The sequence below is a fragment of the Homarus americanus genome, unplaced genomic scaffold, assembly GCF_018991925.1.
Source record: "Homarus americanus isolate GMGI-L3 unplaced genomic scaffold, GMGI_Hamer_2.0 scaffold51128, whole genome shotgun sequence".
In the NCBI taxonomy this organism is placed as follows: domain Eukaryota; kingdom Metazoa; phylum Arthropoda; class Malacostraca; order Decapoda; family Nephropidae; genus Homarus; species Homarus americanus.
This window is the reverse complement of record NW_024732934.1, coordinates 11,502-83,590: the sequence shown is the minus strand read 5'-3', so window position 1 is coordinate 83,590 and position 72,089 is coordinate 11,502. Positions and strand designations below refer to the sequence as shown.

General features: G+C 42.7%; 3 protein-coding genes across 3 annotated transcripts; 1 reads left to right on the top strand and 2 right to left on the bottom strand.

The window, feature by feature from the left end:
* Positions 1–20,613: 20,613 nt before the first annotated feature.
* On the bottom strand, positions 20,614–31,280 carry LOC121869214 (JNK1/MAPK8-associated membrane protein-like). The gene is made up of 6 exons (XM_042370454.1): positions 31,112–31,280; positions 29,019–29,256; positions 28,656–28,868; positions 27,008–27,177; positions 26,057–26,133; positions 20,614–20,859 (listed from the first exon to the last, which is right to left on the bottom strand). The coding sequence occupies exons 2-6, from the start codon at positions 29,078–29,080 to the stop codon at positions 20,665–20,667; spliced, it is 717 nt and encodes a 238-aa protein (XP_042226388.1). The 5' UTR covers positions 29,081–29,256; positions 31,112–31,280; the 3' UTR covers positions 20,614–20,664.
* Positions 31,281–34,894: 3,614 nt separating this feature from the next.
* LOC121869217 (F-box/LRR-repeat protein 4-like) lies at positions 34,895–52,683 on the bottom strand. The gene is made up of 13 exons (XM_042370457.1): positions 52,580–52,683; positions 48,943–49,102; positions 46,430–46,523; positions 44,856–45,054; positions 44,406–44,564; positions 44,026–44,263; positions 43,487–43,612; positions 39,698–39,818; positions 39,272–39,514; positions 38,368–38,529; positions 37,592–37,754; positions 35,784–35,972; positions 34,895–35,439 (listed from the first exon to the last, which is right to left on the bottom strand). The coding sequence occupies exons 2-13, from the start codon at positions 49,093–49,095 to the stop codon at positions 35,295–35,297; spliced, it is 1,992 nt and encodes a 663-aa protein (XP_042226391.1). The 5' UTR covers positions 49,096–49,102; positions 52,580–52,683; the 3' UTR covers positions 34,895–35,294.
* A 990-nt stretch (positions 52,684–53,673) lies between these two features.
* LOC121869213 lies at positions 53,674–66,895 on the top strand. The gene is made up of 5 exons (XM_042370453.1): positions 53,674–53,707; positions 55,878–55,991; positions 59,503–59,610; positions 59,787–59,959; positions 65,920–66,895. Exons 3-5 carry the CDS (start codon positions 59,605–59,607, stop codon positions 66,686–66,688), a joined length of 948 nt encoding a protein of 315 aa, XP_042226387.1. The 5' UTR covers positions 53,674–53,707; positions 55,878–55,991; positions 59,503–59,604; the 3' UTR covers positions 66,689–66,895.
* Positions 66,896–72,089: the final 5,194 nt, after the last annotated feature.

Genomic DNA, 72,089 nt, shown 5'->3' with positions numbered 1-72,089 from the left:
TGGCCACTAGCTTGACTCTGTGTCTGGGATGGCCACTAGCTTGACTCTGTGTCTGGGATGGCTACTAGCTTGACTCTGTGTGGGTGTGTCTGGATGGCCACGTTGTCTGTTTCGTGTGGTCTGGGATGGCACTGGTTGTGGGATGGCGACTCTGTGTCGATGGCCACTAGCTTCTCTGTGTCTGGATGGCCACTAGCTTGACTCTGTGTCTGGGATGGCCACTAGCTTGACTCTGTGTCGATGGTCACTAGCTTGACTCTGTGTCTGGGATGGCCACTAGCTTGACTTGGCCAGCTTGTGTGTCGGGATGGCACTAGCTGACTCTGTGTCTGGGATGGTCACTAGCTTGACTCTGTGTCTGGGATGGCCACTAGCTTGACTCTGTGTCTGGGATGGCCACTAGTTGACTCTGTGTCGGATGGACTTGGCCACTAGCTGACTCTGTGTCGGGATGGCAGTGCTGGTCGGATGGCGTTTGTCGATGACTAGCTTGACTCGCTGGATGGCCACTATCTTGTCGGGATGGCCTGCTGCTCTGTGTCTGGCATGGGCTGGTCTGGGATGCACAGCTTGACTCTGTGTCTGGGATGGCCACTAGCTTGACTCTGTGTCTGGATGGCCACTAGCTTGACTCTGGTTCGGGATGGCCACTAGCTTGACTCTGTGTCTGGGATGGCCACTAGCTTGACTCTGTGTCTGGATGGCACCAGTTTGACTCTGTGTCCGGGATGGCACTAGCTTGACTCTGTGTCTGGGATGGCCACAGCTTGACTCTGTGTCTGGGATGGCTAGCTTGACTCTGTGTCTGGGATGGCCATTAGCTTGGACTTGTGTCGGATGGCCACTGTACGTGCGGTTGTGGGTTCTGTCGGATGGCCACTAGCTTGACTCTGGTCGATGGCCACTGCTGACTGGTTGGAGGCCACTAGCTTGACTTGGTCTGGGATGAAGCTGACTGTGTCGGGATGGCCCAGCTTGACTCTGGTTCGATGGCCACTAGCTTGACTCTGTGTCTGGGACACTAGCTTGACTTGTGTCTGATGGTCACTAGCTTGACTCTGTGTCTGGGATGGCCACTAGCTTGACTCTGTGTCTGGGATGGCCACTAGCTTGACTTGTGTCTGGGATGGTCACTAGCTTGACTCTGTGTCTGGGATGGTCACTAGCTTGACTCTGTGTCCGGGATGGCCACTAGCTTGACTCTGTGTCTGGGATGGTCACTATAGCTTGACGGTTGGATGGTCACTAGCTTGACTCTGTGGGATGGCCACTAGCTTGACTCTGTGTCTGGGATGGCCACTAGCTTGACTCTGTGTCTGGGATGGCCACTACTGACTCTGTGTAAGTGGGATGGTCTTTAAGCTTGACTCTGTGTCAGGGATGGCCACTAGCTTGACTCTGTGATGGGATGTGCCAACTGACTCTGTGTGTGCTGGGATGGCCACTAGCTGACTCTGTCTGGGATGGTCACTAAGCTGACTCTGTGTCTGGGATGGCCACTAGCTTGACTCTGTGTCCTGGATGGCCCACTAGCGACTCTGTGTGTCTGGGATGGCCACTGGCTTGACTCTGTGTGTCTGGGATGGTCACTAGCTTGACTCTGTGTCTGGGATGGCACCAACAGCTTGACTCTGTGTCTGGGATGGCCGCAAGCTTGACTCTGTGTCTGGATGGCACTAAGCTTGACTCTGTGTCTGGGATGGTGCTAAGCTTGACTCTGTGTGGGATGGCTGCTTGACTCTGTGTCTGGGATGGCCATAGCTTGACTCTGTGTCTGGGACCAGCCACTAGCCGACTTTCCTGTGTCTGGGATGGTCACTAGCTTGACTCTGTGTCTGGGATGGCCACTAAGCTTGACTCTGTGTCCTGTGGATGGCCACTAGCTTGACTCTGTGTCTGGGATGGTCACTAGCTTGTTTCTGTGTCTGGGATGGTCATAAGCAGGCTCTGTGTCTGGGATGGCCACTAGCTTGACTCTGTGTCTGGGATGGCCACTGAAAACGACTCTGACCAATCTGGGATGGTCTGTAGCTTGACTCTGTGTCCAGGATTAGCCACTAGCTGACTCTGTCTGGGATGGTCACTAGCTTGACTCTGTGTCCGGGATGGTCACTAGCAGCTCTGTGTGGGATGGCCACAAGCTTGACTCTCTGTGTGCTGGGATGGCCACTAAGCTTGACTCTGTGTCTGGATGGCCACTAGCTTGACTTTCTGTGTGCAGGATGGCCACTAGCTTGACTCTGTGGGATGGCCACTAGCTTGACTCTGTGTGCAGGATGGCCATGGCTTGAAACTCTGTGTCTGGGATGGCCACTAGCTTGACTCTGTGTCTGGGATGGCCACTAGCTTGACTCTGTGTCTGGGATGGTCACTAGCTTGACTCTGTGTCTGGGATGGTCACTAGCTTGACTCTGTGTCTGGGATGGCCACTAAGCTTGTCTGTGTGCAGGATGGTCACTAGCTTGACTCTTGTCTGGGATGGTCACAAGCGACTCTGTCTGGGATGGTCACTAGCTTGTCTGTGTCTGGGATGGCCACTAGCTTGACTCTTGGCCAATGCTGGGATGGCCACCAAGCGACTCTGTGTCTGGGATGGTCACTAGCTTGACTCTGTGTGGGATGGTCACTAGCTTGACTCTGTGTGGGATGGTGCAAGCTTGACTCTGTGTCTGGGATGGTCACTAGCGACTCTGTGTCTGGGATGGTCTACTAGCTTGACTCTGTGTGGGATGGCACTAAGCTTGACTCTGTGCAGGATGGCCACTAACTGACTCTGTGTCTGGGATGGCCACTAGCTTGACTCTGTCTGGGATGGCCACACAAGCTTGACTCTGTGTCTGGGATGGCCACTATGGCTTGACTCTGTGTCTGGGATGGCCCTAGCTTGACTCTCTGTGTCTGGGATGGTCGCAAGCTTGACTCTGTGTCTGGGATGGTCACTAGCTTGACTCTGTGTCTGGGATGGCCACCAGCTTGACTCTGTGTCTGGGATATTTTTAACTTGGCTTTCTGTGTCTGGGATGGTCACTAGCTTGACTCTCTGTGTCTGGGATGGCCACTAGCTTGACTCTGTGTCTGGGATGGTCACTAGCTTGACTCTGTGTCTGGGATGGCCACTAAGCAGCTCTGTGCAGGATGGCCACTAAGCTTGACTCTGTGTCTGGGATGGCCACTAGCTGACTGTGTCTGGGATGGTCACTGGCGGCTCTGTGTCTGGGATGGCCACTAGCTTGACTCTGTGTCTGGGATGGCCACCAAGCGGCTCTGTGTCTGGGATGGTCACTAGCTTGACTCTGTGTCTGGGATGATGGTCACCCAAGCTTGACTCTGTCCTGGATGGCCACTAGCTTGACTCTGTGTCTGGGATGGCCACTAGCTTGACTCTGTGTCTGGGATGGTCACTAGCTTGACTCTGTGTCCTGGATGGCCACTAACGACTCTGTGTCTGGGATGGCTTGACTCTGTGTCTGGGATGGTCACTAGCTTGACTCTGTGTCTGGATGGCCACTAAGCGACTCTGTGTGGGATGGCCACCCCAAGCAGGCTTTCTGTGTCTGGGATGGTCACTAAGCTTGACTCTGTGTCTGGGATGGCCACTAAGCGACTCTGTGTCTGGGATGGTCACTAGCTTGACTCTGTGTCTGGGATGGCCACTAGCTTGACTCTGTGTCCTGGATGGCCACTAGCTTGACTTTCTGTGTCTGGGACTGGCCACTAGCTTGACTCTGTGTCTGGGATGGCCGCAAGCTTGACTCTGTGTGCAGGATGGCCACTAGCTTGACTCTGTGGGATGGCCACTAGCGGCTCCTGTGTCTGGGATGGTCACTAGCTTGACTCTGCAGTGTCTGGGATGTGCAACTGACTCTGTGTCTGCAGGATGGTCACTAACTGACTCTGTGTCTGGGATGGTCACTGCTTGACTCTGTGTCTGGGATGGCCACTAGCTGACTCTGTGTCCAGGATGGTCACTAGCTTGACTGTGTGGGATGGTCACTAGCTTGACTCTGTGTCTGGGATGATTCACTAGCTTGACTCTGTGTCTGGGATGGTCACCCCAAGCTTGACTCTGTGTCTGGGATGGTCACTAGCTTGACTCTGTGTCCAGGATGGCCACTAGCTTGACTCTGTGTGGGATGGTCACTAGCTTGACTCTGTGTCTGGGATGGCCCATAGCTTGACTCTGTGTCTGGGATGGTCCATAAGCTTGACTCTGTGTCCAGGATGGCCACTAGCTTGACTGTGTCTGGGATGGCCACTAGCTTGACTCTGTGTCTGGGATGGTCCACTAGCCTGACTCTGTGTCTGGGATGGTCACTAGCTTGACTCTGTGATGCCAGGATGGCCGCAAGCTTGACTCTGGTAATGCTGGGATTGGTCACTAGCTGACTCTGTGTCTGGGATGGCCGCAAGCTTGACTTCTGTGTCTGCGGGATGGCCACTAGCCCGACTCTGTGTCAGGATGGCCGCAAGCTTGTCTGTGTCTGGGATGGCCACTAGCTTGACTCTGTGTCTGGGATGGCACTAACTGACTCTGCTTGTCCAGGATGGTCACCTAGCTTGACTCTGTGTCTGGATGGTCACTAGCTTGACTCTGTGTCTGGGATGGCCACTAAGCTTGACTCTGTGTTTTCAGGATGGCCACTAGCTTGTCCAGGATGGTCACTAGCTGACTCTGTGTCTGGGATGGTCACTGCTTGACTCTGTGTCTGGGATGGCCACTAGCTTGACTCTGTGTCTGGGATGGTCACTAGCTTGACTCTGTGTCAGGATGGTCACTAAGCTTGACTCTGTGTCTGGGATGGTCACTAGCTTGACTCTGTGTCGGGATGGTCACTAGCTTGACTCTGTGTCCTGGGATGGCCACTGAAAGCTTGACTCTGTGTCTGGGATGGCACCAACTGACTCTGTGTCTGGGATGGTCACTAGCTTGACTCTGTGTCTGGGATGGCCACTAGCTTGACGCTCTGTCTGGGATGGCCCACTAGCTTGACTCTGTGTCTGGGATGGCCTAGCTTGACTCTGTGTCTGGGATGGTCATAGCTTGACTCTGTGTCGGGATGGCCACTAGCTTGACTCTGTGTCTGGGATGGTCACTAGCTGACTCCTGTGTCCTGGATGGCCACTAAGCTTGACTCTGTGTCCTGGATGGCCACTAAACGACTCCTGTGTCCTGGATGGCCCACTAGCTTGACTCTGTGTGGCCAATGCTGGGATGGCCACTAGCTTGACTCTGTCTGGGATGGCCACTAGCTTGACTTTCTGTGTCTGGGATGGTCACTAGCAGCTCTGTGTCGGGATGGCCATAGCTTGACTCTGTGTCCTGGATGGCCACTAGCTTGACTCTGTGTCTGGGGATGGTCACCTGGCTGACTCTGTGTCTGGGATGGCCCACTAAGCGACTCTGTGTGTCAGGGATGGCCCACTAGCTTGACTCTCTGTGTCTGGGATGGTCACTAGCTTGACTCTGTGTCTGGGATGGCCACTAAGCGACTCTGTGTGCTGGGATGGTCTTAGCTTGACTCTGTGTGGGATGGTCACTGCTTGACTCTGTGTGTCTGGGATGGCCACTAGCTTGACTCTGTGTCTGGGATGGCCATAGCTTGACTGTGTCCTGGATGGCCCACTAGCTTGACTCACCAGTAATGCCAGGATGGTCACTAGCTTGACTCTGTGTCTGGGATGGCCACTAGCCTGACTCTGTGTCTGGGATGGCCCGCCGGCGACTCTGTGGGATGGCCACTAGCTTGACTCTGTGGGATGGCCACTGAGCTTGACTTTCTGTGTCTGGGATGGTCACTAGCTTGACTCTGTGTCTGGGATGGTCACTAGCTTGGCTCTGTGTCGGGATGGCCACTAGCTTGACTCTGTGTCTGGGATGGCCACTAGCCTGTTTCTCTGTGTCTGGGATGGCCACTAAGCAGCTCTGTGTCTGGGATGGCCACTAGCTTGACTCTGTGTCTGGGATGGCCACTAACTGACTCTGTGTCTGGGATGGTCACTAGCTTGACTCTGTGTCCTGGATGGCCACTAAGCTTGGCTCTGTGTGTCTGGGATGAGTGCTAGCTTGACTCTGTGTCCTGGATGGTCTGAAAGCTTGACTCTGTGTGGGATGGCCACTAGCTTGACTCTGTGTCTGGGATGGCCACTAGCTTGACTCTGTGTGTCTGGGATGGCCACTAAGCTTGACTCTGTGTCTGGGATGGCCACTAGCTTGACTCTGTGTGCTGGGATGGTCACTAGCTTGACTCTGCAATGTCTGGGATATTACTAAGCTTGACTCTGTGTCTGGGATGGTCACTAGCTTGACTCTGTGTCTGGGATGGTCACTGCTTGACTCTGTGCCAGGATGGCCCACTAGCTTGACTCTGTGTCTGGGATGGCCACTAGCTTGACTCTGTGTCTGGGATGTACTAGCTTGACTCTGTGTCTGGGATGGCCCACTAGCTTGACTCTGTGTCCAGGATGGTCACTGGCTTGACTCAATGGGATGGTCACTAGCTTGACTCTGTGTCTGGGATGGCCACTGGCTTGACTCTGTGTCAGGATGGCCACTAAGCTTGACTCTGTGTCTGGGATGGTCACTAAGCTTGGCTCTGTGTCTGGGATGGCCACTAAGCTTGACTCTGTGTCTGGGATGGTCATAGCTTGACTCTGTGTGTCTGGGATGGCCACTAAGCTGACTCTGTGTCCTGGATGGTGCCAAGCTTGACTCTGTGTCTGGGATGGTCTAGCTTGACTCTGTGGATGGCCACTAAGCGACTCTGTGTCCTGGATGGCCCATAACTTGACTCTGTGTCTGGGATGGTCACTAAGCTTGACTCTGTGTCTGGGATGGCCACTAAGCTTGACTCACCAATGGGATGGTCACTAGCTTGACTCTGTGTCTGGGATGGCCACAAAGCGACTCTGTGTCGGGATGGTCACTAAGCAGCTCTGTGCAGGATGGCCACTAGCTTGACTCTGTGTCTGGGATGGTCACTAAGCTTGACTCTGTGTCTGGGATGGCCACTAAGCTTGACTCTGTGTGGGATGGCCACTAGCTTGACTCTGTGTGTCTCTGGGATGGCCACTAGCGGCTCTGTGTCCGGATGACACCAAGCGACTCTGTGTCCTGGATGGTCACTAACTGACTCTGTGTCTGGGATGGTCACTAGCTTGACTCTGTGGGATGGTCACTAGCTTGACTCTGTGTCTGGGATGTACTAGCTTGACTCTGTGTGTCTGGGATGGCCACTAGCTGACTCTGTGCTGGGATGGCCTGCTTGGCTCTGTGTGCAGGATGGCCACTGGCTTGACTCTGTGTCTGGGATGGCCACCCCTAGCTTGACTCTGTGTCTGGGATGGCGCAAAAGCTTGACTCTGTGTCAGGATGGCCCACTAGCTTGACTCTGTGTCTGGGATGGCCACTAAGCTTGACTCTGTGTCTGGGATGGTCACTAGCTTGGCTCTGTGTGCCAGGATGGCCGCAAGCTTGACTCTACAGTGATGGGATGGCCTGCTTGACTCTGTCTGGGATGGCCACTAACTGACTCTGTGTCTGGGATGGTCACTAGCGACTCTGTGTGCAGTGGTCACTAACTGACTCTGTGTCTGGGATGGCCACTGTGACTCTGTGTCTGGGATGGCCACTAGCTTGTTTCTGTGTCCAGGATGGCCACTAGCTGACTCTGTGTGGGATGGCCACTAGCCCAGGCTCTGTGTGCTGGGATGGTCCACTAGCTTGACTCTGCAATGTGGGATGGTCACTAGCTTGACTCTGTGTCCAGGATGGCCACTAGCTTGACTCTATTGTCTGGGATGGTCACTAAGCAGGTTTGTGTCTGGGATGGTCACTAGCTTGAGTTTGTGTCCAGGATGGCCACTAACTGACTCTGTGTCTGGGATGGTCACTAGCTTGAGTTTGTGTCAGGATGGCCACATAACGAGTTTGTGTCCAGGATGGCCACCCAACGACTCTGTGTCTGGGATGGTCACTAGCTTGAGTTTGTGTCGGGATGGCCACTAAGCTTGACTCTGTGTCTGGGATGGTCACTAGCTGACTCTGTGTCCGGGATGGTCACTAGCTTGACTCTGTGTCTGGGATGGCCACTAGCTTGACTCTGTGTCTGGGATGGCCTGCTTGACTCTGTGTCTGGGATGGTCACTAGCTTGAGAGTTTGTGTCTGGGATGGTCATAGCTTGAGTTTGTCCAGGATGGCCACTAAGCTTGACTCTGTGTCTGGGATGGTCACTAGCTTGAGTTTGTGTCTGGGATGGTCACTAGCTTGAGTTTGTGTCCAGGATAGCCACCAACTTGACTCTGTGTCTGGGATGGTCATAGCTTGAGTTTGTGTCGGGATGGCCACTAATGACTCCTGTGTCTGGGATGGTCACTAGCTTGAGTTTGCTGTGTCGGGATGGCCACAAGCAGTTTGTGTCAGGATGGCCACTAGCTTGACTCTGTGTCTGGGATGGTCACTTGCTAGCTTGAGTTTGTGTCCGGATGGCCACTAGCTTGAGTTTTGTCCGGATGGCCACTAATGCAAAATATTTACAGATCATGACTTATTGCAAATAATTAATTTTTAATATTTTATTTGCATTATTTTTCATAAAACTGCTCAGCAACACACACACACACACACACACACACACACACACACACACACACACACACACACAGTCTGTCGCCAGGCCGTGTGTGTGTTAGTAGAGCAGGTACAGGTTAGCCTCCGATAACGACGGTTCATGTAACGATGATTCATATCTAAGACCCTAGTTAATTTAGGACCCAATTCAATTTACACAATTATTTTCTTTGTATTTGTGACTAAAATAGAATAAAAAAATAAATAAATTTTCATGTAAATAATAACTAAATCATAAGTATTACAAAAAAACAAAAACACGCCTTGAGAACGTAGGCTGCCGGGCTGGTGAGTGGTGACGCCAGTATAAACAGTTCAGCTGACGGGCCTTTTGTTTCACGCATCTGAACAGTAAAGGGAAAAACTTCCTCAGGTTCCTTACATCATTTTTGCCTCCCTATTCAACCTGAGCAAGAGAGCAAGTGATGGTAGTGCTGGTTCAATAGTGTATAAGGTTAGTCGAGAAACTTGATGTGTTAAAATGATATGAAAAAGGGGAGTAGAATTTTTGTTTTACATTAGTAAATATTATTTAAAACATATATGAACAGTAATAAGTGTTGCTTTCATATTATTATGTAGAGAAATGACGATATGTTTTACATGTACGCTCACTGTTCATATGTTGGCGCCACAATCGTCTCGCTTTATTTCTTACCATTAGGTTAGCTATCTAGTGTTCCATGAAACATTAAATAACATTATCAAACATATATATTAATTATTTTACATTAAATTTACTACACAACCAGGTCTTATTTACTTAATTTTCGTAGAACCATCGCCCCGACTATCGCTGTAAACACAAACGAAAACAATGGCGTCCCATCTCCTCTTGTGTGGCCATATTATTATTCATTTATATTGTCTAAGGTCCACTGATAGACATTTTTTAAAGAATATAGTTTGTATTGTTTTAGGGGTAAAAGATGGTCAAAAGCCACACAAAAGATATTAAAAGGTCACACTTGGGAACACATCTCATTATTATTGGAATAATGATTCACCTCAGTATGGGAGGCCATCAAGGCTTTACTGTAATGAATAAAATAATAATAATTCCACAAATACATTTAACATAACCAGACCATTATCATCTAGTAATACTACAACTACACTACTTTTAGCGATATAACTTTAATACAACACGATAAAATGGACAAACAATGGAAATGAAATAAACAAAAGAAGGTAATGTTGAGGAAGCTTCCCTGTGGTCGGGGTGTGGCGTGACAGGCAAATAATCACACTGGAACCTCATAAGTCGCGCTGGCCATTTAAACAGTGGCGGGAATAGGCGACACCTCCAGAACGTCACCCGGGGCGAGGGTTAATATCTAAAGCTCCTACTCGACCTAAGACCACCAGCACATGACCTACAGTCGTATCAAAATTTTAATAAATTACGATGAGTCCCGACGCCAGTGATTGTGCTGTACTGATAAAATTCTCGATTGAAATTCACTTTAAAATGGCTGGCCAGCTTAAAGTGAGAGTTTTGTGGTGCAGAGAAGAAAAAAGACACCCATTTAGATTTTCTATGTATTATTAGCATTTTCAACTTCTGACCTGGATTTGGGTCCCTAACCCCGTCGTAAGTCGGGAGCTTCTTACTTATATTCACTCACAATAAGACATACTAGACACATTACTTATCAGTTAAACCTGATTTAAAAACTAACATCGTAAAATATCAGAATAACATTGAAATATTACATGGCTTCTGACAGTTGGTGGATGAGTCGTGAACCGGGGAGGAAGATCTGACTGTCAGCAAGTAGGAAATAGAAGTTTTTACAGTCATATTTCTGTCATCATTAACGATCATCCCAACAATTAATGAATAAACTCAATTAGAAATACATCATTACTTCAGGACGAAATAACCAATCAGCTGTAAGTATTAAGGAGGGGGGCGGGTGGCATCTCGAAATAACCAATCAGCTGTAAGTATTAAGAAGGCGGAACTCTTGAAATAACCAATCAGCTGTAAGTATATTAAGAGGCGGGGCATCTCGAAATAACCAATCAGCTGTAAGTATTAGGAGGAGGCGGGGCACCTCGAAATAACAACAATAGCAGTAATAAAGGAAGGGCGGGGCATCTCGAAATAACCAATCAGCTGTAAGTATTAAAGGAAGGGTGGCATCTCGAAATAACCAATCAGCTGTAAGTATTAAGGAGGGGGCGGGGCATCTCTTCTATAGCGGTCTGCCGGAGTGTACAGTCGATGCTTACACCTCAACACGTTAGGTTAGGTTGAATATAGACAGTGTGTGGATATAGATAGCGTGTGGATATAGACAGCATGTGGACAAAGTGTGAACATAGCCACAACAACTCACAGGGTATTGAAAGGTGAGAGGGTAGTCAGTTCAAGGCCAGATGGAGTACAATCCTCACTACCACCATCCACTCTACTGGGGTGTATACAACCGGAACACTTCGAGTCGGAGGTCTCAGGAACTCTCACTCAACCCGTCCTCCACCTGCTCTCGATAGCGTGGATGCCATGAAGATTTCTTCTTCCATCGAGACATACCTTTAAGCGGCGGAGATGTCATTGGCGGCTCTCTCTCTCCCGCCACCTTGGTGATGGTGGTAAGGCTTCCGTCGACCACCTGTGGAGATGTAGATATTTATAATTCTCGATATAATCACATAGGAAAAGTGTGGGTGGGTGTGAAATATATAAACTTACATGAGATTTAGACATAATAATACGTTCAATACATTTACAGGGCTGTACAGTACATAAATCAGGAGTTGTTTATTAATTTAACAATAGATGGGATGGGATGGGGTGTGTGTGTGTGTTATAAAACTCACAATAGTCAGGTTAATATACAGAGTTCAGAACAGTAAACATAACAGTGTGGTAAATATATTAAGTTTCAAAACATATTATATAAAATGTGTCTTGTAAATGAGTGTTATATTTTAGCCAATGATTTAATTGATAATATTTTACAGTTTTTATATTAATACCATATATCCTTTACAGTAGTTAGATTAATGAGGCAGTTAGGTTATTAAATGAGTCGCCTGGCAATTACAGATTTCAGCTCTCTCAAACACGGAAAAAATCCCTCATCCTCAAAACTTTCCGGGTCTCGGGAGAATTTTATCGGAACTTTACGGAAAATGTTTCCTTGAAAAATCGTTCCCAAAGGCGTAATTTTCCGGAATATTCTGGGTTTGGGAACGATTATTCGAGAAAACTTCAATTCCGTCTGTCGGGGAGTTCCAGGTTTGAGGGATTGCAATACTTTTTCTTTAATGTAGTACAGTGTTATAGTCAGGTCTGTTTATATACATAGAAAAATTAATCCTATTGACTTCAGAATATATCTTAATATGGCCTCAAAATGGCCATGATATTAATCAGAATCCCCCAAAAACTGAGGAGAGTCTTACAGCACCTCACCAAAACCCTCAACTGGATGGAGTCGTCACGTTCCCCCAGCTACATCTTCTTGGACCCCACCTCCTGGATCTGCCCCTGCACGATATAGTTCATCCTGTACCAAGATTAACATTATTGTGGCGGCCGAGTCTTATAAGGAAGACCAATGGTGTAACTGTAGGTATAAAGCAACATATCCATAGACTCTTCCACTCATCTCTGTTAAATGACAACAAACATTAATGCAGTTCCTCCCGACTTCAGACGGGTTAGGGACCAAATCCAGGTCGTAAAGTCGAAAATGGCAAAATAATACATAGAAAATCTAAAATGGTTGTCTCTTTTCTTCTCAGCTCCACAAAACTCTCCTTTTAAGCTGGCCAGCATTTTAAAGTGAATTACAAACGAAAATTTTCTCTCTGCGTACTAACGTTGGGACTCAATCGTAATTTATTAAAAAATGCAGTACGACTAGGCGTCGTAGGTGCAAGTAATTAAATGTGTGTGGGTGAGTGGCCAGGTGTAGGGTGGTCGTAAGATGCGAATTGATGCGTGGAGTATCATAGATTGAGTAGAAATGAGTCTTGTGAATTGATCAAGAAGTGCGGGTAATTCGTAGATGCGGGTGGTGCAAAAGGTGCGGGTGGTCGTGGTCTTGGTGGGTAGGTGGGGTGAAATGAGTGGGTGCGTGGAAGTGGGGTGTCGTGAGTGCGGGTGGAGTGCATTAGGTCTGAGGAGCTGCACTTCATGTAACATTCATAACTAAAGGTTTAGGTCAGTGTGGGATAAAGTTCACACCCCTAGTTAAGTTACATCTTTACTTTGTCTCATTTAGTAATATTTAATTCAGGATCACGAGTCTCTAAGGTTGTAATATGTTTCACGAGTCCTGGTTTGACCATGTGTTCTCAGAGTCTCTCAAAGGTTGACCAATATGTTTCACTTAGTCTCTAAAGGTTGACCAACATGTTTCATTTAGTCTCTAAAGGTTGACCAATATGTCCTGGAGTCTCTGTTGACCAATATGTTTCACAGTTCTAAGGGTTGACCAATATGTTTCCACTAGTCTCTAAAGGTTGACCAATATGTTTCACAGTCTCTAAGTGACCAATATGTTTCAAGTCTCTAAGGTTAACAAATTTTAGTCTCTAAAGGTTGACCAATATGTTTCACATAGTCTCTAAGGGTTGACCATAATATGTTTCAATGAGTCTCTAAAGGTTGACCAATATGTTTTACCAGTCTCTAAAGTGCCAATATCAGTCTCTAAGGTCAAATATGTTTCAAGTCTCTAAGGGTTGACCAATATGTTTCACGAGTCTCAAAGGTTGACCAATATGTTTCACTTAGTCTCTAAGGTTATTAATATGTTTCACTAGTCTCTAAAGGTTGACCAATATGTTTCACTAGTCTCAAAGGTTGACCAATATGTTTCACGAGTCTCAAAGGTTGACCAATATGTTTCACGAGTCTCTAAAGGTTGACCAATATGTTTCATGAGTCTCTAAGGGTTGATTAACATGTTTCACGAGTCCCAAAGGTTGACCAATATGTCCACAGGCTCTAAAGGTTAACCAATATGTTTCCACGAGTCTCTAAAGGTTGACCAATATGCTCACGAGTCTCTAAAGGTCTTTCAATATGTTTAATGAGTCCCCAAAGGTTGACCAATATGTCACAGTCTCTAGGTTGACCAATATGTTTCAGAGTCTCTAAGGTTGCAATATTCAGTCCTAAGTTACCATATAATATGAGTCTCAAAGGTTGACCAATATGTTTCACGAGTCCTAAAGGTTGACCAATATGTTTCACAGTCTCTAAGGGTTGACTAAATGTTCCACGAGTCTCAAGTTGCAATATGTTCCAGAGTCCCCAAAGGTTGCTAAATGTTATTTGAGTCTCTAAGGTTGACCAACATGTCACGATCCAAGGGGACCAATATGTTTCACGAGTCTCTAAAGGTTGACCAATATGTTTCACGAGTCTCTAAAGGTTGACCAATATGTTTCACGAGTCTCTAAGGGTTGACCAATATGTTTCACGAGTCTCTAAAGGTTGACCAATATGTTTCACGAGTCTCTAAGGGTTGACCAATATGTTTCACGAGTCTCTAAGGGTTGACCAATATGTTTCACGAGTCTCTAAGGGTTGACCAATATGTTTCACGAGTCTCTAAAGGTTGACCAATATGTTTCACGAGTCTCTAAAGGTTGACCAATATGTTTCACGAGTCTCTAAGGGTTGACCAATATGTTTCACGAGTCTCTAAGGGTTGACCAATATGTTTCACGAGTCTCTAAGGGTTGACCAATATGTTTCATAGCCCTAAAGGTTGACCAATATGTTTCACGAGTCTCTAAAGGTTGACCAATATGTTTCACGAGTCTCTAAAGGTTGACCAATATGTTTCACGAGTCTCTAAGGGTTGACCAATATGTTTCACGAGTCTCTAAGGGTTGACCAATATGTTTCACGAGTCTCTAAGGGTTGACCAATATGTTTCTCCAGTGTGTTGTGGTGTTTTAAACGGATCTGACCTTTATTGTTGGTGGAAATTGATCGCTTGACACCCCCCCCCAACAAGAATGAGGGACTCTGGCATATCAGGGATTTGGGGTGGGAGAGAAGTCGAGTCATCTAACCTAACCAAACCTAACCTAACCTAACTAAACTTAACAAAACCTAACCTAACCTAACTCCTTAGCCGAGGTCTCCGCCCATGGGACCCCCGGTAGGCCTAACCTGGACCCTTAGCCAGTGACAGGACCCTGGTAGGCCCACCTGACCTCACAGACAGACCCCTGGTAGGCCTAACCTGACCCCCTGGCCAGTGACAGACCCCTGTAGGCCTAACCTGACCCCCTAGCCAGTGACAGACCCCCTGGCAGGGCTCCAACCTGACCCCTCAGCCAGTGACAGACCCCAGGCCTAACCTGACCCCTAGCCAGTGACAGACCCCTGGTAGGCCTAACCTGACCCCCGGTAGGCCTACCTAAATGCTTCAGTAGTTAATAACTTTAGGAGTATTATGTCTTAGGGAGCATTATCGGGTATAAACACAATATATCGGATACAGACACAATAAATCGGATATAAACACAATAAATCGGATATAAACACAATATATAGGTTTAAAATCCACCTTCAAGAGCTGTGGTAGAGTTGTGGTGTGGTAGAGCTGTGGTAGAGGTGTAGTAGGGGTGTAGTAGTGTGGTAGAGGTGTGGTAGAGCTGTGGTAGTGTGGTAACCAAGGCAACGGTCTATAAACACTGAGAATTAAGGAAAAAAAAGAGTGAAAAAAACTCCTCCATGGAGACGTTACCTGAGAGGGACTGATGACTGAACACCGAGAACAACTCTAACTACTGTACCACCTTGTTAACCTGGTGTTTGAGGCTTTTAACTCATATTTGTATCGTTTTTATCAATATTTATGTTTTTTTTTATTGTTTTTTACTTTGAATTTATGTTTTAATGATATATGAGCAAAAATGGATATATATTGGAATTGGTTTTATTTCATATATTTACCTTTAATAATGTTATTTTAGTGCTATTAGTCCCATAACAATTTATTTTTACGTCAAAATAAATAATTCCAAATAAACTTAGTGATAATATAATAAATAAATAATTATATTACAATAGTTTGGTTTGTTTAATGTTATTTCGTGTTTCAGAAGCACAAGGTATAAATATACTTTAGAAACATATAAAACCTTATTTAAAATTAATTACATTATTATACATTAAATTTATATATACTATAGATATTTAAATTAGTTTTTTGCTTTAAATTAGTAATAAAACAGGTTAAAGAGGTTTATTTAAGGTATATATATATTTTGACCCATCACCTCTCTGGTCTAATGTTTATTTACATGTAGCCGTTGTCATGGTAACCACGCGCCTACTACATGTATAAATAATTTCTAAAACAGATTTTTTCTCATTTAATAAAAGTATATTTATTATATATGTAAAATAGTTAAAATAAGCAGACGACAGAACGCTTGAGGTACTTCAATAAGTTATCAGATCAGTTTATTGATTACCGCCCTAAGTAGCAGCGTCGCTAATGTTAATGTATTACCACGAACACTACCAGATTCATGGTTAAAGTAAATTTAATTAATTAAACCTATTTTATCATAACCAAAACTAATATAATACTCGTTTGGTTGTCTTGTTCTATATATTTTATTATTGTTTTATTTATTTTATAAGTCACCAAGGAGCCATTGAGGTGTCAGTACAGGACGACCCAGCCTTCTCACCTGTGACTCGGCCTAAGACTCGAACAATGGACACAGCAGGGAGAGACTCTGTACCACTATATATGAATAATGAATCTTAAATTATAATAAAACACTTAATTATATTTACTAATCAATTTAACTACACTATCTACCATTACAAATTATAATAAAACATTCTAATTATATTTATTAATCAATTTTAACTACACTATCTACCATATAAATTATAATAAAACACTTAATTATATTTACTAATCAATTTAACTACACTATCTACCATATAAAAAGATACATAATTATAATAATCCCAAATAAAGTTGAGGCATTGAACAGCTTCTTTTCCACAGTGTTCACAGTGTCTATGTGATGGATGTTCACCTTCCTGTGTTAGAGGACAGACAGTTCAACACAGCACTGACCCACAGTGTTCACAGAAGGGGGTGTTAGAAATAAACTGTCAAAGCTAAAGGTCCATAAGAGTCCTGGCCATGTAACGAGCTTGGCGAGTCACTGAAGATCCTGTTGTGTAAATGCCTGGGTGAACAAAAGGTCCCAGTGATTGGAAAGTGGCTTATGAGAGTCCTGAAGAAGGGCGATCATCACTCCACAGACCAGCATAATATGTAAAGTACTTGAGAGTATCATCAGAGATAGCGATGGAACACTGCTATGAAACAACCTTGTAAAGAATTGCCAACAGGGTTCTATGCCGGGGTCCTGCTGAACACTTTAACACGAGGATAATTCAGAGGGCTTTATTTAGCATTTTCTCGAGCTTGTCAACACCTTTCCCGTCACGAAGGACCAGGGCTGGTGCGTGGTAATCTACCAGAGATCTTATATAGCCTAGGTACAGTGTTTTAACTATTCTAATATTAGCACCATAATGTGGGCTGTACCTCGCTACACTTGTAAGAGGTCTCAGTCTGTCAGTACATTGGCAGGTTAGCTGTTGTATGGCAGGTAGGGTACAAGGGACGGAGACACTAAGATATTTAAAAGAAGAAACATAGTCAATAGTGTTGTTACCTATCTTGAACTTGGTGGGGCCGCGTTTGAGGTTTCCAGCTTGTTTGTTGAACACCTTAGTTTTGTCAGTGGAGATAATGAGACTACTGCTGGTGGTGTTGTGATGGTAGTGGCGGTAATCCCTGGTTCCCTGTGGTGGGTCTACCTAGACTTGCTACTTCGGTTGCCATTTCTATGTATTTAATGTATAAAGTAAGAACAATTGTGTCATCGTCTGGTGTTTTGACAAATACAGCTACTCCTCGACATACGACCACCCGGACATATGACCGCCGCAGTCGCACAAATTTTTCATGTTACGTATTTTCTAGTACTGAAACGTTTTGGTCCCGTACGACAGTGTGGGCTGGGCCGCCTCGTGGTGCACAGCATCCACGCTGTAGTGCCTCAGTTGGTGTTTGGCAGTCGTTGGTAGTGATCGCGCTGTGTACTGACAATATTTTCGTTTATAATTCCCTTTAAAATGACTGGCAAGTGTAAAGTGAGAGTTCTGGTGGAGCTGAGAAGAAGAGGAGATCAATAATTATTTAATGTGGATGAAACTGGATTATTCTGGAAGCGCATGCCAGAACAGACATACATCCACAAAGAGGCAAAATCCATGCAAGGATTCAAGGACTGAATCACACTTCTGTTGGGGGGAATGTAGCTGGTTCAAGGTAAAACCCGTCATGATATATCATTCAGAGAACCCCAGGGCTTTTAAACATGTCAGCAAGTCACACACTGCCAGTGTTTTATCGCAGTAACAAGAAAGCCTGGATGACCCTAGTACTGTTTGAGGATTGGTTCATGAATTGTTTCATTCCACGAGCCAAGGAGTATTGTCTGCAACAACGGATTCCATTCAAGATTTTATAAATTTTAGATAATGCTCCGGGACACCCACCACACCTGGACGACCTGCACCCTCATGTTAAGGTAGTCTACATTCCACCTAACACTACCTCTATCATCCAACCCATGGATCAAGGTGCTATTGCTGCTTTTAAAGCGTATTATTTACGCACGACCTTCGCTCAGGCCGTTGCTGCTACTGAAGGTGAGAAAACTCTCAGAGTTTTGGAAGGACTACAACATTTTGACATGTATAAAGAACAGCATGGGATGAGGTTACAGGTCAGGGCATGAATGGAAGAAGGTCCTGAAAAGATATGTGAACAGTTTCAAAAGATTTAATGAAGATGAAGTTATTTCTGAGATTAGTAACAAGATAGTGGAGTTGGGTCAACAGCTTGAGTTAGAAATTGATAATGAAGATGTTGAACAGTTGGTTGAAAGTGTATCAGAAGAGCTCAGTAACGAGGATCTTATTGAACTGGAGGCACAGAAAATTGCAGAGGAAGAAGAGAAACATAATGTAGAAGAAGAACCTGGACCCACCAAAAAGTTTCAGTTAAACAAATGGCAGAGGCATTTGTTACTATTAATAAGGGGATGAAAATGTTTGAAGATATGGATCAAAATTATTAGTGTTTTGCCAAAGTTGACAGAATGACCCAAGATGCACTTGTTGGCTACAGAGAGATATACAATGAAAAGAAAAGGCAAACTGTGCAGTCTAAATTGGACATAAATTTTAAGAAGTCCCCCACTGCTGTCTCCTCACGCCCCACCACTGCTGCCTCTTAACTCCCTAAAGATGATCCAATACCTTCAACCACCAAGTGATCTGAACCCCATCAATATGGAGCCATGGTTAGGTCGTGGGACACAGACGATGACCCTGGGGGTGCTGTCGACCCTGGGGTGATGGCACCTCAGGGTGTTAGAGGCTGCTGTGTTGTGAGTCATGGATGAGTTCTACTGCCTGGGTGACATGATCAGTGCTGGAGGGGGTGCTGAAGGCTGCTGTGTTGTGAGTCATGGATGAGTACTACTGCCTGGGTGACATGATCAGTGCTGGAGGGGGTGCTGAAGGCTGCTGTGTTGTGAGTCATGGATGAGTTCTGTTGCCTGGGTGACATGATCAGTGTTGGAGAGGGTGATGAAGGCTGCTGTGTTGTGAGTCATGGAATGGGTTCTGCTGCCTGGGTGACATGATCAGTGCTGGATGGGGTGCTGAAGGCTGCTGTGTTGTGAGTCATGGATGAGTTCTGCTGCCTGGGTGACATGATCAGTGTTGGAGAGGGTGATGAAGGCTGCTGTGTTGTGAGTCATGGAATGGGTTCTGCTGCCTGGGTGACATGATCAGTGCTGGATGGGGTGCTGAAGGCTGCTGTGTTGTGAGTCATGGATGAGTTCTGCTGCCTGGGTGACATGATCAGTGTTGGAGAGGGTGATGAAGGCTGCTGTGTTGTGAGTCATGGAATGGGTTCTGCTGCCTGGGTGACATGATCAGTGCTGGATGGGGTGCTGAAGGCTGCTGTGTTGTGAGTCATGGATGAGTTCTGCTGCCTGGGTGACATGATCAGTGTTGGAGAGGGTGATGAAGGCTGCTGTGTTGTGAGTCATGGAATGGGTTCTGCTGCCTGGGTGACATGACTATGTTGGAGGTGCTGACAAGCAAGCAGAGTCATGGATGAGCACTGCTGCCTGGGTGACATGATCAGTGCTGAGGGGTGTTGCAGGCTGCTGTGTTGTGAGTCATGGATGAGTACTACTGCCTGGGTGACATGATCAGTGTTGGAGGGGGTGCTGAAGGCTGCTGTGTTATGAGTCATGGATGAGTACTACTGCCTGGGTGACATGATCAGTGTTGGAGGGGGTGCTGAAGGCTGCTGTGTTGTGAGTCATGGATGAGTACTACTGCCTGGGTGACATGATCAGTGTTGGAGGGGGTGCTGAAGGCTGCTGTGTTGTGACTCAGAAGAGGCTGCAGCCTTTATTGGTGATAAGAGGACTGATCTTGTACTGTAATTTGAAGGGATAGAGAGAAGCTTAATGTTGAAATAAATGAAGAATAAGTTTATTTATTTATTGTCATATAATATTGAAGTAATAAAATAATAATAATAATAATAATAAAAATACAATAATAATAATAATAATAATAAACACTATTATAAACACAGGTACAGAAATATACAGGCAAGACCATGTAATGAATACAGTTCTGGTGACGAAACATAACCTAACCAAAATACTAATATTTAACACAAACCTCATGAGATAAATTTGGGCCCCTAGTATTATATATGGTTCAGCCCCCCACCCTGCCCCCCCCCACCCCCACCTCAATTACTCTCCCCACCTTATCTCCCAGACTATCCTCCCCAGAATACCCAATATACAGTTTAAATTAACACTGTACACCTCCCTTCCCCACTCACACCCCTCCCTCCCCCCTCCCTCTCGGTGTCTCCCAAACCCAGCTGACCTCCCCCTCCCTCCCAAATCCCACTCAGCTAAAATTTGAAGGATCGGTGAATCGTGACGTTAAGATATAGAAGAGGGCCGGCAGAGGCACCAGGGCACAGAGGGGGCCATGTAGGACTCCTTCCCTCAGCTGGGTGATGGCAAGGAGTCCCCAGTGTCCTAGCAAGATGACCAGGTTTCTCACTTCCATGACGCATTCCATTAGTAGACCGGGTATTGACTGTGGGGAGAGTGACTGTTAACTGGTCTGGTAGTGACTGGTGTATTGACTGTGGGGAGAGTGACTGTTAACTGGTCTGGTAGTGACTGGTGTATTGACTATGGGGAGAGTGACTGTTAACTGGTCTGGTATGACTGGTGTGTTAACTGTGGTAATTAACTTGTGTATTAACTGTAGAGAGAGTGACTGTTAACTGGTCTGGTAGTGACTGGTGTGTATTGACTATGGAGAGTAGCTGTTAACTGGTCTGGTAGTGACTGGTGTGTGTGACTATGGGAGAGTGACTGTTAACTGAAATGCTGGGTAGCAGGCTGGTGGTATTGCTGTGGTAATTAACTTGTGTATTAGCTGTAGAGTGACTGTTAACTGGTCTGAGTAGTGACTGGTGTATTGACTATGGGAGTAGCTGTTAACTGGTCTGGTGGTGACTGGTGTATTGACTATGGTGGCTGGTGGCTGGGTCACCAGGCCATGACTGAGGTGTGTTAACTGTGTGTGCTTGTATTAACTGTAGAGAGTGACTGTGCTGGTCTGGTAGTGACTGGTGTATTGACTATGGGGAGAGTGACTGTTAACTGGTCTGGTAGTGACTGGTGTATTGACTATGGGGAGAGTAGCTGTTAACTGGTCTGGTAGTGACTGGTGTATTGACTATGGGGAGAGTGACTGTTAACTGGTCTGGTATGACTGGTGTGTTAACTGTGGTAATTAACTTGTGTATTAACTGTAGAGAGAGTGACTGTTAACTGGTCTGGTAGTGACTGGTGTATTGACTATGGGGAGAGTAACTGTTAACTGGTCTGGTAGTGACTGGTGTATTGACTATGGGGAGAGTGACTGTTAACTGGTCTGGTATGACTGGTGTGTTAACTGTGGTAATTAACTTGTGTATTAACTGTAGAGAGAGTGACTGTTAACTGGTCTGGTAGTGACTGGTGTATTGACTATGGGGAGAGTAACTGTTAACTGGTCTGGTAGTGACTGGTGTATTGACTGTGGGGAGAGTGACTGTTAACTGGTCTGGTAGTGACTGGTGTATTGACTGTGGGGAGAGTGACTGTTAACTGGTCTGGTAGTGACTGGTGTATTGACTGTGGGAGGTAGCGGGATTGCTAACTGGTCTGGTAGTGACTGGTGTATTGACTGCGGGGAGAGTGACTGTTAACTGGTCTGGGTATGACTGGTGTGTTAACTGTGGTAATTAACTTGTGTATTAACTGTAGAAGTGAACTGTTAACTGGTCTGGTGGTGACTGGGTGTATTGACTGTGGGAGAGTAACTGTTAACTGGTCTGGTAGTGACTGGTGTGTGTGGGAGAGTGAGCTGTTAACTGGTCTGGTAGTGACTGGTGTATTGACTGTGGGGAGAGTGACTGTGCTGGTCTGGTGGTGACTGGTGTGTTGACTGTGGGGAGGTGACGGTTAACTGGTCTGGTAGTGACTGGTGTATTGACTGGGGAGGTGACTGTGCTCGTCTGGTACTTGACTGGTGTGTTAACTGTGGTAATTAACTTGTGTATTAACTGTAGAAGTGACTGTTAAACTGAACAGGTAGTGACTGGTGTGATGACTATGGGAGGTGACTGTTAACTGGTCTGGTATGACTGGTGTGTTAACTGTGGTAATTAACTTGTGTATTAACTGTAGAGAGAGTGACTGTTAACTGGTCTGGTATGACTGGTGTGTTAACTGTGGTAATTAACTTGTGTATTAACTGTAGAGAGAGTGACTGTTAACTGGTCTGGTATGACTGGTGTGTTAACTGTGGTAATTAACTTGTGTATTAACTGTAGAGAGAGTGACTGTTAACTGGTCTGGTAGTGACTGGTGTATTGACTATGGGGAGAGTGACTGTTAACTGGTCTGGTATGACTGGTGTGTTAACTGTGGTAATTAACTTGTGTATTAACTGTAGAGAGAGTGACTGTTAACTGGTCTGGTATGACTGGTGTGTTAACTGTGGTAATTAACTTGTGTATTAACTGTAGAGAGTGACTGTGCTGGTCTGAGTAGTGACTGGTGTGTGACTATGGGGAGAGTAGCTGTTAACTGGTCTAGTAGTGACTGGTGTATTGACTATGAAGTGACTGTTAACTGGTCTGGTATGACTGGTGTGTTAACTGTGTGTGAGTGCTTGTGTGTGTGCTGTAGAGGTGACTGTTAGCACTGGTCTGGTGGTGACTGGTGTATTGACTATGGGAGTGACTGTTAACTGGTCTGGTATGACTGGTGTGTTAACTGTGGTAATTAACTTGTGTATTAACTGTAGAGAGAGTGACTGTTAACTGGTCTGGTATGACTGGTGTGTTAACTGTGGTAATTAACTTGTGTATTAACTGTAGAGAGAGTGACTGTTAACTGGTCTGGTATGACTGGTGTGTTAACTGTGGTAATTAACTTGTGTATTAACTGTAGACAGAGTGACTGTGAACTGGTCTGGTAGTGACTGTGTACACATAATAAATCACTAGTTAATCTTTATAAATTAAATATTATACAAAAATTATCACTTAAAGATTATAAACATTTAATTTATGCTGATGATAATCCAACCTCAACCTAACCTAACCTAACCCAACCTTAACCAAATGTGAAACGATTTCCTCCAATTCTCAGCACTAGGAATATTTAGCCACAATCACATTATTATCGGGATTTATCGGGAATTTTGGTCTTTTCCCGATGTCCCGATAAGCCAGCGTCAGTGAGCTAGTGGGCCGAGTTAGACAGTGGGCCAGTGAGTTAGTTGGCCAACCTTACAATAAAATGGCCCCAGATCTAGGATAAAGGGCCCCAAGATCTAGGATAAAGGGCCCCAGATCTAGGATAAAGGGCCCCAGATCTAGGATAAATGGCCCCAAGATCTAGGATAAATGGCCCCAGATCTAGGATAAATGGTCCCAAGATCTAGGATAAAGGGCCCCAGATCTAGGATAAATGGTCCCAAGATCTAGGATAAAGGGCCCCAGATCTCCAAGATCTAGGATAAAGGGCCCCAAGATTCAGGGATAAGGGCCCCAGATCTAGCATAAAGCCCCAAGATCTAGGATAAATGGCCCCAGATCTAGGATAAATGGTCCCAAGATCTAGGATAAATGGCCCCAAGATCTAGGATAAAATGGCCCCAGATCTAGGATAAATGGCCCAAGATTTAGGATAAAGGGCCCCAAGATCTAGGATAAAGGGCCCAGATCTAGCATAAAGTGCCCCAAGATCTAGGATAAATGGGTCCAGATCTAGGATAAATGGCCCCAAGATCTGTAGGATAAATGGCCCAAGATCTAGGATAAATGGCCCCAGATCTAGGATAAATGGCCTAAGATCTAGGATAAAGGGCCCCAAGATCTAGGATAAAAGGCCCCAGATCTAGATAAATGGCCCCAGATCTAGGATAATGGCCCAGATCTAGGATAATGGTCCCAAGATTCAGGATAAATGGCCCCAAGATCTAGGAAATGGCCCCAGATCAGGATAAAGGGCCCCAAGATCTGGGATAAAGGCCCCAGATCTAGGATAAAGGCCCCAAGATCTAGGATAGGGGCCCAAGATCTGGATAAATGGCCCCAGATCTAGGGATAAAGGGCCCCAGATCTGGACAAATGGCCCCAGATCTAGATCAAAGGGCCCCAGATCTAGGATAAAGGGCCCCAGATCTAGGGATAAAGGGCCCCAAGATCTAGGATAATGGCCCCAGATCTAGGATAAAGGGCCCCAGATCTAGGATAAATGGCCCCAAGATCTAGGATAAATGGGCCCCCAGATCTAGGACAAATGGCCCCAAGATTCAGGACAAAGGGCCCCTGAGCTGGAAGGGCCCCAAGAGCTAGGATAAAGGGCCCCAAGATCTAGGATAAATGGCCCAAGATCTAGGGATAAAGGCCCCAGATCTAGGATAAAGGGCCCCAGATCTAGGATAAAGGGCCCCAAGATCTAGGATAAATGGCCCCAGATCTAGGATATCTAGATGGCCCCAAGATCTAGGATATGGCCCCAAGATCTAGGATAAAAGGGCCCCAAGATCTAGGATAAAGGGCCCCAGATCTAGGATAAAAGGGCCCCAGATCTAGGATAAATGGCCCCAAGATCTAGGATAAAGGGCCCCAGATGTACACACAAACGTTTAGGTGTCACCCTACTCACGATGGGGTTAATGTTCCCGGGAAGAAGAAAAATAAAAAAAGTCGCAAATTGTAATATCCTGAATGATTGATTGGTTGATTGATTGGTTGATTGATTGATTGATTGATTGGTTGATTGATTGATTGGTTGATTGATTGATTGGTTGGTTGATTGATTGACTGGTTGATTGGTTGATTGATTGTGGTAATATCATCCCTGGTGACTCAACAGCTTAGTTCACTATGTTGCTTAATTAAAAGCTTAAAACACTTAAATAAAATAACGGAAGGTAAAAAATATTATAAGTAATAAATAACGTAAATAACAAGTAATAAATAACATAAATAACAATAAATAACATAGAACTTTCATAAAAAATATCGTAATAAGGAATCATTATAACATGGGGTTAAATCAGGTAATGTCCAAGCGTGTCAGACGATCGTATAACGTTAACGACATCATTAAAAACAAGTCTGGTCGTTATATGTCCACTTGGAGGCTAAGGGCAGTCTTGTAGGTGTAGTGAAGATGTTACTATGACTCACACACAGCCTCTAGGAGTCTCTGTTTGCTACACAATGTCAGGCTTCACCTCAGAGGCACTTCGCAGTCACAAAAACAGAGTAAAAACACCAGTCGGAAAAACACCAGTCACAAAAACACCAGTCACAAAAACACCAGTCACAAAAACACCAGTCACAAAAACAGAGGAAAAACACCAGTCACAAAAACAGAACAAACGATTAAAAAAAAAACGACGACACGAGTTTTTTTGTTACAAAGGTCAACACTTACAGTTCACTAATATTGTAACTCAAAATTTTATAATACGACGCCAGTTCCTTCACCATCACTGTGCCTTAGTGTGAGACGTGAACCAAACTTAACCTAACCAAACACCTAACTTAACACCAGGTGGAGCTAGGGTGTCTACGGTAATCATCAGGTAATTCTCAACAACATCATATGGCGATACTATATTAAGCAATCATGGTAATATTTAACACATATATATATTAATACAGATTATAATATATAGGTGTGCGTTTATTATGACACACACACACATGACTGACCTGGTCTAGCTGGAAGGCAAAGTGAGCAGCATTTGAGATGATGGAGAGGATGATCACCATGTATGGGAAGGAATAATCTGAAATAATAAAAAAAATATACATAAATTTTCTTTCTTTTACGAGCCACAGGTCATCAGCCCACCCAGGCACACCCGGGTACAGATCATCAACCCACCCGGGTACAGGTCATCAACCCACCCGGCCACAGGTCACCAACCCACCCGGCCAAAGGTTTTATTAATGTACAGAGAAGCATCTTGTTTAAAGTGAGACAGATTGTATGGAAACACAGAAGGCAGAGCATTCAACAGTGTGAGGAAAGAAGGATGTACACTGTGACACCAGCCCATGGTACACAGGATGCTACTTGTGTTACTTGATGTTTCTTGTGTTACTTGATGTTTCTTGGTGTTACTTGTGTTACTTGGTGTTTCTTGTGTTACTTGGTGTTACTTGGTGCTTCTTGTGTTACTTGGTGTTACTTGATGTTTCTTGTGTTACTTGGTGTTACTTGGTGTTTCTTGTGTTACTTGATGTTTCTTGTGTTAATTAGTGCCACTTGTGTTACTTGGTGTTTCTTGTGTTACTTGATGTTACTTGTGTTGTTTTGTGTTTGTGTTACTTGGTGTTTCTTGTGTTACTTGTGTTATTTGGTGTTACTTGATGTTACTTGTGTTACTTGGTGTTTCTTGGCATTACTTGTGTTACTTGGTGTTACTTGTGTTACGTGGTGTTTCTTGTGTTACTTGATGTTACTTGTGTTACTTGGTGTTACTTAAAGCTACTTACACCACAAATGTTCCCAGATTAACCAATAACCACATCACATTAACTGGGAAATAAACTGATACATAACTGGGAAATAAACTGATACATTAACTGGGAAATAAACTGATAAATTAACTGGGAAATAAACTGAAAAATTAACTGGGAAATAAACTGTTTCCTTACATATTAGTCCGGCTCCGACTGCATGGGTGACAATGAGGGCCGGCAGGAAGTACAGGGCCGAGTAGATGGCCGTCTTTCCTCGGCCGGGCAGGAGTTTGGACGGGAGTATCAGCCAGACTAGTAACATCACCATCAAGCATAATGTGTAGAAAACAAACACCATAGAATATCTGGAAGAAAAACTGTATTAAAACACACACACACACACACACATTATCCACATGTATGGTAAAAATACCTACATAAGCCTTTCACACACACATGTACACACTAACAGGACCTGATACACTGTCACACACTATGGGGACCAACTTGAAAAAAACAGATTACACAAACGAAAAATTTTATAGATTTAAAATGTTAAAATTCGAGGATATTAACACCTACTGCTGTGCCCTCTTTGTTTACAAATCTGTGACTCACTTGCTTGACAATAATTATTCCCAGTTCCGTAATAATCAGAGATACAACTTAAGGCCCCCAGAGCTACTAAGACCACCCCCCATGTGCTCCTCTCAGTCCCAGACCTCCATAAAATATCCCAGTGTGAAGGTGTGGAACAACTGACCCATCCCAGCAAAGACTCCGCTCCCTTCCTTTAAATCTCTTAAAAAATATCTATTGTCTAAGTAATAATATTTCTTGTTATACCTACTATATATTCTTGCTTATATTGTACCACCAAAACCATTATATCAGAAATTATCATGTAAATAAATAAGTAATTACTATTGCAATAAATATAATACCCAACTAGTCATAATCCTGACGGCTCTGTCCTCTTGTTCCACCTTAATACACCCCTTGTACTGCTTCCCTCCCTTATTATTAATGTATATCAACTCAACTGTAAAATATGCATAACAGGTAGTTCTGCTATAACGCGATAATTGTGTTCTTGTAAAATATCGTGTTATAGAAAATCGCGTAATAGAAATAACAGGGCTTATGGAGAAAATAGGGTTAGGTGCAGATTACTCGAAATCGAAAAAATTTAGTAGTTAGCCTAACACAAAGGATAGCACAGTCTAAATAAATGTTACATTCATATCTAATAATGAAATCATACAGTAAATTTAACACTTTACCTTGAAAAAATATGAATGTAACTTGATGGGGGAGAAGGGTGATTTTGAGGTTGATAACATCAAGCTTCTCTTCAAGTGTTATATCCTTTCTTTTACGATAATCACCGGGAATTCTATCATCAGAATGCTTTTTGGAGATATTCTTCTTTACCATATTCACAGTTAATACCACAAAATTGGAGAAATAGTAAGCAAAAATCGCGTTATAGCAAACAAGCGATCGCGTTATACAAATATTGTTCCGAATTCATAAATCGCGTTAGAGCAAATTCGCGTTATCAAAACACGCGTTATAGCAGAACTCACTGTATACTTATAATACAAATGTAATAAATAAATAAATAATGAAGTGATAACCGAGGTAACATGTTGTTATTACCACCATACTACTGTACTATTGATACTAAATGCTACATAATACTTCCTTGAGATAAATGTATAGTATATATCAGGTGCCTACACACACTATCAAGATATGTACACACCATCCACATATGTACATACCATCCACATATGTACACACTATCCACACACACACACAGACAGACCCCAATACTCACAGTGGGTAGACAGCCTCCTGGGTAGAGTGCAAGACTCCCTCATAGTTAGGATCAGGGTTGTGGAAGAGTGGATACCAGTCAGCCAGTTTACGAATTTTACACGAGCGGATGTTGAATGATCCATAGGGCTCTGTTACTAGCAGCGTCACCACCGCCGCCACGCCAACCTCCACGATGGCCGATACATATAGAGCCATTACCTCTCGTGTGAACCTGTGTGATAAGGGTCGTTAGTACTGCTGACCTGACCTAACTTAACCTAACATAAACTAATGTAACTTAACCTAATCTTCCCTAACCTAACCTCACATAATGTTCAACATCAACAAGCAATAACAAATGTCAACAATAACATCAACTTACGTTCTTCTCTTAGCCGCTGCGTCTATACAACCAAGATGGAACGTCAGAGGTAACAGCCCCATGAACCCGAGGTAGAGTTTGTCGTAGAACTCTGGGGCGGCGCTACACTCTTCACAGGCGCTGTAGTTGTTACGTCTCAGGCCCCTCTCGCACGCCCCACACGCCGATCACGAGCCATTAACTAGCCTCGTGCGACCGCAGTAACGACCAGGGCAGTTTGATAGGCTGGTCACGACTCCTGGAATGACACGTATCATTAATAAATAAAAACAGAACCTAACCAAACCTAACGTAAACCAAACCGAACCTAACATAAACCTAACCAAACCTAACGTAAACCTAACCAAACCTAACGTAAACCTAACCAAACCTAACATAAACCTAACCAAACCTAACATAAACCTAACCTAACATAAACCTAACCAAACCTAACATAAACCTAACATAAACCTAACATAAACCTAACCTAACATAAACCTAACCTAACCTAACATAAACCTAACCAAACCTAACATAAACCTAACCTAACATAAACCTAACCAAACCTAACATAAACCTAACCAAACCTAACATAAACCTAACCAAACCTAACATAAACCTAACCAAACCTAACATAAACCTAACCTAACATAAACCTAACCTAACCTAACGTAAACCTAACCAAACCTAACGTAAACCTAACATAAACCTAACCAAACCTAACATAACATAAACCTAACCTAACCTAACATAAACCTAACCAAACCTAACGTAAACCTAACCTAACCTAACATAAACCTAACATAAACCTAACATAAACCTAACATTGTAGTGATGGGTTGTCAGACCACAGCTTACATCTCAGAAACAGTCCAGACTTGACCCGACATTAGGGGGGTCAAGTGTAGGGTAACTCGCGGCTGACCAAGGGTTATAAATCAGCCAGGCTCCCCTCCCATGTGACACATGTAAGAAGGCACCGGCCGACTCTCTCCCAATATATACAATAACCTACACCACAGAAGAAGTCCAGACCTGACCTCACATTAGCCAGGGCAAATGTAAGGAGACCCTTCGCCGCCCCCCCCGATCAGCTCAACCTGACGGCTCGCCTCCCAATATATAGGACGTCCTAGTCCTCCCTCTACCTAGAGTGAGAGAGAGACAGAGAGAGAGTGTGTCTTGTAACCAAGAAGGGCCAGCTACCACGTCCCCAGTCCCGCTCGAGAGAAGCCCGCCACTAAGTGTAACGAAGTCTCAGCCGGGTCCACCGACAGAGTGCTGTCAACTCAACGTGTAACAGTAAGTGCTGGCTGTGTAGACGGTAGAAGTGCGGTGATCCCGAACCTCCCCAACGATCGACTTAGTGAAGTGCCCATTCTAATTGTGAGGTTAGGTTATACGAGAATACCATAGTCTATCATAAATTGTGTACGAACCCCCCCATTAACCCCCCCTATTGAACTAGTAAAATAAAGCTGTAACACGCATTGGTGTTTTATATACTACACTTGTACTGAGCCTGTGTTAATATACAGTGTTGACATCACACCCTCGAGACACGCTACCATTTCCTCTCGCTATAATATTCTACTACTATAACCTCCTAACTTACCTCTTCATGTGAGATTTTGTCTCATTACAACATAAACCTAACCTAACCAAACCTAATCTAACCTAACCTAACCTAACCAAACCTAATCTAACCTAATCTAATCTAATCTAATCTAACCTAACCTAACCAAACCTAATCTAATCTAATCTAACCTAACCTAACCTAACCTAACCTAACCTAACCTAACCAAACCTAATCTAACCTAACCTTTAAAAATATTAAGAATTACTTTCGAGTTTATGGTCAGACTTTCATAACTACAGAACTTGTCAAGATGAGGACGTGTAGAGCAATGTCTGTGTGACGGAAACAACACATTTATTTAGTGAGATACAACCATATTAAAACCTACAGGTTATCTACAGGCTACAGGTGTCTACAGGTTACAGGTTATCTACAGGCTGCAGGTGTCAACAGGTGTCTACAGGCTACAGATATCTATAGGGGCCTACAGGCTACAGGTGTCTACAGGCTATACCCTAGTTGACCATCACCCCACCTTTCTCATAATGGAAGCCTTTAGTCTCCTTGAAGGTCACTACCCCACCCACGACACTCAGTAACACCAGTATAACCAAAGTGTTTCCGGCAGACATATTTTATGGCCTTAATTAAGGTTAAAACCGTCCTAGTGAGAGACAGTCGGCCATCATGTAAACAACACTTGGCACTATGTTGGTTCTGTTACCCCGGACGGATATATAATTCATATATTATTGTAGACATTTTATATACATTAAAGTGTATTTAAATTTATTACAATAAATAAATAAATGTTTTATTTTGATTTTAATTGGATTTTTAATGTTTAATTTAACATATAATTGAGTTAAAAATTTGTTTGTGGTATTTATTGTACATTAATATTCTCTAAGCGATGTCTTAGCCAATCAGCATTCATCTTTTTTCTTCTTCCTGACCAATCACAAGCCTTTCTTTAATATGTGAGTGATCATACGTATAAGTTTATTTACAAATTATCAAAGCAACAAATATAATTAATTATATTTATTTCGAACAAAAAATCATTAAATTATATAATAATTTTTTATTAAGACGATATATAATAATATCTATCTAATTACTAGTAAGATTTTTATTACTTTATATGCTTTCAACAGAGTACCTAAGATTTATATATTTAACACTAACAACTGCACTTATTGCTTTATATTACTTATTACTTATTATTTTCTTTACTTACATACTTTATCTTCTCCACTGATCCGTCACGTCGTTTTCTTTAGGTTAAGGTGGGGAATGGATGGGGGGCTCAAGACATGAGGGGCACAAGTCAGTGGGGGGTAAAGGCTGGAAGAGAAGTTTAATGAGTTAAACAGAGGGGGACGGCACCCCTTGTTTAACATATTACAGAGTTTGTTGGCGAACTAAGCTAACCTAGGATTTAGTATAAGAGCGTGGACCTGTGGTAGCATGGCTCGAGGGGTCAGGCCCATGGGTGGACCTGTGGTAGCATGACTCGAGGGGTCAGGCCCATGGGGACATGTAATTATGGTATCAAGCAACAGGAAGGAACAACGGCAAACACTGCAGGTGAATAATAGACCCAACAAATACAGTAGAGTCTTCATTTATGCGGTCAATTGAACCCGTGGAGGTCCGGGTAAACGAAATAACAGAACATATGGGATTAATTGAAATAGAGACTGAGCCGACCCCCAAACTCCACTTTTTCCGACACAATACCTACGTTGTAGTATAAATAACTTCTTAATTTTATGATGGTATGCACATACAATTAATAATTAAGAGAAATATCATTAATATTAGGTTTTTTAATACTTACGTTAGTAGAAGAGATGGCTGGGCACACAGGGATGGGGGGTTGGTTCCGAGGCAGAGGGCAGATTATTGGCCCTCACCTGTGTCACTTGTATCACTATCCACCACAGAGGCTTGCAGGGCCTCTTTGTCAAACCCCTCAAAGTCGATATTCTCACTATGACTGATTTGGGCCGGCTGTGTTGGGTGGCGGGTGAAGAACTTGGTAATGTTTTGTTGACTGGGCGACCTTGTGCGCACCCTGCCCGCGCCGCTTCCCAAACAAATGATGGAATGAATCGTGTAACCAATAATTGTCGGTCTGGCCAGGTGCCGTGTAAATGACCAAACTCGTAAACCAAATCCGCATAAATCGAGACTATACTGTACAATGGTTTATTAAAAACACAAAATGGTTATTAAAATGACGTTATATTAATGCACAAATAGGAACTCACTTTGTACCATGGCCCTCTGATCCAATTTCTACTTACACCACGACTGGATGTACATACACAATAACACACAAACTCTCTCACAACACCTTAGCACCATTAAAACCCATGGCAATGACACCAGTTACCACACTTGACTGCCCAAGCAGAACCAGACATAACCCTCAACAGCACCAGGAGTAATACTCAAGCAGCACCCGCCATGGTAGAGTTCCCATCTCGTGGCGCCTTCCAACAAACTCAGCCACAAGATGGGGGCTGGCAGTTGTTTGTTGGGCCGGATTACGTTATGGACTTGTAGTGGATACTTTCCCCTACAACTGCCGACTGATCACCTGCCGTTCGCTTACCAGCCAATCAGCTTACAGCCAGCTACGTCGACAGACTAACTCTCAGGTAAGGACGTAGGGGTACAATCGCCGACCAAGCTTGGACCTTCACCTCCCGCCTAGGATCAGCGCGCCAGCCGCCTCGCGCGTACTGCACGGTGATTGGCTCCGCACAATTCACACCTCGCATCTCTGATCCTGAGCAGTCGTATAAATACGCGTAGGCCTGGCTATGGAACTGATTCTACTCTACTCTCCTGAATCAGCAAGACCTCTCAACAAGCACCTCACCACACAGCAACTCCCTAGCACTGCACTGTACATACAATATATATACAGAAACGCATTGTGAGTTTCTCTTCTACCTCCATCCTGAGTGTGAGATATCTTACATGTGAGCCCATACAAAGAGATATAGACAAGCTAAGAGAATTTGACAACTGGCAACATACAGTACGCTACAAACTCACTAGTTGCGACTTGTTAAATGTGAATTTATATCATGTAAGTTTTAATCTAAGGTGGATCACTGTGGCGGACATAGATGGGTCGCGGGTTGGGTTGTTGTAGTGATGGCAGACTCACCAGGCGTGGGGACGCCCTCAGCTGATGGTCTGGGCTGTGAGGGTCGTCCAGGAGCTTGTCCCAAACCTTCTTCCCTAGGCGATGGAACCTGACGTTGGGGGCCCCTGTTTTATTTCTTAGGTGGCTGGTTTCAACTGTCTCCTGGTAGGGTGGAGCTTGACCACTGGCTGACCTCAAACACTTGTTTTGGAAGCTCTGTGGTTGTTGTAGTCTGGTCTTCCCGGGGTAACGAGTGGTATATGTGGCTACTCCAACACAGGCCTCACCAGCGCCTTGTACAGGTGGACTTGTATCTTCTCAGGCATCAGTTTAAAACGTTTTTATTTGGCTGCGATGACTTTGGCTTTATTTAGTCTGTCCTTCACTCGGTCACGTCTCTGTTACACACTGTTGGCAAGTACTGGGCATGTACTGGCTCTCTGTTACACACTGTTGGCAAGTACTGGCTCTCTGTTACACACAGTTGGCAAGTACTGGGCATGTACTGGCTCTCTGTTACACACTGTTGGCAAGTACTGGGCATGTACTGGTTCTGTTACACACTGTTGGCAAGAACTGGCTCTCTGTTACACACTGTTGGCAAGTACTGGCTCTCTGTTACACACTGTTGGCATGTACTGGCTCTCTGTTACACAGTTGGCAAGTACTGGGCATGTACTGGCTCTCTGTTACACACAGTTGGCAAGTACTGGGCATGTACTGGCTCTCTGTTACACACTGTACTGGACATGTACTGGCTCTCACACTGTTGGCAAGTACTGGCTCTGTTACACAGTTGGCAAGTACTGGGCATGTACTGGCTCTCTGTTACACACTGTTGGCAATACTGGCTCTCTGTTACACACCGTTGGCAAGTACTGGGCATGTACTGGCTCTCTGTTACACACAGTTGGCAAGTACTGGGCATGTACTGGCTCTCTGTTACACACTGTTGGCAAGTACTGGCTCTCTGTTACACACAGTTGGCAAGTACTGGCTCTCTGTTACACACTGTTGGCAAGTACTGGGCATGTACTGGCTCTCTGTTACATACTGTTGGCAAGTACTGGGCATTTACCCCAATTTAAGTTAGGTCAGGTCAGGTCAGGTTAGTGTTAGGTCAGGTGAGTCATGAGGTAAGCAAACGCACAATATAATTACACAATATATACTTTTATCTTCAGGTAACAAATACAGTAATTACAAAATATTAAATTGCTTAAAACTAACTTAATTACTCACTTAACAGCCACTTACTACTTAATTACTTACATACACACACACACACCACTTACACACAATGACTAGTACACCTTTCTTGCGCACACACACACACACACTATTAAACACACACTATACGCACACACACACACACATATATACATAAGTATCACATACTAATGGTGTCTTATGTAGTCTATGATGGTGTAGTGAAGATGATTATCCTGCATTTAACATCATCATCACCATCATTATCCAGTCACTGTAGTTGTTATAGCACGCGTCATCACCTCACACTATGCGCCGTCACCTCACACTCTGCGCCGTCACCTCACACTATGCGGACTTGGTGAAACAGCCCGCCCTTGATGGACACAGCAGGGAACTGAGCCACCCATTGGTGAACTAAAGTAGAGTGAATCTGCTCACAAAAACTCACATCAAGTAGTTCAAGTTGTGGGCACGTCTGGAGTAGTCTGAAGGTGGAGAGGGGGTTGTTAGTGAGAGGGAGAGGGGTGGAGAGGGAGGGAGAGAAGGGGGAGAGAGGGAGAGGGGGAGAGAGGGGTGAGAGAGGGAGAGAGAGGGAGAGGGAAGATAAGGAGGTAGGAAGAGAGAGAAGGACTATACTATTTAAATTAAGGTTTATAGTTTAACCCAACCCAAACTAACCTCCCCTGACCTCCCCACCCCAAACTAACACCCCAAACCAACCTCCCCACCCCAAACTAACCTCCCACCCCAAACTAACCTCCCCACCCCAAACTAACCTCCCCACCCCAAACTAACCTCCCCACCCCAAACTAACCTCCCCTGACCTCACCTGTAGACAGTATCAGGAGTGACATTTCTAGTGCCCATAATATCCAGCTGGGTAAGGCCGTGTGAGTGAGTTATCAGCTGGTGCAGATCATGATCAGTCAGTGTCCGCAGGGCTGTGAGGTAGAGCCTCTTGAGATCCTTGCAACCTCTGGCTAGATCACCCAGACCCTCTGTGATGCCTCCTGATAACCTGTGGATAGATCGGTAAACATACAGATAAATAGGCAGACAGACACAGTGACTCAGTGATGTTTACACAGGTACACACAAGACACACACAGGTACACACAAGACACACACAGGTACACACAAGACACACACAGGTACACACAAGACACACACAGGTACACACAAGACACACACAGGTACACACAAGACACACAGGTACACACAAGACACACACAGGTACACACAAGACACACACAGGTACACACAATACACACAGGTACACACAAGACACACACAGGTACACACAAGACACACACAGGTACACACAATACACACAGGTACACACAAGACACACACAGGTACACACAAGACACACACAGGTACACACAAGACACACACAGGTACACACAAGACACACACAGGTACACACAAGACACACACAGGTACACACAAGACACATCCTTGACCACCGAAGGGTCAAGACGTACCTGGCGCTCCTCTCGGAGCAGCCAGGTCAACTGTTAAGTTGGCCCATACCAACCCCCTCCCCTGAACCACTTCTCCCCACCGGAGTATCAACAGGTTCTCGCCAGAAGTTACAATTTCATTTGGGAAAGGAATGGAACCAGTGTTAAACAGAGGTGAACATTGGTGAACAGTGCTTGAGTCAGTGAGAACAACTCAACAGTAACAGTGGTATTCAAGTTAACCTTCACACAGTGAGGTCCCAGGTACCCAGTGATAACGGCCCGTGAGACCCAACAACCGGCGATGTGTTAATCCGTCTACGATAGGAAGGCCTGGGGCCACACCTCACTCATATAACACCATCTGTGAGGGAATTACTACACCACGTCAAGTCCCTCATAACACCATCTGTGAGGGAATTACTACACCACGTGATGCCCCTCATAACACCATCTGTGAGGGAGTTACTACACCACGTCAAGTCCCTCATAACACCATCTGTGAGGGAATTACTACACCACGTGAGGTCCCTCATAACACCATCTGTGAGGGAATTACTACACCACGTGATGTCCCTCATAACACCATCTGTGAGGGAATTACTACACCACGTCAGGTCCCTCATAACACCATCTGTGAGGGAATTACTACACCACGTCAGGCCCCTCATAACACCATCTGTGAGGGAATTACTACACCACGTCAGGTCCCTCATAACACCATCTGTGAGGGAATTCGTACACCACGTGATGCCCCTCATAACACCATCTGTGAGGGAGTTACTACACCACGTGAGGCCCCTCGTAACACCATCTATGAGGGAACTACTACACCACGTGAGGCCCCTCATAACACCATCTGTGAGGGAATTACTACACGTGAGGCCCCTCATAACACCATCTGTGAGGGAATTACTACACCACATCAGGTCCCTCCTAACACCATCTGGGAGAGAGTTACTACACTACGTGTTTGCTGTTCAACACCTACATTAATCTGAATGTTCACTGTATGTTCCTTTACCTTTCTCTAATGAAGGCTTTTGTTAAACCACCAATGTATGTAATAAGTCATTTATGTCCAATGTATATTTTCAGCCTTCGGGCTGCAGAACTTTTTCAATAAACCGTTAATTATTATTATTATTATTAAGACACACACACAGGTACTCACGCCCAGCCCAGGTCCAGGTCCTGTAGGGTAGGGATACAAGCTAAGGCTCTGAGGCCACGATTAGTGATGCCATGAGTCTTCCAGGCGGTCAGAGACACCAGGCCCTTGTTGAACGTGGCCAGGGTTAGGGCCACCTCATCCATATCCAGCTGTGTGCAGTTATCTGTGGCCAAGAGAGTTATTATTGACACCTAACTGTTGTCACCTGAGTTATTATTGACACCTGAGTTATTATTGACACCTGAATGTTATTGACACATGAGTTTTTATTGATACCTGACAGTCATTGACACTCGACAGCCTAGGTAGTAGGCAGGTACCAAACAGGGAGGTACTGGGAAGATATTGGAAGCATAATGTGTTGTCTAATGGTTGACTCTGCTGCTGCCATATGTGACCAAGTCCCAGGTTGATGATCTGACTTTCTGCCTCATTTACACACAGGGTCTCAATTGTTTCTCTGGCAGCACAGCACAGCACAGCACAGCACAGCACAGCACAGCACAGCACAGCACAACACAGCAACACAACACAACACAACACAGCACAACACAACACAGCACAACACAGCACAACACAGCACAACACAACATATATTGTTTCTCACTACAGGTATTGATCTTAATTTATTTTATTTCTTTATGGTTCTTTATTACTATTATTATTGCAGTGTTATTATTATTATTTTATTATTTTTATTTTTGTATTTTTGTTAATATATACAGTACTTATTTTTACCACAATAAAACATTCTGCAACAACAGAGCAACACTCACTTAAGCTCAGGTGTCGCAGTTGGCCAGCATGTTGCAGAAGAAGTTGCAAGGTGTGGAAATCTATGCGCGTCCGTGAGAGGTCCAACCTGCACAGTGCCCAGGCTTTCTTCAGCTCACCGAAGCCCAGATGGTCAACCTTAATGCAGTTAGCCATACTTAACTCTGTCGTTGAGAGTAAAGTAACAGTCAGGAACAGTAAGTAACAGTCTGGAACATTAAGTAACAGTCTGGAACAGTAAACTATGTAAAGTAACAGTCAGGAACATTAAGTAACAGTCTGGAACATTAAGTAACAGTCTGGAACAGTAAACTATGTAAAGTAACAGTCAGGAACATTAAGTAACAGTCAAGAATATTAAGGAACAGTCTGGAACAGTAAACTATGTAAAGTAAGTCAGGAATATTAAGGAACAGTCTAATATGTAAAGTAACACTCAGGAACATTAAACACTATAAAGTAACACTCATATGTTCCTTCCAACTAAAATACCTCCCTCCCTGCCTGACCCCTCTCCTCCCTCCCTGCCTGACCCCTCTCCTCCCTCCCTGCCTGACCCCTCTCCTCCCTCCTCCTCCCCTCCCCCTGCCTGACCCTCCTCCCCTGCCTGACCCTCCTCCCTCCCTGCCTGACCCCTCTCCTCCCTCCCTGCCTGACCCCCTCCTCCCTCCCTGCCTGACCCTCTCCCTCCTGACCCCTCTCCTCCCTCCTCTGCCTGACCCCTCTCCTCCTCCCCTGCCTGACCCTCCTCCCCCCTGACCCTCTCCTCCTCCTCCCTGACCCTCTCCTCCCTCCTGACCCCCCCTGACCCTCTCCCCCTCCTGACCCTCCTCTCCTCCTCCTGACCCCTCTCCTCCCTCCCTGACCCCTCTCCTCCCTGCCTGACCCCTCTCCTCCCCCACTCACCTTCAAGACTCAAGCAGACATTAGCAATCATATACAAACAATAATTATCAATAAAATGACAATTATTTAGCCTTAAAGTCGTCAGCTGTCGACCAGAAGAGTGTATGAACTCCATGAAGGTGTGAGTGTGTAGAGCATCATAAGGTCCACACCAGGAGAGGTCTAGTGCCTGGAGGAGGGAACACCGCCCAGAGAGGTATTCTAGGGTGGTGTTGTTGACCAGCCACCAACAGTTCTGTGGGGGAAGGGATGATTAGACTGTTTAATGACTGTAATAGACTGTGTGTAGAGCATCATAAGGTCCACACCAGGAGAGGTCTAGTGCCTGGAGGAGGGAACACCGCCCAGAGAGGTATTCTAGGGTGGTGTTGTTGACCAGCCACCAACAGTTCTGTGGGGGAAGGGATGATTAGACTGTTTAATGACTGTAATAGACTGTGTGTAGAGCATCATAAGGTCCACACCAGGAGAGGTCTAGTGCCTGGAGGAGGGAACACCGCCCAGAGAGGTATTCTAGGGTGGTGTTGTTGACCAGCCACCAACAGTTCTGTGGGGGAAGGGATGATTAGACTGTTTAATGACTGTAATAGACTGTGTGTAGAGCATCATAAGGTCCACACCAGGAGAGGTCTAGTGCCTGGAGGAGAACACCCAGGTTTCACCCCCGTGACTGTTGTCTGGTGTTTGTTCACCAGTCTGTTCCTCCGAGTGTTTCACCTCCTCCCGGTGGCTGTTCCTCCGAGTGTTTCACCTCCCTCCCAGTGGCTGTTCCTCCGAGTGTTTCACCTCCTCTCAGTGGCTGTTCCTCCGAGTGTTTCACCTCCCCTCTCAGTGGCTGTTCCTGAGTGTTTCACCTCCCCTCAGTGGCTGTTCCCAGTGTTTTTCTGTGGCTGTTCCTCCAGTGTTTCAAGTGGCTGTTCCTAGTGTTTCACCAGTGTTTCCTCCTCCCAGCTGTTCCTGTGTTTCACCTCCTCCCAGTGGCCCAGTGTTTCACACCCTGTTCCTCCAGTGAGTGGCTGTTCCTCCTGTTTCACCTCCCCCAGTGCTCCTCCCAGTGCTGTTCCTCCAGTGTTTCCTCAGTGGCTGTTCTCCAGTGTTTCACCTCCCTCCAGTGGCTGTTCCTCCGAGTGTTTCACCTCCCTCTCAGTGGCTGTTCCTCCAGTGTTTCACCTCCCTCCAGTGGCTGTTCCTCCGAGTTTCACCTCCCTCTCAGTGGCTGTTCCTCCGAGTGTTTCACCTCCTCTCAGTGGCTGTTCTCCAGTGTTTCACCTCCCTCCCAGTGGCTGTTCCTCCAGTGTTTCACCTCCTCTCAGTGGCTGTTCCTCCGAGTGTTTCACCTCCCTCTCAGTGGCTGTTCCTCAGTGTTTCACCTCCCTCCCGTGGCTGTTCCTGAGTGTTTCACCTCCTCCCAGTGCTGTGTGTCCCAGTCCTCTCCAGTGTTTCAGTTCCTCCTCACCTCCGGTGGCTGTTCCTCCGAGTGTTTCACCTCCTCCCAGTGGCTGTTCCTCCGAGTGTTTCACCTCTCCCAGTGGCTGTTCCTCCGTGTTTCACCTCCCTCTCAGTGGCTGTTCCTCCAGTGTTTCACCTCCTCCCAGTGGCTGTTCCTCCGAGTGTTTCCTCCTCCCAGTGGCTGTTCCTCAGTGTTTCACCTCCTCTCAGTGGCTGCTCCAGTGTTTCCTCCCAGTGGCTGTTCCTCCGAGTGTTTCACCTCCCTCCAGTGTTTCACCTCCCTCTCAGTAGCTGTTCCTCCAAGTGTTTCACCTCCTCCCGGTGGCTGTTCCTCAGTGTTCACCTCCCTCTCAGTGGCTGTTCTCCAGTGTTTCACCTCCCTCTCAGTGGCTGTTCCTCCGAGTGTTTCACCTCCCTCCCAGTGGCTGTTCCTCCAGTGTTTCACCTCCCTTCAGTGGCTGTTCCCGAGTGTTTCACCTCCTCCCAGTGGCTGTTCCTCCAGTGTTTTACCTCCTCCCGGTGGCTGTTCCTCCAGTGTTTCACCTCCTCCCAGTGGCTGTTCCTCCGAGTGTTTCACCCCTCCCGTGGCTGTTCCTCCGAGTGTTTCACCTCCCTCCCAGTGGCTGTTCCTCCCGAGTGTTTCACCTCCCTCCCGGTGGCTGTTCTCCAGTGTTTCCTCCCTCTCAGTGGCTGTTCCTCCGAGTGTTTCACCTCCTCCCCTGTTCCTCAGTGGTGGCTGTTCCTCCGAGTGTTTCACCTCCCTCCCAGTGGCTGTTCCTCCAGTGTTTCACACCTCCTCCCAGTGGCTGTTCCTCCAGTGTTTCACCTCCTCCCAGTGGCTGTTCCTCAGTGTTTCACCTCTCCCAGTGGCTGTCCTCCCAGTGGCTGTTCCTCCGAGTGTTTCACCTCCCTCTCAGTGGCTGTTCCTCCGAGTGTTTCACCTCCCTCCCGGTGGCTGTTCCTCCGAGTGTTTCACCTCCCTCCCAGTGGCTGTTCCTCCGAGTGTTTCACCTCCCTCCCAGTGGCTGTTCCTCCGAGTGTTTCACCTCCCTCCCAGTGGCTGTTCCTCCAAGTGTTTCACCTCCCTCCCGGTGACTACGTGTATTTATCAGTTATATAAGTGATCTGAGATACATCCAGCCGCACAAACTGTAGTCCATTACTTATTGTGTTATGTGTTTGTTTTTATTGTTTCCGTTTGTTTTATGTTTGGTACAAAACAAAGACATAATGAAAAGACTTCAATCTAAAACAAATTCATCTTTGACTGACTTTTTTATGATAAATATTTATAATTTTCTAACATCCTCTCTGAAGTACTAATGCCTTGAGGTCATTAATGCCTTGAGTTCATTAATGCCTTGAGTTCATTAATGCCTTGAGATCATTTACATTATCATAGTCCAGATATTTAACATTATATTATATAATAACAGCTCTACTGACCTATTGTAAACACATATAGTTACTAAATTATGAACCAATCAGCTGTTAGTATAGACGAGGGGCGTGGCTTATGGGCCAGATTAGCGTAGTAACACCTTGAAGTGTTTGCTTTATATACAAACAGTATAATTATACCTCAATTATGTAAACAGTATAATTAAACTACAAAAATGACCCAATATTTACAATAAACTCAGCCCCTTGTCTCACTCAGTGCCTAATATGGAATAATGAAAATAATGGAAACAATGGGATTTTAATTATGGATTTTTGCGGTGAATGCGTTGGGATCCTGTTTGTAATTGTTTGGTAGGTGTGGGCGATCATAGGTCAGGTGTCTATAACTCTGAGACTGCCTATACACATATTATGTATAGTAGGTAACATTTATGAGACCATGGACGATAAATTATGGTATATGAGGGCTGTCACCAGTCACACGTAACATTTATGAGACCATGGACGATAAATTATGGTATATGAGGGCTGTCACCAGTCACACGTAACATTTATGAGACCATGGACGATAAATTATGGTATATGAGGGCTGTCACTAGTCACACGTAACATTTATGAGACCATGGACGATAAATTATGGTATATGAGGGCTGTCACCAGTCACACGTAACATTATGAGACCATGGACGATAAATTATGGTATATGAGGGCTGTCACCAGTCACACGTAACATTTATGAGACCATGGACGATAAATTATGGTATATGAGGGCTGTCACTAGTCACACGTAACATTTATGAGACCATGGATGATAAATTATGGTATATGAGGGCTGTCACTAGTCACACGTAACATTTATGAGACCATGGACGATAAATTATGGTATATGAGGGCTGTCACTAGTCACACGTAACATTTTAGGGAGCATATCGATCCCCACCTGTACAGAAAGACTTTTAGACACAGCCAGTGGTGTATTCTTAATGACTGCAAGGCACGTATATAGTATCTTCAATAACACAGATTTAGTTTTAGATTCTTGACAGTTTTCACTCAGGAAAGTGGAGGAGACTCAGCGTCCTTCAGTGTATGCTGAAGGATAAGCCACACGCCCTCAATGGTCACATACACGTAACCATCGTAACAATAACATGCTAAAATATACTTTACTGTGTTTAAGGAATTTGAGCCATTTTAGTAAAGTTTAATACTTGTTTGCCTTGCACTGTATACCTACACTGTCTATATGCATGTTAAACTGTATACAATAGAAATGGACCTCAAATTCAAGGTTAGGTTAGGTATTATTTTATTTAAGGAATGTAATTACCACAGTCAGTCAATCAACCAATCATTGCTCACCTTAAGGTTCAGGTTCATATATAAACAAGGCTCAGAGGTGTAGCGGTGGAGGAGTCGACAGGTGAGTGAGAGGCGGCACAGCGTTCTCAGGTCCAGGTGGCGTAGAATGTACAGTATGAGTTCCTCCTGAGAGCGTAAACACACAGTGAGGGGAATGGTTTTGTTCCTCGATTTACAAAACAAAAACAAACGCCCTGTGAAGTTTTTTTTCTCGATTTACAAGACGAAAATAATCATGTGTGACGTTTTCTCGATTTACAAAACAAAAACAAACTTGCATTATCTTTTGATGATTTACAATGGTTGATTAGAATTATTTATCTGGAATGGAAACCTGATATAAACCAAAGGGGGGTCTCAATGCAGTCTTATAGAGGTAGTGTTTTATTTATTGCATATTTCCAGCTCACGGATTTGATGTTTTAATGGGAAAAATATACCACACACAGACACAAACAGATGCATATACACACATAAATACATATACACACACACATGAATGCATATACACACAGCCACATACATACACACATACTTACCGGCAACAGATCAAAATAACCTCCATTTGTTCCACCATCATCCAGAGCATCCGGCGCCTCACAGACATCCACCAGAGTTAGGGTCTTGCTTGGACAATCCTCCACCATCCGTGCATCCATCAGATCAGCCTTCTCCTCCCTGATTGGCTCATCCGCCTCCTTTGCTTCAGCCAATAGCCTCTGTACATTTTCTTCGGATAAGAGAAATCGGACACCAGCCAAGATGTCTTCCTCGCACCTGGTGACGGTAATATGGTGTTAGTGGAGATAATATGGTGTTAGTGGTGATAATATGGTGTTAATGACTCTCTTTCACCCATTCCCCCACACTCACCCATGCCCCAACACTCACCCATCACCCACACTCATCCATCACCCACCTGGCAGTATGTAGACCAAGTTTTATAACCTGGGAAGTAATAGTATCAAGACTGGCCACTTGGGTCCTGCTAGCAGTATGTGTCGACCCAACTAGCACAATAGCATCCAGGGCTGAGTAGTACGTCTGGCCGAGCTGGTCGAACTCTATCCTTAGTAAACTGAAATATATTGGGGTTACGTTAGGTATTGGTTGGGTTTGGTTGGTTTTTGGTTGGGGTTACGTTAGGTATTGGTTGGTTTTTGGTTGGGGTTACGTTAGGTATTGGTTGGTGTTTGGTTAGGTTGGGTTAGGTTAATATACAAGCTTGGTTGCTACTATATACTACACACTGTAACATCACCATAGGTACAACACCACTTACTTCACAACACCACCACAACACTACTTACTTCACAACACCACCACAACACCACTTACTTCACAACAACACCACCACAACACCACTTACTTCACAAGACGAGATGTATGCATTAAAGGCGGAGAAAAAATCCTTGCTTCACCCTTGAGTCCAGACTGTGGTTCACCAGCCCAGAGGAGCACCCAGGCATGACCCTCCAGTGACCCCCATATCCTCACTACACTGCCCGGGTGGTATGTCTCGTAGATATCCACACGGATCGGGTATACTGGGTGCTCGTATTTCACATCTGTGGAAGTGTATGGCGTTGTATTTTATGCGTATACGGTAATTATATATACGTACACACAGTAATGCAATGATTATATGCATACACAGATACAGTACAACAAACACACAGATTTATGGAAGGTGAACGCCATAGTTGAACATATGTAAACTTAACCTAACCCAAAATACTAAAACAAGCAAAAAAAAAACATAACAAACACACTAAAACATACAAACAACTACAACAAACACACCCAAACACGTGTCTCCGCAGCCATACATCAGGTCGAGTACTGTAGACACACAGACTTGACGTCAGAGCCAGGAGTAAGGCTTCAGGCACTTGTAGGAACTCTCTTGTATATTTCATGGTTAGGTTAGGTTAGGGTGGGTGGGGGGAGGGTGGGGTTGGTTAGGTTAAGGTAGGGGTAGGGTGGGTTAAGGTGGGTTAATGTTGGGTAGGTTAGGTTAAGCTGTGTGTGTTATATTAATGTCCACCGCCAGAGAAGCATCTTGTTTAAAGTGAGACAGATTGTATGGAAACACAGAAGAAGGCAGAGTATTCAACAGTGTGAGGAAAGAAGGATGTACTATAATGGGTTATTATAGTGTGACCCACATCCACACTGTGACACCAGGCCACGGTACACAGGATGCCGCCCGTTAAAGTACCTGTAAAAGAGAGAGAGTGACGCAACATTGTGGTGAAGAGAAGAGAGATTATCAACTAAAGGAGGAGAGTTAATAAGCCTTTGATTCCACCCTATCTAACAGTTGAAGAGCCACCCCAGATATGAGAGCAGTACTCCAAGTTAGGACCAATGAATCCCTTATATACTTGAACCAACAGCTCAGAAGTGAAGTACCTATGGCATCTGTACAGCATTCACAGCTTTCGGGAGGCAGCTTTAGCTATGTTGAGGATGTGTGGCTTCCATGACATATTAGAGGAAATGGTGAGGCCTAGCATATCTATTTTAGTACTTAGCAGAATAATAGTATCCTGAAATGTAATTGGTGGGAGATCATGTAAATTACAAAGTGTAATTGGTAAATACCGAGTTTTATTACAATTGAATTTAACCAAGTTTGTACCTCCCCATTCAGAGATGCTGCACAGATCAACATTGATAGCTGCAATGATACAATTAACTACAGTGTGTCTGTATGTACTTAACCTAACCCACCACCCATGCCATCGACCCATACCACCACCCACACTGTAACAGGGAAAATAATGTCCGAGTGTTTTATTGACAACTATTTTGGTATCAGTTCATAGACAGAATCAGACCAGCATATGGAGATGATCTATAACTCAGCATTGTTTGTTTATAGTCCACACACACACAAAGACAGACAGGTGCAATAGACAGACAGACTTGGGTACTTACCAATAAAGTCAACAGTGGGAGGCAACATAGGTCGAGGGTCGTCAATAGGGGTGGAAGACGAATCACATTTGTTCCACCATCGACCATAAGTCCTCTGTAATTATGTCAGAACTGTTATAAAATACACACACACACACACACACACACACACACACACACACACAAACACACGGGCCAAACAAGACTGCATTATATTGTTTAATTCGTATTGGTTAAAACATCAGTAATATTAACCCAATCCAACATGACCTGATATTAACCTAACATGACCTAACATTAACCTCACCTAACATGACTTAACACTAACCAAACATTAACCTAACCTAACATGACCTAACACTAACCTAACATGACCTAACATTAACCTAACCTAACATGACATGACCTAACATTAACCTAAAATGACCTGTCATTAATCTAACACTAACATGACCTGACATTATATTAACCTAATATTACTGTATACTCACATAACACTAACCTACTTTCAAAGAGTTAAACCATCGTCCTCAAAAGGTTAAATCATCGTCCTCAAAGGGTTAAACCATCATCCTCAAAGGGTAAACCATCGTCCTCAAAGGGTTAAACCATCGTCCTCAAAGGGTTAAATCATCGTCCTCAAAGGGTTAAACCATCATCCTCAAAGGGTTAAACCATCATCCTCAAAGGGTTAAACCATCGTCCTCAAAGGGTTAAATCATCGTCCTCAAAGGGTTAAACCATCATCCTCAAAGGGTTAAACCATCATCCTCAAAGGGTTAAACCATCGTCCTTAAAGGGTTAAACCATCATCCTCAATGGGTTAAACCATCGTCCTCAAAGGGTTAAACCAAGTAGGTAGTAGGCAGGTACCAAACAGGGAGGTACTGGGAAGATATTGGAAGCATAATGTGTTGTCTAATGGTTGACTGCTGCCATATGTGACCAAGTCCCAGGTTGATGATCTGACTTTCTGCCTCATTTACACACAAGGTCTCAATTGTTTCTCTGGCAGCACAGCACAGCACAGCACAGCACAACACAGCACAGCACAACACAGCACAGCACAACACAACACAGCACAGCACAGCACAACACAGCACAGCACAACACAACACAGCACAGCACAGCACAACACAACACAACACACATATATTGTTTCTCACTCTTGATCTTTTTTTAATTTTTGAATTTCTTTATGATTCTTTATTACTGACAACTGGTGTACACTGATAACTGGTGTACACTGAGACAACTGGTGTACACTGACAACTGGTGTACACTGATAACTGGTGTACACTGACAACTGGTGTACACTGAGACAACTGGTGTACACTGACAACTGGTGTACACTGACAACTGGTGTACACTGACAACTGGTGTACACTGAGACAACTGGTGTACACTGACAACTGGTGTACACTGACAACTGGTGTACACTGACAACTGGTGTACACTGAGACAACTGGTGTACACTGAGACAACTGGTGTACACTGAGACAACTGGTGTACACTGAGACAACTGGTGTACACTGAGACAACTGGTGTACACTGAGACAACTGGTGTACACTGAGACAACTGGTGTACACTGAGACAACTGGTGTACACTGAGACAACTGGTGTACACTGAGACAACTGGTGCTACACTGTCAACACACTGACAACCGGTGTGAGACAACTGGTGTATACGACAACTGGTGTACACTGAGACAACTGGTGTACACTGAGACAACTGTACACTGACAACTGGTGTACACTCGACAACTGGTGTACACTGAGACAGCCTGGTGTACACTGAGACAACTGTGTACACTGAGACAACTGGTGTACACTGAGACAACTGGTGTATACTGAGACAACTGGTGTAATACTGACAACTGGGTGTACACTGGACAACTGGTGTACACTGACAACTGTGTAATACTGAGACAACAACTGGTGTACACTGAGACAACTGGTGTACACTGAGACAACTGGTGTACACTGAGACAACTGGTGTACACTGAGACAACTGGTGTACACTGAGACAACTGGTGTACACTGAGACAACTGGTGTACACTGAGACAACTGGTGTATACTGAGACAACTGGTGTACACTGAGACAACTGGTGTACACTGAGACAACTGGTGTACACTGAGACAACTGGTGTACACTGAGACAACTGGTGTACACTGAGACAACTGGTGTATACTGAGACAACTGGTGTACACTGAGACAACTGGTGTACACTGAGACAACTGGTGTATACTGAGACAACTGGTATTCTGACTAATTGAACCTAACCTAACCTAACACTAACCTAACCAAACACTTACTATAAGAAAATGGTAACCTAACCTAACCCCATAAGGCAAAATCATCACAGGTGTTTAATCAGACAGACAGACAGACAGACAGACAGACAGACAGACAGACAGACAAACAGCCAAACAGACAGACAGACAGACAGACAGAAACTTATTATAAAAACATTAATCCACTAAAACGTCAATTTCTCCACTACAACACGAGGAGGTTTTGCCACGACTAACCAAGCAGTAAGCTGAAGAGAAGTCGCCATATTCCGGGTAAAGAGTTGGTTTGCCGATGATATTGTTCGCCACATAGGATATGGAGCCATCGCTGCCATATTGGGAACTGAAGTCGGTCACTTCCTTGACATATTGGTCGATAACGCACTGCATCTTGTATCTGGGGGTGTGGTGACATCATAAGGTTTAACTTTCAATTCCCAGTATTTTATTTACCACAGGACTTAATACTAACTTTTACTTACTGTATTTTATCATTTTATTGCCAGGTCTGGGAATATAGTTTGATTTATGAACTCGTGACTACATACAGTACGAGTTTGTGGTAATTATATGTTGACAGTTTTATTTTGGGTGTATTTTACTGGGAAGCAATATTTTTTCTCCGAGTATCTTTTCTCATAAGCAACTTACAGTAATGACATCTTTAGTTGGAAATGATAGATTCCCTTTGGTTTTTGTAGTGATTAATGCTCGAGTTTCATTAACATTTGGGGTCAATTGTACACTACAATATGCTTCACACTTCAAAGAATTCTTAAGTTTCACAGGAAAACCGGCTATATAGTTCCTCCCCGACTTATGACGGGGTTAGGGACCCAAATCTAGGTCGTAAGTCGAAAATGCCTAAATAATACATATAAAATCTAAAATGGGTGTCTCTTTTTCTTCTCAGCACCACAAAACTCTCACTTTTAAGCTGGCCAGCCATTTTAAGGTGAATTACAAACAAAAATTTTGTCTGTGTACTGACGTTGGGACTCGAAAATACGTAATTTGACAAAATTTTGATACGACTGAGGCGGGTCGTAAATCCGGGCGGTCGTAAGTCGGGGAGGAGCTTTATATACAACTATTTTCTCAGAACAAGGAGAGACCACACTAGGTGATGCCAAGTTAGTATTTCCCTCTTCTGAGAGCACATCAGACTAATCATTTGAATAATGTTATCTTCCTCATAGACCCTGTATGGTTTTATAAAGAGAAGAGTTAATTAAATTGCTAGATGGAACATTAGCATTACGATCGTTTAGATAGTTACTAGAGGCAGTTAGGACTGGGTTAGATTCTAAAGCCAAGCTATTTCCACGAGTCATTTCTTCAATGTCATTATAAGTTAACACCTTGCAGGCTGCCGAGCCGTGGGATTGCTGTTGCTCTCTCCTATACTTCTAATGTTGCCCCAAAATAGTTCTATATGATCCTGACTCATCTTGTAAGTTAAGAAGTAATATAAAAGTGATTTTGAAGAAACAATTAGCATTTTTAATTAATGGCAGACCTTTCCAACAAACAAGGAATCCAATAAATCCTGTTTTTCTTCTGGGTTGAACAACAGGTAACTTATCAGGCAGTAATGTTAAGGAAACCAGATACTGTTGCCCACTTTCAATGAACTTCATTACTTCTGAATTATTACCTCCTTCCAAGGGACGCTTCCTGCCGTAACTACACAAATTCCCAGAACTCACCAAGTCAAACGGTGCGTTGAGTGGACGTATGGATTTTACTGCTCCTTGGCAACCATGAAATCCGGGTGTCTTCTCATCCAAACAAAACTGGAGGGAGTTAGCAACAGATCACCAAGTAACTGCCCGGCCAATTTTACATTCATTTAACTCTTTACGTATTCAATATGTGAAGCTCTTAACTTGTTTCCCAGGGAAGACCTTCTTTTTCCCGTAACTGGTGGAGACTGACTATGAATCACCACTGCGTCGACAAATTTATCTAGATCGCCAAGAGAATTTCTTAACAACTTGAACATATGACATAGATCAAGAAAAATAAACACTGGCTGCAACCAAGATTTTCCATCATAGCTAAATTAGGAGCTGCACCATCATTAACAGTTAAAAGATACAATATTCACTCCAACTGAATGAAATTTGCTCAAAACTGCAAAACTAAATTACTGCGTTCATTACCACAAAGTCCATTAATAAAAAAATATCCAATTGATAACTTAAAGTAGGTTTGTATGACACTACCATAACAGTAAGACCTTCCTTAGCTACAGGCAAGCAATCATCATCTAGTTGAGTTCCCATGACGACAGACCCCCGATAGATTTAGCCATCCCATATAACATGTTGACTAATAGCCATGTCATCCATCGCCAAAGAAAAAATATTACCACAAGTTTCGTCTGTGGATTTCTTGACCTTCTCCTTGACTGCACTGAATGATGCCTCGGTAAATCTTGGTTTAACTTCTACTTATACCATTTTTCCAGCATTCGTAGATGATGCGGCAGACATGTAGTATCAAAAGTTCTTCTTATGAACCAATATGATTGTGGACAGTAAAATATCAAAGTGAGAGCTTAAATTTCTCAAAGCCAGGAGGATACTGAGCATGGACTGACATACTGCTACTTTTAACACTGTCTTATCAGTCACTCCACCAGCACAGGATTCTACAATAGTCAGACTGTCTTAACTTACTAAATTTTTCTTTAAATAAACTAATCACACAAGTAGTCATTTTCCGATGGAGAATTGAGCTCCTAGGTGATTATCTAAAACCAAACTCTATTCCCAGCTGGCAATACACATAGTAAGTGATTCTCTAAGCAATTATCTTGTATTGGTAATAAAAACAGCACGAAATATAGCTCTCAAAGGCTGTTAATAGGAGAACTAGCATGAATAAATTAATAGCTCTCAAAGGCTGTTAATAGGAGAACTAGCATGAATAAATTAATAGCTCTCAAAGGCTTAATAGGAGAACTAGCGAATAGAACCAGCCAATATATAAAGGCTGTTAATAGGAGAACTAACATGAATAATAAAATTAATAGCTCTCAAAGGCTGTTAATAGGAGAACTAACATGAATAAATTAATAGCTCCTCAAAGGCTGTTAATAGGAGGCAGCATGAATAAATTAATAGCTCTCAAAGGCTGTTAATAGGAGAACTAGCATGAATAAATTAATAGCTCTCAAAGGCTGTTAATAGGAGAACTAGCATGAATAAATTAATGTGGTTTAGTGAAAGCTATTGAGGAGTCTGGCTGGTAATGGACCCCAGTGCTCAGGGTTCGTGATATGATGAGGGTAATTAGTGTTGTTAATTAAGATGTATAGTAGTTTTACTCATCATGTGGCCAGCCTAGACAAAGGTGGCCACGATGGGGGAGAGGTGGCCTAAGGGAGCGTGTGGCCTCCACCCTATATACTTCAATGTATATACCCAAGAGTGGCCATATACCCAAGAGTGGCCATATACTCAACAGTGGCCACATATACCCACACAACAGAGGCCACACACCCAACAGTGGCCACATATACCCACCCAACAGAGGCCACACACCCAACAGTGGCCACATATACCCACACAACAGAGGCCACACACCCAACAGTGGCCACATATACCCACACAACAGAGGCCACACACCCAACAGTGGCCACATATACCCACACAACAGAGGCCACACACCCAACAGTGGCCACATATACCCACCCAACAGAGGCCACACACCCAACAGTGGCCACATATACCCACACAACAGAGGCCACACACCCAACAGTGGCCACATATACCCACACAACAGAGGCCACACACCCAACAGTGGCCACATATACACCCAACCGTGGCCACACACCCAACAGTGGCCATAACACTAAACAACTCACCATAAGTCATATATTATCCTCTGGCTGTGGTGCAGGAGGTCTGGCTGTGGTGCAGGAGGTGTGGCGGTGGTGCAGGAGGTGGTGGAGGAGGTGTGGCGGTGGTGCAGGAGGTGTGGCTGTGGTGGAGATGGTGTGGTGCAGGAGGTGGTGCAGGAGGTGTGGCTGTGGTGATAATACTGAAGGAGAAAGACTTGGTGAGGTCCATTACTCAGAGGATGATGTTATGTTGGGTTAGTTACCACGAACACCACCGTCTGCCTAAACTATTTGTGAGATAATCCATGTTGATCTTTACGGGTAAAAAGTCATATAAAAGAATTAAATCAAATTTCACGTAATGTAAAAAATTACCATAAGTTTCTGATGATGTTAAATTTGTTATAATTCTTTCGTTAATAAAAAATATATAACAAAATCTATATTATCGTCGTTTAGTCGAGGAAATATTTTAACATTTACTCTATATCACTGAAGCCATTCTCTTGTTTACAACTTCCTTTATTTCACATCGCTGCCGAGATATCTTCGTTAATTGTTTTGTTAATTATATTATATGAAATGTATTTATAGATGTTAGGTAATATATTATCGTATATAATTTAATGATAAGTATATAATTATTGATGCTTTACAATACTTAATTAAATTTGTCTTCGTTTTGACTCCATGTTGTCTTCATTAATTACAATTATTTATTTTGCAATATTAATATTAATTACAGTAATAATATATTTTAACATTTACATATAATTAATTCACCTTTTAAAATTAGATATAATAATATAGTCATCAAGACATCACAGAGGAGTTAGATATCTTCACTTGTATTATAATGGAAGAGTTTGTTTACGTGGTGAGGTGCGTCTCAGCTGACCATCAAAGGCGTCAATGTTAAAATATATCCCCAACACCATATAATAATACCGATTTACTTAAAATAATTAATAAATTAACCTTAAATAACACTAAAAAATTAACAAGAATATCAATCAACTATTTTACTTAATTTAACATTAATTAAATAGATTTTTAACGCTTTAAATACAAAGTTAACCAGACATAACGTTCGTGGTAATTACATAAACATTACCCAGGAGAGGAAAGCAGCACCGAACATCATATATTAAGGTGAGTTATTTCACCCAAACATCATGTCTAATACTCTACCACATCATGTCATCCAGTTAATGAGGTCATAATACTCTACCACATCATGTCATCCAGTTAATGAGGTCATAATACTCTACCACATCATGTCATCCAGTTAATGAGGTCATAATACTCTACCACATCATGTCATCCAGTTAATGAGGTCATAATACTCTTCCACATCATGTCATCCAGTTAATGAGGTCATAATACTCTACCACATCATGTCATCCAGTTAATGAGGTCATAATACTCTACCACATCATGTCATCCAGTTAATGAGGTCATAATACTCTACCACATCATGTCATCCAGTTAATGAGGTCATAATACTCTACCACATCATGTCATCCAGTTAATGAGGTCATAATACTCTACCACATCATATCATCCAGTTAATAGGTCATAATACTCTTCCACATCATGTCATCCAGTTAATGAGGTCAAATCTCTACCACATCATGTCATCCAGTTAATGAGGTCATAATACTCTACCACATCATGTCATCCAGTTAATGAGGTCATAATACTACACATCATGTCATCCAGTTAATGAGGTCATAATACTCTACCATCATGTCATCCAGTTAATGAGGTTAATACTCTACCACATCATGTCATCCAGTTAATGAGGTCATAATACTCTACCACATCATGTCATCCAGTTAATGAGGTCATAATACTCTACCACATCATGTCATCCAGTTAATGAGGTCATAATACTCTACCACATCATGTCATCCAGTTAATGAGGTCATAATACTCTACCACATCATGTCATCCAGTTAATGAGGTCATAATACTCTACCACATCATGTCATCCAGTTAATGAGGTCATAATACTCTACCACATCATGTCATCCAGTTAATGAGGTCATAATACTCTACCACATCATGTCATCCAGTTAATGAGGTCATAATACTCTACCACATCATGTCATCCAGTTAATGATGAGGTCATAATACTCTACCACATCATGTCATCCAGTTAATGAGGTCATAATACTCTACCACATCATGTCATCCAGTTAATGAGGTCATGATACTCTACCACATCATGTCATCCAGCCGAGGTCATAATACTCTACCACATCATGTCATCCAGTTAATGAGGTCATAATACTCTACCACATCATGTCATCCAGTTAATGAGGTCATAATACTCTACCACATCATGTCATCCAGTTAATGAGGTCATAATACTCTACCACATCATGTCATCCAGTTAATGAGGTCATAATACTCTACCACATCATGTCATCCAGTTAATGAGGTCATAATACTCTACCACATCATGTCATCCAGTTAATGAGGTCATAATACTCTACCACATCATGTCATCCAGTTAATGAGGTCATAATGGATAAAATAAAATATTAACATGACTTATAAGACTGAGGGAAGTGTCGCCAGTATTATAGGTCATGTGGCCACAGATTACCACCATTATTTGACACGTTAATTGTATGTTATTAAATGATGTGTAGAACCTAACCTAACCCAACCCCTTTGAGTATGATGATTTAACCCCTTGAGTATGATGATTTAACCCCTTGAGTATGATGACTTAACCCCTTGAGTATGATGATTTAACCCCTTGAGTATGATGACTTAACCCCTTGAGTATGATGATTTAACCCCTTGACTACGATGATTTAACCCCTTGAGTATGATGATTTAACCCCTTGACTATGACGACTTAACCCCTTGAGTATGATGATTTAACCCCTTGAGTATGATGATTTAACCCCTTGACTATGACGATTTAACCCCTTGAGTATGATGACTTAACCCCTTGAGTATGATGATTTAACCCCTTGAGTATGACGATTTAACCCCTTGACTATGACGATTTAACCCCTTGACTATGATGATTTAACCCCTTGAGTATGATGATTTAACCCCTTGAGTATGATGATTTAACCCCTTGACTATGATGATTTAAACCCTTGAGTATGATGATTTAACCCCTTGAGTATGATGATTTAACCCCTTGAGTGTGATGATTTAACCCCTTGAGCAGCCTTCCAAACATGCTGGACAGAGAGGCAAAGAAACTATTAACGTTGACGTGAAATTAGATACAACTCTCACTAAACAGTCTCGTGCAGTGATTGTCGAAGACTTTTTGAAATTTATTCTTTATCAGCGAAATCAAATTCCTGTTCAGTTTGGCGCATTAGTGCGAGAAGTAGCCAAGACAGAGGACACCACCAGCCACCACGGTGAAGCACCTACACAACAGGAACACACTGCCAACAAGGTATGTTAAAGTTATGCTGCTAACAGAGGGTACCACCAGCCACCACGGTGAAGCACCTACACAACAGGAACACACTGCCAACAAGGTATGTTAAAGTTATGCTGCTAACAGAGGACACCACCAGCCACCACGGTGAAGCACCTACACAACAGGAACACACTGCCAACAAGGTATGTTAAAGTTATGCTGCTAACAGAGGGTACCACCAGCCACCACGGTGAAGCACCTACACAACAGGAACACACTGCCAACAAGGTATGTTAAAGTTATGCTGCTAACAGAGGGTACCACCAGCCACCACGGTGAAGCACCTACACAACAGGAACACACTGCCAACAAGGTATGTTAAAGTTATGCTGCTAACAGAGGACACCACCAGCCACCACGGTGAAGCACCTACACAACAGGAACACACTGCCAACAAGGTATGTTAAAGTTATGCTGCTAACAGAGGGTACCACCAGCCACCACGGTGAAGCACCTACACAACAGGAACACACTGCCAACAAGGTATGTTAAAGTTATGCTGCTAACAGAGGGTACCACCAGCCACCACGGTGAAGCACCTACACAACAGGAACACACTGCCAACAAGGTATGTTAAAGTTATGCTGCTAACAGAGGACACCACCAGCCACCACGGTGAAGCACCTACACAACAGGAACACACTGCCAACAAGGTATGTTAAAGTTATGCTGCTAACAGAGGACACCACCAGCCACCACGGTGAAGCACCTACACAACAGGAACACACTGCCAACAAGGTATGTTAAAGTTATGCTGCTAACAGAGGGTACCACCAGCCACCACGGTGAAGCACCTACACAACAGGAACACACTGCCAACAAGGTATGTTAAAGTTATGCTGCTAACAGAGGACACCACCAGCCACCACGGTGAAGCACCTACACAACAGGAACACACTGCCAACAAGGTATGTTAAAGTTATGCTGCTAACAGAGGACACCACCAGCCACCACGGTGAAGCACCTACACAACAGGAACACACTGCCAACAAGGTATGTTAAAGTTATGCTGCTAACAGAGGACACCACCAGCCACCACGGTGAAGCACCTACACAACAGGAACACACTGCCAACAAGGTATGTTAAAGTTATGCTGCTAACAGAGGGTACCACCAGCCACCACGGTCCACACCTACACAACAGGAACACACTGCCAACAAGGTATGTTAAAGTTATGCTGCTAACAGAGGGTACCACCAGCCACCATTTTATGGAAATTACTTCGTTCGGTAGATAATTAGGCGGTAGCGGGTCAGTCGTCAAAATTAACCATCCTAAAATTCAATACATGACTGAAATAAAAATAATACCTTAGAAGAAACCACTATTTAACACATTTTCCATAACTATGACAGTGTCCATTATAAAACAGATTGGGTTGGGTTAGGCTAGGCTAGGCTAGGCTAAAAAAAATTGCGCAAACTACTACACTCATCCATAAAACACAGTTAAATTGCTGCGTTTTTATAATTGTTTATTATTCTAAATCACCGGCAAGTCAGTCATCAATAATTACCAGTCAGTGAAATTACGACATTGGTAATAATTGACAACTGTCCTGCCAGTGATTTAACATAATAAATTATTTTAAAAATGCAGGAATTTCAGTTTTATAGATAAGTGTACCAGTAATAGTTTGTGCAATTTTTTTTTTAGACTAGCCTAACCTAATCTAACCCAATCCAACCTTAACCTAACCTAACCTTAACCTAACCTTGTCCTTCTCCTTATCCTTAACCTAACCTAACATTAACATAAAACTGTTTTATAGAGGCCACTTGTAGTTTGTGCAAATGTCTTTTTAAACCTACCCTAACCCCTTAAACATAAAACTGCTGCATTACTGCCAAGAAAATAAAGTAGTGTACACCTTAGGTGTTTAATACTGTATATGCCAAATTAAGCATTTACACAAGAAATGATTATCATATCAGTACTCATTGATAAAAATAGAAAAGGAAAATAAACACCAGACCACAACATTTTTAAATTCGCTTTCTCTGAAAAATCTGCGGCAATGTACTTGTAGTGCACGCCTAGTCTTTTAAATTTTGCAATCAGTAGTTTAGACAATTCCAAGACACTTTTCTTCAAAAGCATTTCTGTTGGAAATTTATATTTTTCAAGTATTTTAACCGATAAAATTCCCAATGGTATTACTTGTTCAAAGTGGGCAGGGCTTTGAAGTACTTTAGAGGGAAAATGTGGGGTAAAATACTAAAGTAACACCAAACCTTTGAAAACCTTACCTCATGTTTCCAAACTTTTAAAATGCTAATATTCAGTTTCTAGTTTATTGATTCCTCCTCATCTAAACACCTAAAACAACAACACATTAAGTACTGAAAACAACACCATCACCTACTAAACACCAAAAACATGAATAAGGAAAACTTTATAATTTTAGTTTTAGGATATGTAAGAAAGTGGTGCTAGTGCTTCCAAGCTTAAGCACAAGTCACTATCTATCCAGGAAAAGGGTGAATTTCCATGGTCCGGCACCGGTCAGGTCCCGAGGTTGCCGGACTAGAGAGGTACAACCTGTACTCCGAATTAGGTTATGTAAGGTTATATTATGTCAGGATAGTTTTGGTTAGTTACTCGGTAATACATTAATTAAGTTAGGTTAGATCTGGTTTATTAAACTAAACCTTTCCTCCAAGAATGTGAAATTCCTGACAAAGAAGACAGTGCTTACACCTCAAGGGAAATTGTGGGTGAAACACACTTCTAACCATTATAATCTTAATCTTTGCCTCTATATTTCTTCAACTAATGGTAAGCTTTTGCACTTAAAATCTTTAATCTCCTGTGAAGCTCACCAGTTCTTCATATTTTCCCAAATAATTTTCACTTGACTGTTTTGCTTGGCCCCAATTTTGCAGCAGTCAAGGCATGGGTGATGTCCTGTAATGCTCTTGCTTTCACTGGGATTATCCTGCCCTCCATCACTTTGTTGAAAATTATCCCTTTTCTCACCTTGACACGTTCAAGGAGACAGTGACTCGCATCTTGAGTAAAATAAGGTGAACAGGACATCCTTGCCTGATCTCAGCAGTCAGCTGTGGCCGTAAACAAACTGCTGGCATTTGGATGTGTTGGGTGACTTTCATAGTCAATTTTATTTTCTGCATTCTTTTAAATTGCCTAACTTATTTTTTGTTAATGTGCAAAGGAATAACATATAAATAACTGGTATAATTAATTATCAAAACAGCAATATACAGTAGAAACTTTCAGGAGGCTGATTACAAGTTCAATTTTGCCAGTTTGAAGACAGTCACTGAGGCAGGGGCACCAACACCAGCCTAAACAGTGACCCACATAGTCACCAGTTGGGAGTTGAGAGGTTGAGATCTAGCATTTTATAATAGCGTAGACACTGAATCTTTCTCCTTAGGGTAAGATTAAGCGGCCTCAAGTGAAGGACCCTCACCTTTTTATTTTATGGCAGTTAGTCTACAATAAGCTTTGATTTTCCAGGTTTACAGCAGAAAAGAAGAAATTGCTAGATGTACACTGCGTAGCAAGAGACAACGGTGGCTGACTAAGGTCAATAATTGTTTGGAAGATTTCAATATCATAATGCAGGTAAATATTTTCGTCTGTAAAATTTTTCTCCACCTTAATAGTTTAACAGAAATCACCTTTCTGTATCTGATTTTTCAACCACATTTTGGTGATTTTCTACCAATTTAATATTTGAGAAATAAAGAGCAGAAGATGACTGCAAAACAAGACATTCACTTTTACAACGTGTTTTTCAGACGCTGCGCACCGAGTTGAATGATGGTCATGTAATGGCAGTCAATGTCATTTTGGGGAGCTCCATAATATCTGGCCAGGAAGTTTTCTCCATCATTTTCCCCCGTGACTGCTCTTCAGCACCTGCCGAGTGTGAAGTTTCAAATGGTCGACAAACTGTAATGCAGTTCTTTCGGTAAGAATATATTAGTGTTGTAAATTTTATACATCATTTAGCTTTAGGTCTCATCATCATGTATTGATAATGGAGGTATGACTGTAAAATGCATTACTATAACAATGAACTTGTTCAGAATTTTCTCCATACAGTCAATACACCACCTTAATAAAATACAGTACTGTAAATGTATAAACATGAAACTACCATTTAATTTAATTTCCATGGAAAACTTCCTTGTGTCACAGAAAATTTTGAGGAAAAACCTGATATTACACTGTACAGTAGTACCCCGCTTAACGCGGTCAATTGAACCCACAGGGTACCGCGTTAAGTGAAAACCGCGTTAAGTGAACAACAGAACATATGGGATTAATTCCAATAGAGACTGGCCCGACCCCCAAACTCCACTTTTTGACGACACACAACTATGTTGTAGTAAAAATTTTATCTTAACTTTATGATGGTATGCACACACAATTAATAATTAAGAGAAATATCAATAATATTAGGTTTTTTAACACTTGCATTAGTAGAAAAGATGGCTGGGCACACGGGGATGGGGGGTTGGTTCCGAGGCAGAGGGCAGATTATTGGCCCTCACCTGTATCACTTGTATCAATTGTATCACTATCCACCACAGAGGCTTGCAGGGCCTCTTTGTCAAACCCCTCAAAGGCCATATAAGTCCATATCCTCACTATAATTATCACTATCACTGACTTGGGCCGGCTGTGGTGGGTGGCGGGTGAAGAACTCGGTAATGTTTTGATGACTGGGCGACCTTGTGCGCATCGTGCCCGCGCCGCTTCCCGCGTATATGATGAAAAATTCCGCGTTAAGTGAAAGTTCAGCTCTGGCGAGGCACCGCGTATATGATAAAACGCGTTAAGTGAAACCGCGTTAGGCGGGGTAATACTGTACAGTATTTGTGAGTCGGTGCCTGGGAAAAACCAGCACCTGATGATAATGGACGAGTTGACGTTAGGAATTTTTTCGTAAGATTGCAGGTCAGTGGATAAATAAAATGCTTAAATTCACTATGGTAATGATATTTTAAAATAAATTGGGCCAAAAGGTTCCAAAATAAGAGTTAAAGTTGATTAAAAGTCACATGACTGCAAAAAGCTCTGTGATTGGTTGTGACGTCACTGGTTGGTGCGAGCTTCCCAGCAGGAGGCAGCCAGCTGTAGTTGTCCAACCTTCTCGGCTGGTCGGCTCTGTAAATAAATATTATTAGATAATTAATTGTGCTTTACTGTACAACACAGTAATGCTATATTGAATATATAAATATTAATAAGCACATAAACTAATTCAATGGATATTAGCTGCCCATACTACAAATTTCATAGTATAAACATCCCAAAGAATATTGGTATTATTTTGGTCATCTGGGGAACCTTAAGATTGTAACTATAGGCTTAAGTACTTTAGACAACGAGACAAATTATCTCTACAGGATTCTGTCGCAAAGCATTTTTCGATCGCATAAGAAAATGCAGATCATGTTAGGTTAAGTTAGGTTAGGGTATGATGAGTTATAAGGTTAGTTTAACATACATCGGTAAGGGCGGGTAGTAACACAAAACTAGTGATTTTCAATAGAAATGAAGGTCTAAATCATTCATAACACATCGCAAACCATAAGAAAAAAAACATAAGTCTACATGTCTAAGTACAGGGATGACCAAAATTTAAAATTTACCCAATACTGTACAGTGTATAACTTATCTCGAATCTAAACAGCAAAATACTTATGGTAGTTTATAGTAAAATTTTACCTATTAATTAATATAAATGATGATATATCCCAGTGGTTCATCAGCGAATCATCAAAACAATAACAGCACTATATTGTCATGTGAACTAACACCAGGCACTCTCAAAACAAAGTCCAGACAATGTCATTATACTTCTAAATTTACTCGTATCTCCATCTAGTACTGATATGCTGTATATACCCTGTGTAGTTCGAGTTTTTAAGATCAAATTTTTTGGCAAAAAATTGGGGGTCGACCTTTAAACGGGTAATAGTTTCGTTAGGTTGAAAAATATTTACCAGTAAACAATGGAAACGACGCACCACCAGTTGCCAGGGCAGATCCCTTGCATGCTAAAATTAAAGGCTGCTTAAGAAGGGCCGATGCAAAAACAAAGCCTCCACGACCAGGGCTCTGCCGTATCAGCTTGACGGTACACGTGTTTTTCGAATCGTTTTCAGTTAAAAAAACTGTTACATCACAAGTGAATTAGGATAGAATATTATTGTAATACAACAGTTTTCTAACTGAAAACCATTCGAAAAGCGATTACTGTAGCATCTTTTGAACGAAAGAAAGCGAAAGTCATCGTTTTCGTCACGATTTTATCCCACTTTCCAATGTAATACGTACGTCATTTCAGCAAAAATATTACATTTCCATATTCTCAGAAACAAATAGTAGTTTTGCTGAAACGTGATGTATTTCAATGTAAATTAGGATAAACTACATGATGAAAACAAAAGACTTTACCTAAACTTCCGATGTTCAAGATATGTTACTCGTTGTTTTAATAGTTTTCGGTTAAAATACTGTTATGTTAGTGGTATTCTATTCATACTGTGCTTGATATAATATATTCATGGAAATGTAATATTTTTGCTGAAATGACGTACGTATTACAGTGGAAAGTGGGATAAAATCGTGACGAAAACAATGACTTTCGCCTTCTTTTGCTTTTTGAATGGTTTTCAGTTAAAAAACTGTTGTATTACAATAATATTCCCTCCTAATTGACTTGAATAAATACTTGAATGGAAATATACAATATTTTTGTTGAAACTACCCGTGTTTCAGTGTAAAGTGTCGTAATAATAAATGGTAAACAATTTGCCTTCGGCACTCGGTGTTTCAGGCATGGCAAGCCTCAGTTTATAGGACGTAGAGTGTTTTTACTGCAGGTTTTGTTGTTCCATTACCCTCAAAAACTTGGGTCGACCTATAAACAAGGAATATCACAAATTAACGATTTCTTGGTTAAAAAATCAGGGTCAACCTATAAACGAGGGAGGGTTATAGACGAGTATATACGGTACTCTGTAAGTGCACTGAAAAAAAAGAGAAAGTCTACCAGGTAAGAATACATTACAGCTGAGCTGGTGTGAACATAAGAGGTTTTTTTATGTCATAAGTTGCTCTTCACAGCATATTTCTTAAGTTACGAAATGTCCATGACTTAGACCATAAAAAAAACACCATTAAAACTTACCTGAATGTGGCATTTGGGGTCTGAATAGGTCATCCTTTCTACTACCTGTGACTGCAGCGATGAGTTTGAAACTAGTGATGTCATTGCAAATGGCAGCCCTGTTTCTAGAGACATAAACTTATCTTGACTATTATAGCAGGACTTTAAACTTTGATTACAAATTTTATTTACCGTATCACTCTACGTACGTGGCAGAGTGTATTTCTTGTGTTTACCAAGAACCATCAACTCGTCCATTTACCCCCCTGGTGTTTCTTGCTGGGACGTACTCTAACTTTACAGTCTTCTAAGTGACTGAAATCCTCACTTTCTATGCTATCCTCCAACAAAGAATCACTTAAGATTTTCATGGTTGGGATATATTATTCACTACTCAGATTGCCTCTAATATCCTGTGATTCTGCCATTTTTACCTCAAAATATTGAGACTTCACACAAAATACCCTAATACATCTGAGGACAATGGAACATTTCAGTGGAACAATGGCAGAACCCACAGGAGGCCATGATGTCATTGGCTGGGCCTAGAGCGGGCAGAGCTAATATTGCTACCAAATCTTATATGAGACACTGTGTAAATGCTGAAAAAGATACAGTAAACCTTGCTCTTCTCCTTTAATGTCCTGGTTAATTCTGATGTACCACAAACATTACTGCCGGCCACTCTGGGTCTCCTACGATGGACCGACTAAGTTACTGTGGTAAGAGGTTAAGTTTTGAAAACCACAGGTAGTACAGTAGTCTGATCCCATTGTTGATCCTCTCATTCTGTATCTTTCACATAGTATATTAATATCTTGCTTAGCACTCCAGATGTGATCCTAAGAAGAGAGCACTAAAGAAGGTCATTATACCATTATAAATTGATATGTGTTCCTAAAGTTGTTATACTTACCTTGGGGTGACATAAGAATGCTTCAATTGGGTACTGGTAAATACAGTTACACTATAGTACTGTACAGGTTTTGAGTACTCGGTTAACGAACACAATTCGTTCCAGAAGGTCGTTCGTTAACCAAAAATTTCGTTAATCGAAACCATTGTTTCGATGGGATATTGGGTAATTGGTTCCAGCTCACAGAAAAGTATACTATACAAAGTAAAGCCAAAAATGCATAAAGTCAGAAACACTCATAAAATTCCCTTAAATCGCCCTTAAATCACTATACTGTATATATCGTACATATACACTAGAACTCTTAAATCACTACTGTAATGTGATGCAGGTGATTAATTTTATCTCTTGTGCAAAATATATGACGTTTATATTCAAATTATTCCCTGTCTTGCAAGGATTTCAGCAATGCAAATTATATTATCCTAACTTAAGTCTGAGGTATTATTTATTTTTCAACCTGTAAACCTAGTCCTTTTCCCCAAATGTTTCTCAGGAAGGTGGGGGGGAGGGAGGGAGGGGTGACAGTGACATGTTTGACAGTTGGCACCTGTGGTGTGAAATATTTAATTGTTAATTTATGTCCTTTAGATTGAGTTTTTGTTTTTTGCTTATCAAATTTAATAGAAGTGACCGGGGTGAATTTAATTTGCATTGCTGGAATTCTTATAAGATAGTGATTAATTTGAATGTAAACATAGAAGAGATCACTGAATTGGCTGAGTACCTCCTCAGCTTATCAGCTGATGTTCAAAACAAAATCTGATTTTTTGTAAGGATTTCGTTAACCGAATTGAAGATTCTTATGGAAGGTAATTCGTTAACCAAAATTTCGTTAACCGAGGCGTTCGTTAACCGAGGGACCACTGTACTATATTTATCTAAATAAATGAACGCATTTATATCTTGCAATGATGGCATCAACCCTTGGAATGTGAGGCAGTGGATGGGTGAGGTAAAAGTTATCACATGGCTCTGTTCTGGGTGAGGTAGGTTAGGGGTAAAGGATGTCACATGTCTGTTCTGGGTGAGGTAGGTTAGGGGTAAAGGATGTCACATGTCTGTTCTGGGTGAGGTAGGTTAGGGGTAAAGGATGTCACATGTCTGTTCTGGGTGAGGTAGGTTAGGGGTAAAGGATGTCACATGGCTCTGTTCTGGGTGAGGTAGGTTAGGGTAAAGGATGTCACAGAGTAGGTTAGGGGTAAGGATGTCACATGTCTGTTCTGGGTGAGATGTATGTCTGTTCTGGGTGGAGTTTAAAGGATGTCACATGTCTGTTCTGGGTGAGGTAGGTTAGGGGTAAAGGATGTCACATGGCTCTGTTCTGGGTGAGGTAGGTTAGGAGGGTCACATGGCTGTTCTGGTGGGGGTTGGTAAGGATGTCACATGTCTGTTCTGGGTGAGGTAGGTTAGGGGTAAAGGATGTCACATGTCTGTTCTGGGTGAGGTAGGTTAGGGGTAAAGGATGTCACATGTCTGTTCTGGGTGAGGTAGGTTTGGGGTAAAGGATGTCACATGTCTGTTCTGTGTGAGGTAAGTTAGGGGTAAAGGATGTCACATGGCTCTGTTCTGGGTGAGGTAGGTTAGGGGTAAAGGATGTCACATGGCTCTGTTCTGGGTGAGGTAGGTTTGGGGTAAAGGATGTCACATGTCTGTTCTGGGTAAGGTAGGTTAGGGGTAAAGGATGTCACATGGCTCTGTTCTGGGTGAGGTAGGTTAGGGGTAAAGGATGTCACATGGCTCTGTTCTTGATGAGGTGAATCCATCTCTTCATCAGTTTTTAACAAATTCTGTATCTATCAATTAATATCCTTATTCATATTTATTTCAGAGTTCTAGTAACAAACGATGACTTGCTGAAGCTTGTGAGTAAATCCTTTAATGTTCAGAAGGTGTGGATTTTGTTACAGAAGATGCACTCTCCTGCCACATCTGACCAGACAGAATTTTCTGCACCAGATATAACCCCTTGTGATCTTATACCTCAACCTGGATATTCTCCAAATTTTCGTGCCCAAGTTGTCCAAATTAATGTCCGTCATCTTCGCCCGCCTCCCTCAATTTTAATGGACTTTACTCCCACTGTGGGTGCTGGTATTGTTCATTGTAGCAATATTGCAGAAAAAAGATCTTTAGGTTTTCATCCACCCAGTGTGTCAAAATGTCACTCTTTTTCAAGTGAAACCAACAACCACAGCAGTTCACTCAACACAAATGATTTTTCCCCCTTAGCTGAAGAAAAAGAAATGAGTTCATCTACTCTTAAAAAAACATTTTCTCTGAAGGCATCCAGTAAAGGGAAAACAAATAATTTTAATCAAAGCCATTATCTAAATAACCAGAGAACTTCTTGTGTAAGACCCACCTTAGAAAGTCCTATAAATGCTTCTAAGAGGATAGAACCAATTGTGGAAACTCCAACAGTCTCTTCTTATGTCTGTGAAAATCAGTTCACCCCAAGTAAATTCTTGACAACACAACTGGGGAAATTCACTCACTCTGAAAGTTGTTTGGAAGATGCTGGGTGTGGTGGTGATAATGTGGCGTGGTATCAGATAGATCATGTAATTTGTGGATTCAAAGATTTTTATTATAAATAGTCTCAGTTTTTATGACACAATAACATAAAGCAAATCTACAAAAATTCCCATTTTGTCTCCTAAATATATTTCTCATATGAGTTACTTGTATTTACTGTACTTGTACTGTATGTAGTAGGTAGTAAGTACTATGAAAGTCTCTGGCTGAATCATTTTAGGAAAGACTTCAAGTGTGTTTGGAATTCAGATATATATTTTAATTTCTAGTACTGTCTAAATCCTATACCTTTCGGCATGGATATGGTCTCTGAATGTATTATAGTATAACTCAGGAAATGCGAGATATATAAAATTATCTGAAAATCTCAGCATAACTGTTACCTGCATCACCTACCATGCCTCTGTGTCACCTACCATGCCTGTGTCACCTACTATGATGCTTGTTTTTTGCTTGCAGTACAGTAAAGCCTTGAATAACAACGGTGATGTTTCCTCCAATATTTTGGTGTAAGGTGAATCATCGTATCGTCAATCATAGCACAAACTATATTCTTTAAATAATGCTTCTGAATGCATCTTATACAATATAAATGAATAATAATATAGTTTACAAGAGGAGATGGGACACATTGTTTTTCTTTAGTGTTTAAACCCGGGGAGTCCAGGACTATAGTTCTTCGATAAGAAAATTGTAAGACCCTGGATGTAGCTGCGAAAATTAATGTAAAAAATTAATATATATGTTTTAAGTAATGTTATTTAATGCCAATAATGGAACAATAAAGTAGCTAACCACTAATGGCCCTCCAAAAAAAATTCACGAGATGGATTGGGATGTCAACATGCGTCTGCATTCATTAAGTATACACGTGTCATTTATCTTTTTATGAATATGTACAAATATTGATTTATATTTATTACTGAATATGTATTTGATTGAATTAATCTTTATATATATTCTGAGTTGGGGATTTGAATATAGTTAAAAATCTACCCAGATCCCAACAGGCAACAACAATAAAAACTTAAACATAAAGACAATCGGACTATAAAGGGTAGACAAAGGATGCAAGTTTTTGTTGTGTATAATAAAGTACCATAAATTCATAACAAAATATTCAGCTTCTATAATTTACCCTTAACCATACTTAACCTAAACATTAACAGTATATACATATTTATACAACATACAACAATTTTGAAGCAAGTGGAGGTGGGAGGCAATACAAGATTACAAATACTTAAGTGAGGCTGAGATGGCTGTGAGCAAGGCTGAGTATTGAAGAAGGCGGTAGGTGGTCACTGTGCCGTGGGTTTCAGGATAGGTGATCCTGTGGTCACTTCCCAGTGAACTGCTCTCTCCTCGAATTGGAGCTGACAAAGAAGACTTTGAGGAGGTGGCCGCCAACCAGGATATGGAGAAGAGAACCGGGGGTTGGTAACTAAGGCGAGTCATACTCGGTGTTTCGTCCCTAGATGGCGTTGCTCGTGGTGCTGGGTAGGTAGATCAAGACAATAGATGGCGTGGTTCGTAGTGCTGGGTAGTGATCATGACAATTGGTGGGGGGTTCGTAACAATATATATATATATATATATATATATATATATATATACATATATATATATATATATATATATATATATATATATATATATATATATATATATATATATATATATAAATAAATCACTGTAGTCTGCGTGATCTAGGTATATGCTGATAACCACAAGGAAAAGAAAAACACGAAGTTCCCAAGCTTTTCTTAATTCACATCTTCAGGGGTGAGTACAGACTAGAGAGGTAATACAATCAAAGGTGTATATATACAGAGGAGGGTGAGACCAGGTCACAATGGTCAGGTATTAGGTAATGACCTTACTAATCTTTAAATAGCACACAACGGTTGGTGGTCAGGTCAGATGGTCAGTGACCCGGCCTTCTCACCTGATCACAAATCTTCTTAATTACAAAATTGTCCAGCTTGTACATGCCGTTACTCAAATTCATGTTGGATGCTTCGGTATGTTTAATAAGACTAGATTCTATGATGTTCCTACTATCAATTGAATTACATGGTAATAAGGAGGCATTATCCCAGTCAATGCAATGCTTGTTATCCCTCAAATGAACAAACAGAGCATTGGATTCCTGGCCTGTCCTAACACTGTATTTGTGTTGTTTAATTCTAGTTGCAAGATCTTTACCTGTCTGGCCTAAGTAAAACATATTACATTCCTTGCAGGAACTTTATAAATGCAACCAATTGTGTTGTTGGGGAGTTCTTGATTAACATTTGTTTTAACAGTGCATGAGTTTTAAATGCCACATTGACGTTCAGGTTTTTAGCTGTGAGATGTGTAGAAATTTTTGTGAAATGGTAATATTAAGATATTCTTATGGTCATGGGTGGGCTTGGGGTCAGTTCTATAAAAGTTTTCTTAGTAATGTTTAAGCATTTGTCTATGAAGATCTAGGGTATTTAGGTTTGAGCCAATATTATATATATTTGTATTCCTCATCGATGAATTCGGACTGCAAATTCTCAAGGCACGTAAAAACATTGTTGAAAATACTGACTGTTTGACTTTATTATGGTGGGCAGAATAATAATTGAATGTATGAACACACATTAGTTGGTTTTCTATAAATACTGAACTTAAAAGTGTTAACTATTCTGTATCAGACAGTCTAGGAATGGCAATTTACAGTCTTGCTCTAATTCCAGATGAATTTGATCGAGGGTCTTGTTAAGTTGTGGTAGGAAAAGCTTTTAGGTCCTCATTACATGGCCAGAGACATAATACATCATCAACATATCTAAACCAGACTGCTGAGGGTGGTAAAATATTACTTAATAGTTTCTTTTCAAAAGAATTCCATATATAGGTTGTAATACAGGTGAGAGTGGATTACCCATTGCTCTAAGGTCTTGCTTAGCAGATAACCACACCCCTCCTGCAGGATTCTTGAGTTAGGTTCGTAAATGAGTCATATCCAGCAATACTGAACTCACATTCCTCTGGGTCGATTCTCCTGTTCTTGTACAACAGTTCTACAACTCCTACAATATCTGGTTGGTGTACTCTTAGTAGTGTTTCAAACTCCTCCCTCTTATCAAAGGAGGCATTATCGTTATTAGTGTACATGACATTCAAGCCAGAATTTGTTCTCGTTAGCGTCTCTGCTCTTAGTAATAAACCCGCTCCACCCACATTCTCGAAGCTGCAGCATTTGCTAAGTACACTGTATTTTTGCAGGGTGTGGTTAAAAATGTCATTGTTTACCAGGCGCTCGTTCCTCCTGTCGGTAGGCTGAGCTGGTGCCGCCTCCCGGGTGGGGGGTGAGTGGGTGGAGGTTCACTGCTGCCCCTGGCCCTGTGTCCACACTTGTTTCCACTACCCTCCCCATGAGTATAACCTGCACCTGTCCCGTTCCTCCTCGACTCCTCCCTCTTCTGCTTCAAGTCCAGCAGGAGCTTCTTGTCTGTTCCCTCTGCATTACCGTGCGGTCTGGGTGAATAAATACATCCCAAAATGCCTCGCTCCTTGCTAAGTTTTTTGCCTGCGGGATAACTTGCCATTTTCCTCCTCACTCCCTAGTGTGATCCTGAGGGGCGAGGCTTAGCCCCCTGCTTTTGTCCCAGTCTCCTCACATCCTGAGGGTTGCTGGAATCTTCAGAACCTTGCAAATATTTTGAAACAGCACCTTGTCGTGTGTTTCCTTACTCACAGTTCCTCTGCCTGGCTCTCTTCCAAAAACTATTGTTCCTCTGGAGCCGTTCCTGGTGTTCCTCCTCTCCCCTAACAGTAGGTGCGTTAATTTTCATTTCTTGACACACTTTCAGAGTCCCAATCTGCTGTAGAACCTGTACTGATTCTGCATTACTCTTCGCCCCCCGTGGCCCTCTAACACGTCCGCATAACTCCTCTTAGCAACCACCTCCATTCTATTAGCTACTTCCTCAGTCTTAGCAAGGATCTCTTTCCCAACTTGCTCCAGTTTGTCAACCAGCAGGGCTCCTGCTTCATCTATTTTCGTCCCTAGAGAACTCGTTCCCTTATGGATTTTATTATATTTTTAGCCCCCAGGCCCCAATGTGGGTCAGTGATCAATGCCGGGTGGGCTAATATAAAAAAAAATAAAAATTCTGAAAACCGAAAAATTAGTAAATCAAAATGCCTCTGGCCCCAAGGTCTGCGGATAAAGGATTGTCAACCTGTAATAATAATTATTAATAGTAAGTAAAAATTTAATAAAAATACACCAAATAAGATAATACTGATAATAATAATATTAATAATAAAATTTAATAATAGAATTAATAATCATAATAACAATAATACTGTAATAATAAAATAATAATAATAATAAAGAAAATGCAAGAATGAAAAAAAAGATCAAGTGAGAAACACACGAACCTATGAATAATTATTATTATTATTATAATTTTTATTATATTCCCCATCCCCCCACAGGCCTCGATGTGGTCGGTGATCTATGCCGGTGGGCTAATAAAAATAAAAAACCTAACCATTCTGAAAACCGAAAAATTCCGAAATCGAAATGCCTCTGGCCAAAGGATTTGGATAAGGATGTCAACCTGTATTTGGTTCCCAACTAAAATAACTATTTACCATTAAACATTTTCACAGACTGGTCAATCTCAAGTAGGAGTGGAACAAAACCAACAAGTTAAATAACTTGTTGTACAGTAATAGTTATACTACAGTATTTACAATGTATTCTAGAAACAATAATGGCAGTAACTAAATAGCAGGTTTGCTCAGTATGAAAAGTTACCCATTGATAAAACATATATATATGTACTAAATGAATTCGGTAATCACAACTTATTCAGTTCACTTCCATTTATCTATGATTCCAAAACAATTACTGTATACGAGTATATTTTGAGAAACTGCCATGGTGGTAAGAACAAGTTGGAAGAATACTGTACCAGAAGGTTAGCTATGTACAGGTTACCTCCCTCTTTTTTTTTTTTTTTTTTTTTTTTTGAAATCACTGCCTGGAAATTGCTTTCAGATATTATATTATTGGAAAAGAAGATTAGGTTGAAGAACAATGACTACAATAAATACTGTACCTGTAATTATAAAAAAGATGTTTTCACTTCCCTTTTTATTGTATATAATTGTATGTCTTTCCCAAGAGAACATGACTGCAGTTCCCAGGACACAGTTGCCGTCTCTGAGATCCGCTGTCAATTTGGCAAGCATCACCCTACATGTAGCAATGCCCAGGTTCCCATATCAGCACAATGTTCTTGCACATATGTAGTTTATTAATAATGTTACCTGTTCCTCTTTATTGGTTGTATTACAATTTTAAATTCAAAAGCTGGCATAGAGTTATATGATAGCTACTATGCATTTTATAAAGAATGTGGAGAGGTAGGAGGGAGAAACAAACAAACAAACATTTAGACAGATGCTGAGAAA

Bases quoted from the DNA above. Each gene is read 5' to 3' on its own strand.
- LOC121869214 (XM_042370454.1), bottom strand. From the start codon at position 29,080: ATGGGGCTGTTACCTCTGACGTTCCATCTTGGTTGTATAGACGCAGCG. The intron at 27,178-28,655 runs GTGAGTATTGGG...TTTTTCTTCCAG, and splicing joins CAGGAGGCTGTCTACCCACT to ATATTCTATGGTGTTTGTTT. The intron at 26,134-27,007 runs GTAAGGAAACAG...TTATTATTTCAG, and splicing joins AGTCGGAGCCGGACTAATAT to ATTATTCCTTCCCATACATG.
- LOC121869213 (XM_042370453.1), top strand. The intron at 59,960-65,919 runs GTAAGAATATAT...TATTTATTTCAG, and splicing joins ACTGTAATGCAGTTCTTTCG to AGTTCTAGTAACAAACGATG.
- LOC121869217 (XM_042370457.1), bottom strand. From the start codon at position 49,095: ATGCAGTGCGTTATCGACCAATATGTCAAGGAAGTGACCGACTTCAGT. The intron at 45,055-46,429 runs GTAAGTACCCAA...ACACTTCCACAG, and splicing joins TCCCACTGTTGACTTTATTG to ATGTGAAATACGAGCACCCA. The intron at 39,515-39,697 runs GTCATTAAACAG...AATCATCCCTTC, and splicing joins TCTACACACAGTCTATTACA to CCCCACAGAACTGTTGGTGG.